The 71,762-nt window shown below is 45.1% G+C and overlaps 1 protein-coding gene across 2 annotated transcripts; it reads left to right on the top strand.

Moving 5' to 3' along the window:
* The first annotated feature begins 41,253 nt into the window (after positions 1 to 41,253).
* Positions 41,254 to 67,871, top strand: SV2B (synaptic vesicle glycoprotein 2B). 2 transcript variants are annotated; one of them, XM_009485483.1, is made up of 12 exons: positions 41,254 to 41,770; positions 52,748 to 52,928; positions 53,540 to 53,691; positions 55,564 to 55,697; positions 56,459 to 56,548; positions 58,680 to 58,790; positions 59,929 to 60,017; positions 60,789 to 60,953; positions 63,567 to 63,700; positions 64,379 to 64,579; positions 66,587 to 66,746; positions 67,688 to 67,871. In XM_009485483.1, the coding sequence occupies exons 1-12, from the start codon at positions 41,254 to 41,256 to the stop codon at positions 67,869 to 67,871; spliced, it is 2,118 nt and encodes a 705-aa protein (XP_009483758.1). The 2 variants fall into 2 exon arrangements, with proteins under 2 accessions (XP_009483758.1, XP_075570133.1); XM_075714018.1 differs by lacking the exon at positions 64,379 to 64,579.
* The last annotated feature ends 3,891 nt before the right edge of the window (positions 67,872 to 71,762 follow it).

Raw genomic sequence — 71,762 nt, 5'->3', positions numbered from 1 at the left:
GGATGGAGCTGTTAGGTGGGGCATTCCCTTTAGCAGAGCCTCGCATGAGACAGCGACAGCACCACACTTGAGTGGGTCCAACATTGCCAGCACCGGTCCTACCGCGCTCATTAGCTTGGCCTTTGCGCCGAGACCTGCCAACATACCCGTGTTTTTCCGTTCAGGCCTGTCTTATGGAATGGTTTCTGCTGGATTAGAGAAATTTAAGCACCCTCGTCCCTTTACGTTCAACCATGTACAGGCAGTGATGCTGCTGATGGACATCACCTGACATTGCATCTCCCTGGCCTGTCACAGCACGCACCAGTGGCACCTTTTAAGAGCAGTGCCTCCTCAGAAAACCGAAGCTTCTAAGCCACAAATAGTTTTCAGCTAAGTGCTTACTATTATGCACATTTTCTATTTTTCTAGTGTGGTACAGCCTCTCCAGCTCACGTTTCCAGCTCAGGTAAATTGATACTGCCTCAGTGGCTGCCCTTTTGCCCTGAAATCTCAGTGTCAGGGGTGTTGTGTGGGTTTAGGTAGTTCAGGACCCCCTTTGGTTTGGAGGGCACAAGTGCAGATCAAATTTTGCAGCGCGTACTCTCGTGAATCACCTCTGAGGAGGCAACAGGGCTGACGTTCAGGAGCACAGGTTGTGCTGGGATTCCCTGGTACTTCGCGAGCTGCCGACTGTGCAGCTGTTTGGGTTGCTGTGATAATCAGGAGCTTATATCAAGCAGAAAGTGACAGGCTAACTTAAGGGAAGAAAAAGTAGTATTATGCTTTGTGAAAACAGAACCTTAGTCAGACGACCTCAGAATTTTAGTGGAAAATACAAAATGCATTGAGATTTTTTCCCCCCATTTCTCCTCATTTCAGCCATTCATCTCTCCTTTTAACATTTCCAGGCAGCAGGTTAGCGATGTGGGTGTCAGGTCTCGTGCTGCAGGTGTTACAGCATCCAGTAAGGGTCTTTTTCTACTCCTGACCAGCACTGAACAACATGCCCCATCCGGTAGGTGTATGTGTGCGTGCATATGTCCACATACCCCATCTGAACTGTGGGCATGGAAGGCTTTCACAGACCCAAAGCCTGACTTTGGCATGATTTCACACTGCGGTGTATTTGATGTAAACTCCTTTTTGTCCACGTTTAAGCTGGCCATTTTCCCGAAGCAGGCAGCAGCTCTGTCCCTCTCTGGCGGGAGGCAATGCGACATGGCTCGGCTCTTTCCCTTTGCTGGTTGCTGTGTCCTCCTAATTTGTTTGAGGGTCTTGGCAAGGTCATGCCTTTGCAGCAAGACCCGCAGCGTGGAGGACTGACAGCTCTTTTTTTCATATCCAGCTTTCTTCTGTATGTTTTTTACCTACGTCTGCCAGCAAGCAGGCAGCAATACCAATAATTAGACCTAACACTTGGAAAGCTTTTTACATTGTATTCATTATCTGTATTACTAATGCCACTTATCAGATATAAGAGCAGATGCAATCAAACAGTGCCTGGGACTCTCCCTTCTTTAAGGCTGGATTCTGTGTTTCGTAAGCAAAGTTTCATTAGCAGAAGTGGTGGAGGGAGGGGGAGGTAGGGGCTGTTTCTGGATGGACAGCTGTCACCAGCGGAAAGCAGCGGCCACCAGCCTGCTGCCACTGCACACCTCAGAGAGATGGCAATGTCCAGCTCCTGCTGCCACCACCCTGCAGCTCCCAGCCTCAAGCCCTGTTGGCTCAAGGATTTGGGGTGACATCCCCCCTTGTTTAACCCCTACTACATGTTAAGGCTGGCTGCTCCTGGCTCCTGTTCAGATGAGGACATAGAATCATAGAATCACAGAATGCTTTGGGTTGGAAGGGACCTTTAGAGGTCATCCAGCCCAACCCCCCTGCAGTGAGCAGGGACAGCTTTAACCAGAGCAGGGTGCTCACAGCCCCGTCCAACCTGACCTGCAATGTTGCCAGGGATGGGGCCTCCACCACCTCTCTGGGAAACATGTTCCAGTGCCTCACCACCCTCATTGTAAAACATTTCTTCCTTATATCCAGTCCAAATCTATTCTTCTTGAGTTTAAATCCATTACTCCTTGTCCTGTCACAACAGGCCTTGCTAAAAAGATTGTCCCCATCATTCCTGTAGGCCCCCTTTAAGTACTGAAAGGCCGCACTAAGGTCTCCCCCCTGCAGCCTTCTCTTCTCCAGGCTGAACAACCCCAACTCCCCCAGCCTGGCCTCGTAGGAGAGGTGCTCCAGCCCTCAGATCATTTTTGTGACCTCCTCTGGACCTGCTCCAACAGGTCCAAGTCCTTCTTGTGCTGAGGGCCCCAGAGCTGGACGCAGTGCTCCAGGTGAGGTCTCACCAGAGCAGAGCAGAGGGGCAGAATCCCCTCCCCTGACATCTCCAGGACCGGGGTGCGGGAGTGTGTGCTGCCATAGCTCAGCACTTTTTTTGGGAGCCCTTGTCTCTACTCTGCTGGAGCTCCTTGTGCAGACCATGTGAGGTGGCTCAGGGCAGGGGATCGGGACACGTGAGTGTGCGTTGTGAGTGTGTGCACCCACATACACATGTGAGTGTGCCTGTGTGGATGGGACCCTGAAAACCCAGCCAAAAAGCCCTGCCCTGATCATCTGCCGGTCTCTCAACACCCTGTGATATCGAATGCCTCTCACAGCAAGCGCTCTGGAGCGTTAAGTGATGGCTCCAGCAGAGCCATGAAATGTGCATTGTTTCTATATTTTAGGAGTCATACTTTTCCTCTAATTATCTTCCTTTCACTTGACAGCCCACAAGCCATCAGAGAGGCTGCTCCATCACCACTTCTTGCTTTGCTTTGGTTTCCCTTGTACGCCTTCCCAACAGCATCTGAGCACTGCTGAAGGGGTGTACCCCAGTTTGCCCGGCTCCACAACAGAGTGCAAGGATCCCCAGTGTGTTGTTCATGCAAGGGGTCAGAAGAGAAACCCCTGTAGGTGGGATAAAAGAGGAGAACAACTTGATTATGGCTGTGGGGCTCTGCTCCATCCATATGACTGGGCCAGACTTCCCATCCCACCCCACCTCCCAGGAGGTCTGGGGCTGCTCAGTGAGCTATAGGGCCAGACTGACGCCCCTTTGCTCATTTAACCACACTGAAGTGTACCTCCATGATCAACCTTTCCACAGACAGCTATTTCCCTATGGTAGAAAAACTTACATAATTTTGCCCATCTCTGCACTAGGTCCTTATCTGTGGCAGCTCAGCTTTGTTTTCCATTTACTTCTTGCAGCTCTGAAGCAGCTGGATTGCTGCGGATTTCATCAATGTGCTCTTTTAAATAGAAAGATGTTAGGCCTCCCCACCCTGCTGCCTTCGATGTCAGGCAGCCCGTGAGGCTCCGGTTCCCCGCCGGCACCATATGGCACTATGTTCTTCTCTGTCTGAGATACCTGGATACAGCTAGCAGTGATTAACAGAGAGATTCACAGTTGTGCCTAGGGTGCAGAGGTAATTAGAAACACTGATAATCACAGTGCAGTGGTAAAGAACATCTACCAGATTTATTGCCTCGCTCCCTGTTGATCCTGCAATGAGATTTAATTCAAATTTACCTAACCTAGATTTATCCTGCATAGGAAACAGTAAGCAAAGGAGATGTAAGGGCTTTGCTGGGAGTTGAGAACAGCCCAGCAGGGCCAGTCTGCCACATCTTTCCTTGCTTGTGATCCCACCTGCAAGTGGAATGGGGCAGAGCAGCCTTCTTCTGAGGGCAGCTGTGGTAGAGCTTGGAGAGCATCTCCAGGACTGCCCCAGAGCCCTCTCGGGGGAAACGCAGCTATGAACGGTGCTGCACTTCCTGAGCGCAACCCACGCAAGGTGCAGTGCATCTGACACAAGCAAATAGAGTTACTGTGATTTGAAGAATTTGAAATATTAATGAGCTGGACAACTCAGAGGAACAGTGACAGGCAAGCAAAGTGGCACTCAGTGGCACTGTGATAGTCTGTCTGTCTGTCTTACTTTTTAGTTTTGCCAAGGCCTTGATACTTGGCCTATAGCGTACAGGAGTGCTGATAATAATTTGACTTCTGAAGTGCTCCTACATCAAAGCAATCAGTGCACTGTACCAAACACAAAATGCAATTAAACTAATGTATTGAGCTAGGAAGAATAAAGCTGAACTTCAGATTTGAGTTCCAATTTTTAATGAGCGGGTGTCAAAAAACCTAATTTAATCACCTCCTGCATTTTGCATATGGGAGTGGTGCCACCAGTACAGTCACAGGAAATGTACCAGCAAATAATCAGATGAAGAGAGAATTTTCAGGCCCAGTTGGTAATGCTGTCAACAATTACAAACACACCTGAGCTGGAGATTCAAATCAGGTGAGCTGAGGCAGGGTGGCAGGCTGTAAAATACAGGACAAGGAAGAAAGGTGCAGTGTGTGTCTGGAGGGGCCCTGGAAACAGCCAAAGGAGTGATATCTCTGAGTGCTTATACAGAATGGAGAGGCCAGTAGTGCCAGCACTGTCTTACAGGTGGGGAAACTGGGGCACGGAGTGGGAAGCTTTCTAGATGTCACTTGCTGATGGAACCAGGATGAGTGGCTGGACTTTCAGTTCCACTTCTTTGCTCTATCCCTTTGGCAAGTACCAGGGATTCATGCTGCCCTGTAAATCCGTCCTTGTTTCCTTTCTGAGAAGCCTGTAGCTCCATGCTCCTCTTCAGTGTTAGGTTACCAGAAGCAGCAATGGAAATCTGCGAGTGAAAACCTTTAATGCCCCCTTTATCTGGACTAATTTGGGCATCTCTGCATGGAGAGGTGTTGCAGGGTGCGGACATCCCCCCCATGTGCACTCATGGTTAGGAGTTGCATTCTTTATTCCTCCCTAAGATACCTCCTCATGTTACCTGGTTATCTCTTTTAATAACACAAAATGATTGTGGATGGATTTCCATGGTGGACTACATTCCACACTGTTGTGCCCACATGGTCTCTTGTAAGCACAAAATTGCATGGACAGTAGGACTTTTTCTGCTGCTGCTCTTCTGGCAGAGGACTCCCAAATTGTAAATGCAAGGGGATTTTAAACAGAACAGGCTTATCCCACAGTAGGATTACCCCTGCAACGTGGCACCTTCCCCAGCCTAACCCTCTAGCCATCCCAGGGAGAGGGGTCTCGAGTGTAGCAATGGTCTAATGTATAAAGTGGAGATGAAGGATGCCAGCATAATACCCAGTCATGCTGGGATTCCCTTCTACTTACAGCTAGAAATGTGCCTGTATGACAGCAATTAAAAAAAAAAAAAATCCCCTGTGTAATGAAGAACTTTGCTGGAGAGCTGCAACGTTTAGGCACTGGGTTGGATTTTATTACTGTGATGAAATTACACAAGCTTCGCCTCTCTCCCTCTTTGCCTGCTGTGCAGCTTCTCCCTCTCTCTTCCCTTCTCTTTGGCCGCCTCCGCACACCCCCTTCCCTCTCTCTTTGCAGCCGGGGCAGGGAGGCAGGGATGCAGGTAGGGCAGGCAGCCCTGGGCTCCCTTCCAGCCCTGGGCTCCCTCGGCTGGGATCCCCTGGGCTGCATCATTGGCATGCGGCGCCCGGCAGGACTGCATCACTGCTAAAGGCGATGCCAGCGCAGAGCCTTGCTGCGCCGCACACCACGCTGCGCCGCGCAGGCAGCAGCACCGCCGACAACTTGGGGTGCTCAAGGTAAGAGCGAGTCGCTCCCTCTGCTTCCCTGAAAAGGGGCGAGAGGCAGCGGACGGAAAGCTGGCAGCCCGCGGGGTCTCGGTGCCGAGCGCCGGGCAGCCGGGAAGGCAGCTCAAGGGGAAAAGCTCTCTGCAAAAAAACTAAAACAAAAGATGCTACTGAAACGAGGATGCTCAAGGGCGCATAGTGGGTGTCTGAGTTGGGATGAATTGGTGGGAACTGTCAGGGACTCCATTAGCTTAATGAAATTGGAGGGGTCTGATTAGTTGTGAGTGAAGCAGCAATTTAAAGCAGCCCCATTACGCTGCCTCGCTGCCCTTGTCTCCGCAGGGAGCGGAGGAGCTGCTGTGCTTTAGAGTTTTAACTCGGGCTGAAGCAATTTTTAAAGGAGTGCTCCCGGTGTGTGTCCTGGTCGCGGTGGGCTGGTGGGGGGGGGAGGAGAAGGTGTTTGCATGGGGGAAGGGGCTGTCGTGTTCGCGTGGGAGCTGTGTGTGACCGCGTGGGGGGTGGCACCCCCGGGCCGTGCGTGGATGTGCCGTACCGCGCGCACGCCGGCCCCGGTTACCCCCCTGGTTACCGCACTGCCAGCACCCATTTTAATTGTCCTCTCCTCATTATCCTCCCCGGTCTCCAGGAGAGCTTAAAAGCAGCTAAAGCTAAAAACTGCAGTTAGTCACCCCTGTTCGGAAGGATTAAATGGTGCCATAGAGCAAAAGTGATGATTTTGGGAGCTGGTGGGGCTGGCTCTCTAAATGGTGGCTGTCATGGGACGCGGGTTCACTGGCGAGAAGTTCCTGTATGTGTGTGCATGCCTATAGCACATCCTATAAAACATCCATCCATACATCTCTGCAGGGACTATTTTTCTTTTAGAGGACAGGTGTTGTTCAAGGGAAATTTTCATTACGCGTGTCAAACTGCAGTAATATGATCTCTAATGCCAAGATCCCGTTAAAAATAATGAGAAGGAACAGGCTCCACAAGGACATTACTTGTCAGGGATGACCTCGTCTCAGGAAAAAAAGAAAAAGAGTAACAGCCTGATGATTATAGCGTATAGGTGAGGAGCAGCGCGGTGCTCTGTGTGTGCTGAGGGAAACCCTCGCTGTGTTTAGGTTGGGCACTTTTAAGCACGTACTAGAACTTAAAGGGGTCTCCTGGCATGGGGACTCATAGCAGAAATTTCAGGTAAGATGAGAGTAAGTCATGTGTCTGATGTGGCATGAAAATTGCTGTTTCATGACTCCTCTGGATCCCTAGTGTTATCATTTGGGGGAAGAGAGAGGAAAAGGGTTAATTCTCTGACTTAGCCAGGTATTGACTCTACAGTAGTGCTGCACTGATCATCCCAGGGGGAAAGCACTGAGCCAGATCTCTGCTGCTCATTGGGAAATACACCTTAGTGCCTCTGCCCTAAGTGACATGTGGCCCTAACACTTCACGCAGCGGGATGCCTGTGATCAGACTGCACTGCCCTGCAGGACAACCTGGAGGAAGGAGTGGGAGCAGAGGCAGCATCCAGGGCTGCTTCTGATTCTTCTTCCCAGTGGAAAAGCCCTCTTTCACCCTCCAGCAGGAAGAGGAGGGGAACATCTCCCTCCCCTGCAAGAGAGCTGCCGCAGGCAGCAGGCACCTACACGGGGACCCTGGGTCCCAGGAGCTCCACGAGGTCCTAGTTAGCTCCTGATGCCTCCCCTCCTCAGGGCCCTGCTGGGAAAGGCATGTCCACCGGTATTAGATGAACTCAGCTGGAGATCAGATCTGCAATGACACCTTTGGTTTTCCTGACACAATTTTGCAAATGCATAATGCCAGTGCTGGGGGAACCCTACCAAGAGCATCAAAGCCAGTCCCAGCAAGCAGCCGACAGGAGACAGCCTTCCTGTTCAGCCTGCCCAGTTATGAGAGGTCTGTCCATGAAGTAGCTATGCTATTTGCACCCATTTATGTTCTGGATCATCTCTGAATGAAATCACTGGCACCTGACAACTATTGATTGAGGGAGCTGAGCTGCAGGGGGAAGCCCAGCTTTCCTGCCTCTCTGTGGCAGGCTCTGATGCAGCCCCCAACCTGCAAGCGCACAGCTGGGTGCTCCCCAAAAGGCAGCCTTGCGCATGCAGATGATCTCTGCAAATCTGGCTGCTTGTCTGCAGCTAGGGTGCGGGCACCAGCTTTTGGAAGTGCAGTTCAAAGTGGATGTGAAAAATCCCATGATGAGAGTAAAAAGCACATGACCTGGGATTTGGTACAGGGAGTGTGTGAGTTTAGTTTCAAACCAGGATCTGATCCAGCCTGTACCTGCAGAGAAAAGGCAGGATGCTGAAGACGCATCCCTTTCTTGCTTGTACCTCTGAGCTGGGAGCATTGCTTTTGGTGAAATGAAGTGGGAAAGATGAAAAAGGCAGAAAAATCCCCCATGATCCATGGTGATACTGTCCCACCTGTACAGCACGCTGCAGGACAAAGCTTGGTGAGGCAGGGCTGAGTTTTGAGGCTCAGCCTGCACTTGATGCAGCATGAGCCCGGCTCCCTTCCTCGCCTGCGCTGAGTGCCAGCCCCCGGGTCCTCCCTCCTCTGCTCAGAGCTGTTGTGCGTGGCTTCTTCCTGGCCTGGCCGCAAAGTGCCAGGGTTGCTAACAGTCCTGCTGGGGAAGCCAGAGCCAGCCTCGAAAATCCTCTTCCTGCACCGTCAAGCCGGCAAATTGATTTTCCAGATCATGAGCTGAACCTCCGAAATTGTTCAGTTCTGAAAAGATTATGGAATTACTCCCGTGCTAATGAATGCTTTAATGTTACAGTGACTAGAAGTCCCATAAGGTCTTTAGCAGCCAAAAAAAAGACACTGTAGGAAAGGGGAGCCTGTGTTGGCTCTGTCAGACCTTACTTCACCATCTGGGGAAGAGGGGAGGAGGAAGATGGCTGAAGCTGGAAAACAAGAGAAGGGTGAGGAGAGACATGTGGTCTGCAGGGAAGCTGCCGTATCCATCAGGGATACCTTCCGCAGCTCCCAGCTTTATCCCTCTTTCTGTGAGGGCAAGTAGGGGAGGTAACATGCTACCTATTGCTTTTCCTTTTCAGCAGCTCTCTGGCAAACACCCGTCCGCTCCGGCAGTGGGGACAGCTCAGCTCCTGGTGCTCTGCCGGGAGAGCCCCGAGGGTGGGCGGCAGAGGCAGGTCACCATCCCCAGCTTCCCGGGACAGGCTGCTGCCGCTGCTGCGGGATTATCCGACTTTAGCACTTACCCTTCTACCCTCCCAACGCGTGGCTGTCAGGCTCTGTAGTTCAGGACCGTGACACTGGTTTCCAAATATACAGTAGGACAGTATATGCCTTGACCTCACTGGAGGAGTCTGGCATTTATTAGGGAGAAAATACGCTTCTGGGGATGAGCCTGCCACAATCCTGCTGGCTTTCACAGAGCTAGTCTCGCCTGTGCTTTAGAAACTCCAGTTTTATTGCACCATAACTCCACAGGTTACAACGGGGTTGTCCCAGATTTGAGTGAGAGCCTCTAACCCCCTAAGACGGGATGGGAAGCAGTGCAGGGAAAATGTCTCCATGCTACACGAGCTGCAACCCGCTGGAAGGCTGGTCTATATTTAGGTAAGGGCTCTGCACAGAATGGGTAATCCTCTTTCCGTGAATTATCCAGCCTGGGGATTAAACTGATTTAAACTCCCCCCAGGCCTCCCCTGCTGCAGCCAGGCTCGGAGGGAGCCGGGGGAGCGATGGCTGGAGGGAGGGCAGTGCGGGCAGGTTGCTGACGACTCATTGGGCTGCTGCCAGCCTTGCCAAGCGCTCCGAGAGGTCATCACGGGCCTAGATGCAGAGTAGCACACGAGTGACGTGCAAGGCAAAAGGGAACATTATGGCATCCCAATTAGGAAAGAACACGGAGCTTTATAAATAATTGTGGAGATGAGGGAGTGCAGCAGCAGGTAGGAGGAGGGACAAGAGACCCAAAGCAGCAGTTTTCCAAAGTGTAATATCCTCCCTAGACTTTTTCAAGCTGTTTCTCTAACCAGAAAAAGGGATGTATTTTTGAATTGCAGCTGATACATCTGAGGAGATGCTCCCAACCCACCTGCTTGGGCTGGCTCTGCAAATAGGATTCTGGGGATGCAAGTCAGGTTCACCTATTTGGAGTGCGAATGGATCACTGTCAATACTCCATTAAAATGTTGAAGAGAGGCCAATAGCACAGCTCAGGGACACTGAGGGTGTTGGGGGAATGGGACCTGAGGAGGGAGGCAGGCTGGGTTGCACCAAACCCTGAATATTTCACTCACAGTCATGGGGCGAGTGCCCTGTATGTAGAAAAGACAGGTTTCTGTCCTTTACCTAGTGCACAGGTACTAGAAAAAAGGAGTGCTGTCACTAATCTTACCCTGGGGACTTGTACATGCCATAGAGGAGACATTCTTGTCACCTCTACAGGTGGGTCTTGGGACAAAGCTTTGGGGGTGCACTGATTTTCTGTATCTGGGTTTGTGGTGGAGCCGCTCTTTTCCCTTCCCTAATCTCTAGAAGCTGGGGTCAATCTCAGAACTGGTAGGGTTTGTCTTCCTTCACTCAGCTTTCCAGGCTTTAACTGAGAAATCAGTGCAGGGTTTTAATTTCTGCAATTCCCTTCACATTTTACTGCTGCCTCGAGGTCTTGTCACCTTGTCCTGGAGTTACATCCCCCTGGATGCTAACCCTGTGGACCCCCACAGTATAGCTGCCATCCCCCAGACTCACCCTGGCACCTGAGCTGCTGACAAGTTGGGTTTGTTCACAGGGCAGTGAAGCCCACCAAGGCACTTTATTTTTCCTGCATTTAAATCAATTTATTCTACTCTCTGCATTATCCTACATAACCTAAATCAGGATTTCGACCCTATTGTATTTTCCCCTGGCCAGAACTGGGACAAATTGAAAGCCTTGTCCTGCTGTTCAGCATTTCCACTTTTGCTCACATCATCTAGAGGATGTCGTTTAAATAACTTCAGGGGAGTTTGAGTTGAACATGGAATAAATGACCGGGCTCCCAACTCACTGCTAGGAAGGGAAGCGCCTTGGCTGGCCCTGCAGCTGCTGCCTTGCCTGGACACACAGGCAGAGCCGGTGCAAACCCTGGCTTGTTTCTGCGTGTGAGGTTAGAGCTAGAAATCACCGGAGAAAGTCTGCATGGAAGAGGGAAAGCAAAGAAGGGAAAGACCAGGGAAAGTCTTTGCTTTCAACGTGAGCTAATGTGTCTTTCCTCCCTGTGTCGAACATCCTCAATTTCCTGTTTAACTAAAGTCAACACATCTGTCACGGTAGCATCTCCCGCTGCCTGGTTCCGCCAAGCCACCCCCCTCCCATCTGCTCTCCCTCCTGCCTCCAGCCTCCCTCCGCTCCTATCGCTTTGTGGCTGGGGTGAGCGTGCGTGCGCCTGTGTTTTCTGCTGGCTGATGGACTTTTCCATTGCTTGTGCTTCAGTACCTGGATGCGGTCGCAGCGGGATGATTGGCTTGGCTTGCAGAGCATTTACTTCTAATCTCCGGCTTGTGACATCCTAGCAGAAAGGGGCGACCCTTTCAGGAGCAGCTCCACGGACTGGAAAGAGGGGAAATGGCTGGTGAACGGCTGTGATGAAATATTTCCTAGTTCTGGTAAGCGATGCTTTTCTCTTTGGTCTCTTTCTGGACAATCAGTCTGGATGCAAATGTAATGAGGCTTAATGGGGTAAAAGGCAAAGGGAGGGGAGCTGAAAAAGAGACAGAAAAAACCAATGAAACCCATTTGGTTTGTACTGAAGCTTTTCCAGGGGTCAGTGTTCATCTAAGCAATTTAATGACTATCAGCGAGACGCTGGAGCCGAGCGGATCAGACAATGTGTGTGCCTAGGCAGTAGGAGCAGCTTTCATGTGCATGCAGTTTCATCGCCCACTCTGTATCTTTTTTCCTACATGATTTCCAGCATGGTCTGAGGCACATTAGGAGCTCATGGCCAAGCACCAGTGGTGCTCTCCATGGGGCAGTCCTAGGTGAGCTGCTACCCGAATACTGCTTTTTCTGCTTTATGCTCTTTACTGCAGGAGTCTTGGAAGGTCATTAATGAATTCTTGCCCCTAAGTTGATGCATAAAGCCTCTCAACTTTTCTAGCTGATAAACTATCTCCATCATGAAATCTAACTGCATTTTTTCCCTAAAACCAGTCCCTTGGGTGCTACAAATAGCTGATGTATAGAGAGGTGCAGATAAAGGTGTTTGGAAGGAAGAGGATCTAGCCGGACTATACACTGCTGGGACTGTGAGCTATCTGATGTCCTGGACATTGGCTTACTCTAAATGAGAGGTTTGCAAGTCGGTTTATCTCACAGGACTCTCAAAATGGGCGTCCTGCTTCTAAATCAAGTGACAGCAGAGCTCTTACACTAGGGATGAATTTAGGGCCCTTGTTTAAAGAGGATCAGGGAATAATAAACCTAAGAGCAGCCTTTGCAATCTGGCTATATTGCATCTGCAAAGGTCTGTACACAACATACCTCTGTTGACCAAAAAAAGAGGAAAAATACAATGGTGAAGCTTTGGCAATTTTGCTGACAGGTACAAAGCTATGACCTTCTTGAGAGACCTGTGTTCCACCCAAATACTGGTGCAAAATTTGGTTTGGGGATACCAAAACAAATTCTTTCTGCATTTATTTATGACAGGCAGAGTTAAAAACTACTCCTGGAGAACATTTCAGAGATGATTTGTTTATAAAAATATCCCTTTCATGATGTATTCATACAGGAACTTCCACTTGCTAAAAACTCACACGTTTCCTACTCTTTGATGTTAGATACCGTGACACTTAGAGTGGGGCACTCTGGTTATTGTGCTTATTCTAGAGCAACCTTGATGTTTCAAGCACCAGTTACGTTAAATCTAAAGAAAAAGATCCTCCTCTCCTAGGCAGCAAGTTTTGGCTTGGAGTTTTGTTTCACATGTGTTTCAGGGTGACAGTCATTTGTACCAGATCTGTGTCTGGTGAACAGTGGGTGAACACAGGGAAGTGGAAGGGGCTTTGCGTGACTCTGAACCCCACCACTGTGCAAGAAGGAGAGAGTGCAGGAATTGCCAAATTTGTTGTCTTTGGCGGGTTGATGACTGTATCTGTGAGGAAATCATCTTACAGAGAACAGCTTTTGCTTCCTCTAACCACAGTGCCATGGTTTGTTTCAAAAGGTTGAAAATCGTCCGTTCCATTCCTGGAAAAGCACTTCTGAGCACCAGAAATTTCTGTAAATTGTTTTTCTTGTTCAATTATCTTCTAAAACCTGCAGAAATGTTGATGTTGGAGTATCTTTGCTGTCAGTTTTGTGTTTGTGTGCACTTGAGTTTTCTCCCACGTTCAGTCTGAGACGCTGGCCCGTGGTGACTGTGCTTTCCTGGTCCCTGCTGCAGTGCTGCCTGGAAGGGTTCATTTCCCCTGTGTAATTAATGGCTCTGTAATATTTATAAAGAGAAAATCCTCATACCCATCTGTGGTAATTTTGGTACATCTGCCAAGATGAAATTCTAGGGCCAAATGAATATTACAATATGCTAGATGTACAGATTTTTACAGCATCCCAAAGATATTTTCTGAGAGATACTGATTTGATGTTGGGGAAGTGAAGGGCAGATCCTAAAGTCTTTGTCTCTGGATGGAAACAGAATTGAATGTGCTATAGAATTAATGGATGTTATGACGTCTAACTGAATTTTAGCCTTTTCTCATGGACATTTGGGCCTTAAAGGATGGATTTCCCTTGTGAAAAAATCCATTTGGTAAGGGCAGGGAGTTGTATAAGATCCTAAATGAAGAATACTCCAGATCATTCCTGTGAAGACACTTGGGATCACTGTCATTACTCTTCAAGACAAGATAATCAAGGAGATGGAAGATGAAACATTTCCTTGCCAGGGAAACTTCCACATTATTTGATTGAAATTGTAATTCAGTCACCTCTTGCTTGCCTCTCCAGATTTTTTTTACCACATCTGCTAAATTACCACCAGCTATTTGCGTTTTAAATGAGGGCTTCCTCCCGCACAACCCATCTGCTCAGCCTGTTTGTTCTTCCTGTGCAGTCACGACTTTGTGATCATGTTTATGTCGGTAAAAACACGCTGGTGTTGGCGGGAGAAGGAAGTGGGGAACAAGTTGGCCTTGTAGATTCCCTTGGCTGGGTTGAATTCACAAGAAGAGTTGTGTTAAAAAAGGGGGAAGAACCTCTTATGAAAGATAATTAAGCTAGGGCAAGGGAGTCGGGAAGTTCAGGACACTTTGAGGATAAGTCTTGTCTTTTTCTAGTACTATCCTAGCAGATCCTTACGATTAGACATCATAGACTCTCCCATGTGTAAGGTGGCATAGCTCACCTGCGCATGTTCTTGACTGCTTTAATGAGGAAAGAAGAAATCAAGGTTTTCTTGCTTGGACGTGGCTGAAATGTGAGAGCACTTTACGGTACTTTAATCTGCCTCATTAAAGTGGAGGGGCTACAGGTTTTCAGAGGTGTGTTCTGCTCACCTTGGTGTCACAAACCTGGGGATATGATTATAGATACAGAGGGATATGATAGAGATCTTGGGGCCACAAGAGGTGTGGGCTTTTTCCAAAGCCCTGCAACAACTGGGAACTGTTACTCAAATGCTTACAGCCCACTGCAAGGGAGGAAGTCTGACCCTAATTCCTCTCACCTACTTCCACTGAAGCTCAGAGGGGGCACCAGCAAGATCAACCACTTCTTGGGGGGGTACATTTGTCCTTCTGCACCCCTACACTGCATGCACTCACAGCCCAAATTCAGAGATATTTTAGCAGGGCTGTCTCATTGCAGGGATCTAGTGTGCATTAATTATGAGCATGTGTAGATGAGGTGTTAAATGATTTATACACAGACCCAGATTGAGAAATCCCAGTGGTTTCTTCTCCTGATGTGTAGCTACTGTTGGCAATTAGTTAAGCTTTCCTGGCATTGAGGAGGAGCTGAGGAGGCTTTTCACTTGCGATACAGACCCAAAGTTGCCAAGCTTGGTGGAGGCTGAACCTCCTTGGTGAGCCAAGGCTAGTTGTGACCAGCATGAAAGGAGTGTGGAGCCCATTTCCAGCGCAGTGGGTACATGCATGATGAATCCTGCCATCACTGCTGCCGTTTATTAGCCCTTCTGGGGACTGTGGCGATGCTCTGACGTCGCACCACCTTGGGAACACAGGGAATGCCTTTTGCATTCTCAGCGCCAGAGAATGCCAAATCAAAGTGGAGTAATTTTAATTAATCTTGTATTTATTATTTATCACTAATTGAATGTGCTTTCAGTGCTTTTTTTTCCTTCTTTTAGATAAGGGTGTTTACGGTAGGTTATTAGTATCTATTTTATAATGCTAGCAAGATAGGATCCTTTGTTCTTAGGAGCTCAGACACTGCAAATCATCAGAGATGCTGCCTTTGCTGCGGCTGTGCCTGGCATGGTGCCCATGGGTGCAGGGTGGCACGGGCGCCTCCAGCCCAGGGTGTCCAGCAGCAGGGGAGGGAGAAGGCAGAGCCTTGCTGGGCTGCTGGGGGGGCTGTGAGGGGCTGGGGAGAGTGCAGGACACAGGGGCTCTGGTAGGAAATGTTCATGGACCATTTCTGACCAGAAGCGTTTGGTATTTTGACACTTAATGTTTTTGAAAAGCCAGCCATGACCACTAACTAAAGCAGAACACTTCAGGGGCTCCTTCTTATGGCTTTATTCTAAAGCGACACTTCTTTAGCATGGGGGCTAAAAGCAGAGTCTGCATTGAAAGCTGCAGAGCCAACCCACTGAAGGATGATGTCCTTTCAACCCCTCAAATCACCCTCACACACACAGGACAGGCGCTAAGGGAATGAAGGAAGATGAAGAAAAGCCTAAATTTGCCCCCACACACTGTAAGTTCTGCAAAGACTTGTCTATAGCCAAGATTTACACTCTGCCTGCTTTAAAACCAGAAAGAAGTGGGAGAGAGCTCAAGTCCTGCTGACTTACAATTACAGGGTGCTGAGCACAGCAATTTCCCAGCCATCAGTAGGAAAGAAAGTAAGATTTACACCTGGAAGGCAGCTGAGAAGTTGGAAGAGAAGAATGAAAAATAAGGTGCTTCAAAGCCATGCTGTTTGAAAGCTGCTGGGGCTAAAGCAGCAGGCTGAAACGGGGCTGCCATTTGGCTTTCTACCACAGCAAGTGTGCAAAGGAGGTGAGTGCTCAGGCTGGAGAGAGGCTCGCTGAGGACGGCAGCGCTCACCTCTCCTCACCCGCTCTGTGCCAGGCAGCTGCTGCCGGTCCCCGCTGTGGCGGGCCATGCAGCTGATTAAATATTGAAAGGGTTTGGTTGCTGTTGCTTGAAAGCTTCTGTCTGGATGAAAATGAAGTTCTGTGAGGACAAGTTTGTGCTGGTGCAATTAGTCTTTGTTTAAATATGGCTGCCCATAAACAGACCAAAAATAGCTTTGTGGGTTTTAACTTAAAGGCAGTGTTAGGACGTGGATTTGGGTTACTACTTTTTGGAGCCAAGGTGTGAGAGAGCTCAAGGAGGGGGGTATTGCAGATGGGGATCAGGCTGAATTATCAGAGAGACCCTGTGGCATTCAGAGGCGGTCACAGGTGCTCAAAGGCTGGTTGTGATGGGAGCTAATGTGTGTGTTCACACAGCAACCTTGCTCCAGGCTCACATCCCACACACCCCCCGGCACCCTGGGAGAGACAGTGGTGGATGGAGATGCAGACAGAAAGAGGGGAAGGAGAAGGGATTTGTTATGGGTTATAGGGCTAGGCAGAGGCAGGGGGAGAGTTGGGATTATGGGTAGGGGCCAAAAGTGGATGGAGGGAGAGATGAAAAGGGTTGACATTTCTGGAAGGCTGTTTATAACAATGGGAGTGCTCTATGGAGAATTGGGCACCAGAGACCTCGAAGTAACTAAGCAGTGGAAAAGGGAAGCCAAGGGTGGAGGAAGAAGGTCCTTTGCTGACTAGTGGCACAGCCAGATCTCAAAGATAGAAAGGAAGTGTTGCTTTCAGGTGGAAGTAGAAAAACTGACTATTTTTCTGCTCCCCAGCCAGGCCCAGTGTTGCACTCTCATCTTCTGAGAAGACATGAATAGTATTTTCCAGCTTGCTGACTGTGCACAGTTGGGACCTTGCTAAACTTTATGGCTTGTTGCGTTCCTGACAGAGCACCACAGGGGCAAGCCTTCATGGTCCCCATCAGCAGGTATTAGAGATTTCCCATCACCCCCCTGAGCTTTTGGATAACGTGGATACTGGATCCACTGGATCCACGGAGGTCCCAAAATCGCTAGTAACACCCATTCATGCTTCCATGGGTTTGTACAAAATTGCATCTTTTCTGTGTCCAACCCCAGTGAGGATGCAGCAATTTTGATCTCTCAGTGGGCTGTGTACTGCGGGGAACATCACAGCAGGAGAGCGGCAGGGCTTGGCCTGAGACATTTAGTCACTTGGAGTAGTCAGAGAAGACACATTTGAGCTGGAAAAGAAGGTTACCTTTATTGTCTGAGTGTCCAAAATAGATGTTCAAACCTTCTGTCCCGTCACCAAGGAAAAACTTTGGAAAAATCTCTCTGATCTGGTTAAGTATAAATATAGCCAGAGAATAGTTATCCACTTAATTTTAATGTTGCTGTAATCTGCACAGATGCTGGATAGTCTGCAACCAAAGTACCAGGCCACCCAACAGGCAGCCAGGCCATCCAGTCTTGGGGAAAAGGACAAGCTGGGTAAATAGCTGCTGGTCCCACTGGGTCACACAGAGGTTTGGGCAGAGAAAGGAGAGGCAGCGTTTCCCTCCTTCCTGCAAGGGGAATTTGATCCTTGTGTTGGACTACATTTGTTTTAATATATAATCATCACTGAAAATTGGTTCCTGGTTGCTTTAATCTATAAATTCAGTCAAATCTGCCATAATTTTACTAAATATTTCTAGAGTTTGATGGTAGCATCCTATGGTAAGGAGTCCTTTAGAAAAGCCTGTGAGTAAACATATGTCGCTGTTTAACCCCAGCCAGAAACTAAGCACCACGCGGCCGCTTGCTCACTCACCATGCCCCGGTGGGATGGGGAGAGAATCGGAAGAGTAGAAGCGAGAAAACTTGTGGGCCGAGATAAGAACAGTATCCCACCCGAGAGTACTGAGGGAGCTGGCAGAGGAGCTCACCAAGCCACTCTCCATCATCTATCAGCAATCCTGGTTAACAGGGGAGGTCCCTGATGACTGGAGGCTTGCCAATGTGACGCCCATCTACAAGAAGGGCCAGAAGGAGGACCTGGGGAAATACAGGCCTGTCAGCCTGACCTCGGTGCCGGGAAAGATTATGGAGCAGTTCATATTGAGTGCGCTCAACAGGCAAGTGCAGGTCAACCAAGGGATCAGGCCCAGACAGCATGGGTTCATGAAAGGCAGGTCCTGCTTGACCAACCTGAGCTCCTTCTATGACCTGGTGACCCGCATGGTGGATGAGGGAAAGGCTGTGGATGTCATTTACCTGGACTTTAACAAGGTCTTTGACACAGTCTCGCATAATATTCTCCATGGGAAGCTGGCAGCTCATGGCTTGGATGGGCGTACTCTTCCCTGGGTAAAAAACTGGCTGGGTAGCCAAGCCCAGGGAGTAGTGGTGAATGGAGTTAAGTCCAGTTGGCAGCTGGTCATGAGCGGTGTTCCCCAGGGCTCTGTTTTGGGGCCAGCCTTGTTCAATATCTTTATCGATGATCTGGATGAGGGGAGTGAGTGCACCCTCAGTAAGTCTGCAGTTGACACCAAGTTGGGTGGGAGTGTCGATCTGCTGGAGGGTAGGATGGCACTGCAGAGGGACCTGGACAGGCTGGACCGATGGGCCAAGGCCAACTGTATGAGGTTTAACAATGCCAAGTGCTGGGTCCTGCACTTGGGTCACAATAACCCCATGCAACGCTACAGGCTTGGGGAAGAGTGGCTGGAAAGCTGCCTGGCCGAAAAGGACCTGGGGGTGCTGGTTGCCAGATGGCTGAACATGAGCCAGCAGTGTGCCCAGGTGGCCAAGAAGGCCAGCAGCATCCTGGCTTGTGTCAGGAATGGTGTGGCCAGCAGGAGCGGGGAGGTGATTGTGCCTTATGGTATGGAATATCCCTTTGGTCTGTTTGGGTCAGCTGTCCTGGCTGTGCCCCCTCCCAGCTTCTTGTGCACCTGGCAGAGCATGGGAAGCTGAAAAGTCCTTGACTAGTGTCAGCACTGCTCAGCAACAACTCAAACATCAGTGTGTTATCAACATTATTCTCCTACTAAATCCAAAACACAGCACTAATCCAACTACTAGGAAGAAAATTAACTCTATCCCAGCTGAAACCAGGACAGTATTCACCCCTTATTCTATACCATCTGCATCATGCCCAGGTCCTACCCTTTCCAATGAATCCTAATTAATCACCACCACTTTTCCTGTCTTGATATACACACACAGGATCAGGACAACATACAAGCAAAGCTTTGCTTACTCACAGCCTAAGTGAACTGGACACTGTTTGCTAAACCCAACAATGAATTTATCAGCTATTTTTTTTCAGTGCTCAGGAAAAAGGGATCATATTTATCTTTCTTGTTCAGACTAAGATGGTATGGCTGCAGCAGAATTTGCTGTTCACATTTTTATTATTCTTCAGAGCTAATTGAAACTTGATTTCAATAATTACATTAATCAGTTCAGCTTATAGTAGCCATTGATCAGTTCCTAAGTGTTTTTTAATGGTGTTACGTGACAATTGTTAATTGTACTTGATTAGAAGAACATAATCACAACAGGGCTGATGGATGGATTCTCAGCTGAGCAAATCTGGATTAATCTACAGCCCTGAGGTTCTGGTCCATAACAAATTTGAAATCAAATTAAAAATCCAGTGTTATTAGAATGGGATGTGTGTTCATGGTGAAAGTCATATGATATAATTTTGGTATCTTTTTTGTTCTTTCAGAGTATCTAGTGTAGCTGTTCAGTTTCAATTATTTTTTTCCTGATTGTTATAAAAAAGTTGTCTTTGCACTGGGAACTATTCCATCTGGAAGACTTCCAAAACAAAATATTTCCTTTGACATTTAAAAATCAAATTTTGAAACAGATTTTTTATCCTTCTAGGTTTAGATAAGCTATTTGATTAAAAACCATCCAGAATTTCCATCTCCAAGCAGTGTACTGTAAAATGCAGGACTTGATAGTAATTATTTAATTAACCATTGTTTTGGTTTTTTTTTTTTCTCTCATACCTGCTATGAAATAATACTATGATTTTGGCAGGCTTACAGCATCTGAGACCATGTGGCTTAGCAGAAGTGTGTGACATGTAAGAAAGAAAACACAGTCTCTTACATCTGTGCCACGCAGCTTTTCCCTCAAGCGGGAAACAATGCAGGGTCTGCCAACGCCAAAAAGTTGCAAAAAAGCTCCCCATGCCAATGGCTCAGACTTTTCACAGGAGTCTTGATCTCCTCTGCATCTTCCTTGCCCAGGACTAGCTGAATGAGAGGATTTTCCCCTTTCGATGCTTTGTGAAGGCAGCAGCCCGGGGGCCATGGGATGGGGGCGCAGGGCAGAAGCTGAGCCCTGCTGTGCACAACCTACTGCTGCCACCAAAAGGAGCTCTTTAATTCTGGTAGAGGACGTGGCACCTGAATTATAAGAGGCAACCTTTGTATTCTTTGAGTTTAGTAAGTCTAGTTGTTCAGCTGCTTCCTTGCTTTCGTTCCTCCTTTCTTTCAGTTTAAAGTGCGTGGGAGGGAGCCACTGTGGAGGGGTCTCTCCTGAATGGGAAGGGCTATCGTGGAGGGATGGCTGCAGGAGCGATGGTGTGGGGCTCAGGACCATCCACCCACAGACATCCACCTCCTGCCGGGGAGCCGGTGAGTGCTTCAGTGGCCTTTCAGCGGCAGCAAAATGGGCAGCTCCCTTCACTGCGGGCTGGGCAGTGGCAGCTGGTGGATCCCTGCCCGTGGGGGTACAGGGGATAATGGAGCTGCTTCCTTGATTAACTCTGGCGGTGGCTGCTGAGTTAATTAGTGGTCAAATCTAGGATGCTGGCAAAATGGTATGACTAATTTGTCCATGAATGCAGCTTGGAGCTGGGATGGTTTGGAGTGAATTTCATCCCCGCTGTTAGTGAAAACAATTTTCAAGGTCTGTTTCAAAACGAGTGTTTGAGCAGGAGCTGTCACAGCTGTTTCCACTGTGAAATTCCATCGTGAGATTCAGTCTAAGTGAGATTTTGGTGCAGAGTCTTCCCACATGGCTTCATTTTGCATCTGTCTGGCCCTGTTTGCTCATGTCTGGACTGCCTTGCCCTTGTCAGGGGTGGTCATTCAGGTTTCATCATCCCACGGAGTGGGAATCTTGCTTGCTCCAAGCGAGGGAGATCAGGTTAAGCATGAGAGGCTCCTGAGAGGTGTCTAGAAATAATTCATTTACTGTGGTTGCAGAAGCAGGAGCTTGGTCTGAGCAGCCATGCATGGTTAAAGCACATAAAGGCAGAGAGCTCGCAGGATCCAGCTCACATGCAAAAGACAGACAGGACACACGAAGCCCTTTTAGTAATTTCACAGGGAGCAATCATTGAGGTTTGCACGCACTCAGAGCATCCCAGTGAGCATGCCTGTCCCTGCAGCTGGAAGAGAGCTGTTAACAAATGTTCATTACAATAGTATCCATTTAACCATTGACTTGTCTCCATGCTAAAGTCTGTGCATCAGCAACTCTTTGTTTCCTGCCAGTTCCAGGTAGACAGATGTTTTCTTTGGGGGTGTTATGGAGTCTGTAAATGGTTTGGATCAGGATATTGTGTCTGTGCTGTGTCTGCTTTCATCAGATGCTCTTTCTAAAGGACATTGGAGATAACAGTCTTCTGAGTGGGTGATGGAAAAAAAGGTGAAGTGAAAAGGGAGAAAGGGTGTAAAACAGAGTTGGTTGTTCAGTTACTGAGCACGGAAGAGGAGGCTTCTTTCTTTTTTCCCAGCAATTGCCGAATCAAGTGTGCATATCAAAGTTTACTGAACAAGCCCTTTCTGCATCCTTATGCAAAACATTTCTTGCTTGAAGACAGAGACAATTACCATGCATGTATTTACCCAGCTCTAGGAGCCTGCCTAGCTCCTATCTATATTTCATGAGTCTCGACACTCCCCGAGGCTTGCTGCACTCTACTCTGCCTGCAGTGAAGGGCTCCTCAACTGCAAAAACAACAATGACTCAAGAAAAACGCACAAACAGATGAAGGTCCCTGGATTTACCTCCCCTGGCAGCCTTGGCCTTATCCCCTTAACACTGGGTGGCATTTAGATGCTCTTTCAGAGCCTGCCAGCAGTCAGGCACACATGGCAGCCACCGGCTGGTGCTCAATCTACCTGCCATTGGGCTGACGTAGAAAACCAGCTGCTCCTCACACCCTATGCAAGTTCGTAGCCAATAAGAGCACTAACACCCTCCTGCCATGCTCTGGTGTCTTTTCCATCTTTAATTCATAGAAGGGTTAAAGCAAGGCCTCTTACATCTTCTGGCTCAGCTGTAGAGGCAGCACGGGGCTCGCACTTACTGGATACTTCCCAGCAGTTTGTCTTTGATTTTCAGCAACCCCAGTGATGAAGTTTCTGGTTTTCCCCTTGAGGTCCTGTCCTTCAGCCTCAGAAATATTGCTGTCAGGAAGCTCTGTCTAAATTTCAGCATCAGTTTGAATTTCAGGCTTTCACATCTGCTGCAAATGCCCTGGCAACCTGGCCAAGCTGATCTCTCAGTCGGTGTGACTGGGAATAGATCAGTAGGAACGCAGCACTCCAGCTCACTCCCCTGGTATACTCCCCATGCAAACATAGCCAGTTCTGTTTGAGAAGTAGACAGGGTGGGGGTTTTTGACTCGTTGACTGCTTAGAAACTTTCTTTTTATTCCCAGTTGAAATGTCTTTCTGGCTGGTCCACACTCTCCTTGTTCTTGCATTCACATTAGATTAGGAGCATTTTTTCATTCATTTTCTCTTCCACTGCTCTCAGCACAGCTGGGTCCAGCTGGACAGTATGGACAGTCCATTTACACTCTCCAATGAAGTCAATTGGTTAATACAAAAGAGAAGCTCCCCATCTCCCTTTGGAGAACGTGCTCCTTCCCTCTGGTCAAAGAATGGTCATCCAAACATTTTATTCTCAAAAGAAAAAAGATCTGTTCTGGACAAATTAGAAATGTTTCAGAACCAAATGTTTCCTTTTGTCCATTTTCACTGAACATGACTGAACCCACTGCAGAATTCTGAATCCTTGGAGAAAACCTGCCAAATTTTGAAGAAAAATATTGACTGATATGAAGAAAACGTTTATTAGCAACTCTTTTTCCATAGAAAGCTAGACTATTTTTTGACCCTTTCTCCCTGCTTTATCTGCCTGAATGAAACAAACAGACAAGCAAGGAGCAGAAAACACTTCAGACTGATTTTTTTAATATTTAAGGTTATTCCACTCGTTTCTAGTAGATTCCCCATTTGCTAAGCTCTCTTAGCTAGAATCATGTGGAAGAGACAATGCCTGTTCCTATCAGCAGAACTGTATTTTTAGAAGGGATGCAGAAAATAGAGGTAAGGTTGTATTTCTTCAAGTAATATGTGGGCTTTCCAATGCTGCTCCCGTTTTTTTCTTATTTTGAATTTACTTTAGGATTGAAATACTGTGGGTCTTGACTGGTATTTGAACTCAACTGTGCCTATGTGATTTCTTTGTATTGCTTTTATTGTGGAAAGAACAAATGACACAGTTAAATCTTCAGTCATTGATAGGCAGCTTGCTATTCTTCCAGTTGGGATCAAGCCAAAGGTATAATAATGTTTACCTATGCAATGCATATCTCTGAAATCTGCAGTTCACATTGCTCTAGGATCCAAACCCAGGTGACTTTATGATAGCTTATAACAGCTGTAATTAGGAACCTAATTAAATATCCTCTGATCTTACCCTTCTCAGAGTTGATCAGTTCAGGGGGCTGATTTGGATTCTCCATCTCTCTCTTCACACAGTCTCATACAGCAAGTAAATCACGCATGATTTTTAGCATCCTTTGAACTATTAGATACTGCTCATCAGTATCCCAGAGCTCAGGGATGAATAGGCCAACAGCGTGAGCCAATGTGGCTAGTAAGTTCCTATGAAGTATATTGAATGCATAAAAATATAAATCACAGGGTATGACTGAGCTGGAGATGAGCCAGGAAGGGCAGGAAAGCTTTGCCACCTTCCAGCAGAGGAAGTTAGTGGTGCCTCAACCATCTGTAGCAGCGCAGCAGGCAATTTGTCAGGTTAGTGCTAAAACAACTCTGAGAATGATCTAATCTGTGGCTGGGGGCAGGTGCTGAGGGTGCTGTACGGAAGGATCAGCAGTTTTGCCTTCACTTGGCAGCCAGGGTTACTCTACCAGAAGAAATCAGTGCTGTCCATGAGCCAAGGGAGCTCCCTGCATGATGTCATGCTGCAGGGGAACCCCTTGCTGCAGAGACCACGGGTGGCGCTTCCCTCCTGCAAAACACACAAGATGGCAGAAGAAGACAGAAAAGTCAGGGAAAATTCCCCTGCCTGTACTGTGGGCTGTGCAACCTCGGGCTGGCTCTCAGGGAGAGGTGAATACCCTGGATGAGCTGGGCAGAAGTGGCTGTCGATCTGGAGGAACAGCACTGAGGCACCCTTGGGCAAATATCAGGGATGAATTTGGGTTCACGAAGCCCTGCTGTGTTTTGCAATCCACTGTAGGGAGTAGCACACTTGTGCTGGACACCCATGTCTGACCACAGGGGTGTTCCCTCAGACTTTATAACAGTCAGACACATAGCAGCAGACTGGGGACTCTCGGAGAGAAATTTTTTCTCGGCTTCCAGCAAGTGAGGAGACTCATTTCTAAGAGAACAGGTGGAGTTATTTCCCAGAAAAAATCCTGCTCATCTCACAGTAAAATTTCAAGGTACATTGCTTGCAAACAGGAAATGTCTGCAATCTTCTCAACCCTGCATCAAACTCTGGTACCCTAAATTCAGGCCAATTTGCAGCTGGTGTTGAGCAGAGACCTCCTGCTGAGCCTGGATCTCCACCAGCCTTGGAAGGAGAGTCTTGACAAGGACAGTGGGGCAGGTGACACTAAGGAAACAGGTAAATCTGTCACCTGCACTCTATAGAGGATGGACACTGCTTTAAGTCACGAATTTTTACAGAGGTATGTCCTTACTAAAAAACAAAAAAGCCATGACAGACTAAATGGCTCACCTGCAGGGTGTTGTATCTGGCTCAGGTTAGTTTGGAGGTGTAGTGTGGATTGGCCTGGTTTTTGATCTCTAGCCTTGTGGAAAAAATACTGTATCTGGATCCTACGTGGTGGTGAACAGACTTGCACGGCAGTGCATGGCAATGGAAAGCAGTGAGCTGTGAACATCCATGTGTTGTGTTGGGGCAGCTGTGGCATGTGGCCCATGGGTGCCTCCACTAAGGGCCTTGGGCCAGCCCTGTAGGAAATTCTGGGCACCAGCACTGCAAAGCATGGAGGTCTGGGCAGGACCCAGCCCCAGTCATGGTTTATTAGTAACTGTGGAAGCCTCCACTATCCAAGGCATGTCCAACCCTCCGCTTCTCTACAGGGAAGCAAGAAATGTGTTTTATTCAGAAATAAAAGATCCTTCCATAGACGAGTTTTAAACCCCATGTCATCCTAATCTTGGCAGCAAACCCATTTACTGTTGAATAGAGGCAGGCGGCACTTGGCCCTCTTCCAGCACTGAGCTTAAAACACAACAGGCACATCAATGACTTTTGCTCATAGCTCTGTGTCCATCTCTAGATCCATTTGTGGTTCTCGTGTGCGCAGGAACTGCAGAGTCATGGAGCTGTCCTCGGTCCATGTTCATTACCTGGATTCCTCATATCTGCGCCTCACAGGAGAAAGCTAATGAGCGAATTTAGTGTTCAGGCAAAGCACCAATTTTACAGCCCTGAAAACCAACCTCCTCTCCAGCACAAGCATACCAGTCTTCCTAAGGAACAGCCTTTTGGCTGCCGTTGTCCAGCTGAGATACCACATTGTCTGCCTCTGTTCCCAAGCATCTCACAGCATATTTGGGAGGCAGAAAGTACTCATCCCATTCCCAAAATGGGAAATAGAGGCAGGGACAGCAGTCAAACAGAGCCTTACAGAAATCCTGTTGCAGAGAAAGGACTTTGTATATAAAAAGTCCAAATGTTAATCATGGGTCCACATTCCTCTTCCTACCATCAATTCCCTCCAAGGATCTCATGCAAGCAAGAGGGGAACTGGTCAGCTCTTGCCCCTTCTGCTTAGCTTGCAGTGATAGGCTCTTTTACTGCAAGCTTGGCACTGTGGGCTTCAGTGCTCTGGCTGCTTATTCCTGGGCAACCAGAAAGATTTTGCAACCACCAGTAGATTTTGTATTCGTCACTAAAGTGTCATCAGAAAGCAGTCTTTTTCCCTAGCCAGTCTGGGTTAGATGAAAGGCTTGATATCCACCCACCATCTGGGGGCCATTCCCTGGCTCCCCATCAAGCAAGTCTGATGTTACACTTTGATAAATAACTTTTGATCTTCATCTCCTTCTTGCCACTTTCTTCACCTGGGTTATTCTATCCTCCTTCCCCTGAAGAGGCACTAGCATGATCTGCCTTGAAGCATTCGTTATCCCCTTGAAATTTGCCAGCTAATCCCCCCAGGCTCATCATCTGGAGGACACCTGCTCTCACACTCCATTTCTTGCCTGCCTTCTCCCATATATCATCCAGGATTCCTGCTTCTAGCAAAAGTCTTGAACTTATTTTATCTTAGGTTTAATCAGGGTGTGATAGACTGTACTTCTCTCCCTCGAGAGCAGAAGCGATTTGCTGTGATAGCACTATCTTCTGGTGTCATTTCTGTGTGAATTTAGCTGGTCAAGAGAAAGCCATTTCACAGCCTTCCTGTTATTGCTACCCAGAATCAACCACCCAGGGAACCTTCTAGCCTGGGATCCCCTCTCTGACAGTGGGCACCAGCAAATACATCCAAGAAACTCCTCAGTGGACAGTTATAGAATAGCCTACACCAAAGTTCTCTTGGTGTTTGCCTGATGTCTTGAAGAAAAAGACATCTTTCCATCTTCCAGCAGGAAAAAAGGTTGTAGAAACTCAAATTAAACTCATGTTCTCCTTTCCCTTAAATACATCCAGTCCCCGATTTCAATGCTGCCTAGGCCTTGCATTTTATTCCCAGGAGCCCCACAGGTTAGCGTGTAGGTAGGGATTTCCTTGTGCAGGATTTCAATCTCTTGCCTTTCAAATTTCCTGAATGTCCTTTTGTCTGCTGTTATGAGACCGCAAGTAAGTCCATCTAGTTTACTGTTTTAGGACAAGGAGATTGATCTTTTTCCTTTTCTTCCCTACTGCTTGGAAACACAGCCCACACAAGGGGTAAGGAAGGCAGATACTGCATGGAGATCCTTCACCAAGCCTGCTGCCTCGTCATGCCTTCCCCTCCACCCAACATGGGGCTTGGGTTTTGTGCTGATCTGGCAGCCGCTTGGCCACCGGTGCCATCTGCCAGCAGGTTCCTTCACCCAGTCCCGAGAAGGCGTCTTGCAGAAGCATTGCCAACTGACTTGGGGTTGAAGGGAGGAACAAAAATAGAGCTCTGTGCAGTGGTGCAGGACATGATCTCTAAAGCTAGGTGGGGACAGATAGTATCAACAGTAGGAGTAAGTGTGATCAACACATTTCAGGCTGCACTGGGCTGCACACTCTGCCAAATTCAGGAGTTCCACTACGAGTACCGGGGAAAACAGGAGCTAGAGGAAAGCCCGCACTCTCTGATCCCACTCATCTGCTCATCAGAAGCCAGGTGGAGGCACGCTGCTGCAGGGACAGATGGCAATAGGTGTACCCAAAGCCTGAATCCTGGCAAGCAGTCCCTAGCACGCTTTTCAAGTGTAGCTTTCCATGCTCTTTAATGCACATTGTGCTTGACTGCAGCACACAGCATGGCCAGCTCTCCAAATCTCAAGACTATTAAAATGACAGTCAAAAGGATGGTCAGTCAAAATGGCCCTGAGGAGCCTGGTGAGGTTTGATCTCAGTGCATCAGGACATGGCCTGGAAGCTGGATAATGACACGTTGACAGATGAAATCCTCAGAAGGGGCCAAGTCCAGCTACCCACCACAATCCCACAATGCGCCTGCTGGCAAGGAGAGCCATGCTCCTGCTGAGGTTGAGAGGCATGAAGGGGAGAGGATGTCCCTGTGCCAAATAAAGTTTTTGCATGCAGGCTAATGAGAAGTGGAGGCCAGCTGACTGTGTGGGAGCAGACAGCTGCCGGAGAGGCACAGCCTTGAGTCCTCTCTGTTGGTGACATGCACCAGGCACATGGTGACAGCAGTGGTGGGATACACTATGTCCCTGACTCCTGGCAGGGAGGAAGATGCTGAGTTCCTCAATGCTTAAATCTTGCTAAAAGGTATATTTCTTCATTAAAGTCACTTCCAGGAATATTGCAGCTGGAATTTCTTCCATACAGCCCCTTGTCAGGCTTGAGCTGGATCAAAGAGACTGGGCTTTGGAAGGGGGTAGAGGGATTCCCCTCATTTCAGTATCTGCAGGAAGGAGCATATTCAGACCAGGGATGGTGGGGACCAGTCCCCAAGTCACAAGATCCTTGCTGCCAGTGCAGCTCTTTTGCATGGGGACTCCAGAGTTTCAGGATCTCTTTCCATTGCTTTTCCATTTTTAGGGAGCCTGATGAATATTAGTGTCCTTAGCATGTCTTCTTTGGGTAGAGCTGAAATAAGAGGAATGGAAGGACAGGCTAGAAGTATTATTGATTCTGGTTAGAAGCAGCACATTGGAGGTCATTTGCAGGAGATGGTGTCCCTGCAAAGAAAATTTCAAGATCACAGTGGTTTTGGCAAGGACAATCTGAAGTCCAGAAAGTTGAACATTCGAGCTCTCCATCAGTGGTTACAAGACTCACTTTGCAGTTATGCATGTATTTTCCCTGCACAATCTCTGACAGGTAGAGAACGTTAGAGAATGTAAGTTGTTACAGCTATTTTGCAGACAAGGAACTAAGCCTAAGAGTAACTAAATGTCTTCTCTAAGGTTAATTAAGCCATTTGTTGCATTACAGAATACTGTACAGAGTTCTTGATGCCGCCCAAGATGTTAAGCCATCTTTCCTCTAACCAAATATGTCTGAATCCTGACAAATGGCTGCATAGGCACGTATTTTTCAAACTGTTTTCTTACCCTTTTCATATTTTACAGAAGAATCACAGGTAAAACAGAAACAGAAATAGCCTGAATTCAACTCTCCTGGCATAAATTACACTGACAGCAATTTGACTTTAACTCCCATCTGTACTGTTGAGCCCCTACCCACAAGCATGAGTCACACTAAGCAATAAATAATAGCTAAATCCTTCTTCTGCCACGACAGGTGATTTTGAGGATTTTCTCTCTGTGTACACATGAGCTATGGTGCTATAGCCTGATGATGTATTGTAGCTATTAATTTGGGGAGATGAAGCTTTTTCATCATTAATGTCCAGCACGAACACAGGAATTTATTAGGCTGTTTGGGAGGCAAATGCATGGCCTTCTCACTGCTATGAAGTGGTATGCTTAACTGCTTTTTTGTTTTTTTTTCTTTTCCCTTTTACTGGCTCAAGGCAACATTAGTTTCCAAGACTGGGTACTCTGTTATGCCTTTTCCTCTCCCTTCCTTTCTGACCTTCATCGTCCCACCCCCTGCCTTGTCCTACCTTCTTTGCTATATCTCCATGCTCTGCTTTTGCTTTCATTCTTTGGTTCCTGCAGTATCTGCTCCTTGTTTCAGTAGTTTCCTCCTTCCCTCCTCTTCCTCTCCTATTGAACAGAGGCATGAACATCATTTCAGAAGAGTGAGAGACAGTAGATGACCCATGGCACAGCTGAAAACCACATGACTTTGGACTGTCAAGATACTGCCCAAGCTTTAAGGCTCTGTGTAAATCAGCTGCTCTTGCAAAGAGCGATCCTAAAAACTCCTGCAGAAACAAGAAAGGAATATGGGATGCTTGGGAAAAACTACTGCCAAGCAATCCACCTTTCCATAACATTAGGGAGCCCACTATATGTGCTCAAATTAGCCATACTCCTGCTGTAGAGTGCACAAAAAACTGCCAGGGGCTCTTTTGAGTTGAAAGCCTCCATATGGGTATAAAACATGAGTACAAATGTAGTGTTGCTATATGTGAGGTCTTATGTTACTGTTAAGTCAGTGCTAACATATTCCAGGCCCTATGACAATTTTAGTTTGTGCATCTAGTCAATGAAAAAAAGAAAAAAATCTATTTTTGTGATTTTCTGCAAGATGCTTGTTTCAAAAGCAGGTTCTTAAATGATCTGGGAATCTGAGATATTCAAGGTACACTCTCCCAGCTAAGACAGGCTTTGCAAATTGCTTTCTTACAGAAGAAAACATAACTTTTTGGGTATGGGGTTTTTGTGCTGCAGTGATATATGTGATGCACATAGTGAATTTGATAACCAGATAATGGAATCTGTTGAATGATCCTGGATGCTACAAAGTTCAGGTCTCCTCAGTAGTGTTTCATATCCAAAAAATGGTCAAACTAATCAAAATCTATGAAAATGGGTGGAGCAAAAGCAATTGCTCCAGTATTTTCCCTGCTAAATAACCTTGAAAGGAGTCCCAGAGTGAACATCTCTAAATCTGCTGCTGCTTGCACTTGTATTTCTCCACAGGCAAGGTGCATAATGAACAGTACATTTGCAATTTTGAAAGCTCTTGTGGCCACAAAGCAATTGTATTGGAGAGCTTATGCAAAAAAGAAAGAGGCTGAATTTAGTTTGAGAACCACCTCTATTATTTGATCTCAATCTTAGCATTGTAATAACCGTGCTCCTCAGACTTGATCATTGAGCAGCCCCAAAGAGAAACATAAATAACAAACCTATTAAAGAGCATGATGGAAACATAAGGTTGGCTGCAACTGCAACAGGCTGCGGCACAGGGGATTTCTTGGAATGAGCCTGAATTCTGGCACAGCCGATGTCTTGGTACACTTCACTGGAGCTGGGAAGCAACTGTCTCTAGAGACTGATGCCTGAGCATCCGAGGCTGGGAAAGAGCTGTTCCCGATAACAGGAATGGTTCCCTGCAGGGAGATCTCTCAGCCTGTGAAAACGTCTCCGCTAGAGTCCTTTCTTAACATGCTTCAATACTATGGTGGAAAACAGGAGACACCAACCCTGCAATGGCTGCTGTGAGGTGCATTAAATGATTTGTCCCTCTGTCTCTAGTTTGTGGGGAGGTTTGTTGGTCCCCCAGCAATGGGAAGGTGATCCTGGACAATAACTGGTGGTGCTTTTCAGTCTCTGAAACACTACAGTCATTTGCCATTTGAGATAGGAGACAATGAGACATTGCAGCCTGGTCACAGCAGTGTGGTAACTCTGGGCAAAGCGTGATTTTGTGGCACAACACACCCAAGACACCTTGACTGCATGGAGCCAAAGGAGAGGGGAAGCCTCAGGCTTCAGCAAAGCAGAAGGGAGGGAAGGACAAGAGCAGGGAGTGCTCAGGGTGGGGAGGAGGGAACAGACACAGCAGACATTGGCGTTGCTCTGTTAACTAGAAGTAGGAGAAAGAATGAGGTATTTAATAAAGATACTTGCTCAAATAAAATCCCTTCTGAAAGAAAGCAGTAGTCAGAAATCACTCAGGGTTGCATCTGCTTTCATGACTGTCACTGGAGCAAGTCTATTCATCACAGCCATGTATTAATGAATCAGTTAATTAAGTGTCTCGTTATTTAATAACGCAGATTGCAAGTGTGATGAAATAAAAGTCCCCTTTGTAGCTAAAGGCACATCTTTGCCAATAAGCTAAGCAGTTCATAGTTAATCAGGCGTGTTTGCTGTCTGACACAGGCAGAATTTGCTGAATTGCAGGCAGTTTATTTCCAAGGTTATTGCTTACACTCATCTCTGGGAGCTTGTCAGGGCTTCCAAGCCCAGTAAGGTTAGACCTAATAAGCTGTCCAAGGGCAAACACACATAGAAATGATCAAACTCATTAGAGGGCACCAGAGCACTGTTGTTTCTGAATCAACACTAAATTACCTATTGGTTTATGCTGCCAGGTGCAATGCTGATAGAGAGGTTGGTTTATTAATAAGCAAAGCCTTAAAGACTCTAGGTCTCTATGATATTTAAAAAGACAAGGACATATAACCGAAACTGTATGTTTGGCACTGATGTGGCTTCCCCAGGTGTTCTTGGGAAAGCTTCTTGATTTACATCTACACTGGGACATCTCAGAGTATTTCTTGGTATCCAGGTCAGGGTTTGTGCCTCAGCTCTGCATTAGGACAAGATTTGTGTGGCAGTAACGCTCACCTTATCTTGGTCATCATGTCAAAGACAGCTGGGTGTGAAGGTTGGAAGAAGGCCTTAGCTTGCTGGTCTAGAGGGGCCCCGGGAGTGTGGGACACAGTGCACAGCATTTCCGTTTCAATGCTCAGATGAAGCTTTAGTCTCTCTCTGCCTCAAGTCATGATGTGCAAAACAAATATAAGAACTTCTCCCAGCCTTGCATGGGAACTGTGAGCACTGTAGGCTGCTTAGGTACTATGCTAATGGCAGAGGAAGAGAAGATGGAATAGATACCTAGGAAAAGGTTAGAGATCATGAGTGCTTTTCAGTATCTGAAAAGTATTTTCTTAGCTAAAAGATTGTTAATCTCAATAAGATGGCCAAATTCCAGTTCAGGCATATGCATTTCTAAGTTTTCTTTGGGTAAATTATCATCTCCACAAAACTCTGGCACTTGAAACCAGACACTCCTCTCCCACTAGTCCTCTTGCTGTGATTCTCCCCCATCCTTCATGGTTTTGTTCTTTTCCCCTTCACCACCTCCCTTCTGACTAAGCTCTCAGCTGTGATTTCTCCCTGCTTTTGCTCCTTGAAGGAAGTCTGTTCATTATTTATTAGCTACCATACTCTTATACCATCTGTCTCAACTCATTATCCATATTCAGCTTGTCAAATTGACCTTTTATGGCCTTTCTGTGGAATCTTAATGTGTAGTCTGTCCCTCCTTATATAGCTTTGTGCTGCTAAGCCATTGCTTTCCAACTCCTACTGTTAAACATTCCTCTCAATATCTCACGAACACCCAATTTGCTAGTCTGCATCCTTAACTTCAGAAAAGCTGTTTATTCTGCTTGGCTGATGCTTGTTCCTTGTTTCATCTGCTACACATTCACTGTGCCAGCTTGCTGCAGCACATACTGTCTTAGATACGACCTTTAAAGCATCTGCACCAACAGAATATCAGGCTTTAAGATATAATCTCCCCTTAACAATCTGGGGGACTTTCTGTCCCTTAGTTCATAACATAACATGGTGGATTACAAGTTCAGCTCAGTCCACAGCCACTTTTCTGTGAAAGTCACCACCACCACATAAGGCAATGGCATTTTAGTGCCTGATGTGCTGGAAACTAGAAATCTCCCCCAGTGCGCTCCGGATGGAATGATATGAAAAAGTGTAATGGCTTTAGAGCAGTACAGCTGGATTCTTACTTAGCATAAATCAGGATAGTTCAATCAAACACAACCGAACTATTCGTGTTCGTACCACGTCCAGCTCTGCCCCCAAATTCATGAGCTATTGTAAATGCCTCATCTTCAAACATTATAGCCTCTCTTCACAGAAAACTGTTGCTGTAGCAAAGTAATGCAGGACTCCAGGACCACATTACACAGTAGGTATTTTGCCACGGTGGAACAAAATATACACAGTATGCACCTACACAGAAATGTGTAAAAGCCACCACAGATCAATAGAGATTATCCAGAAACTGTAAGATGGCTTAAGTTCAATAGACTCTGTAGCAGAGAATTTTGAACTAAAATGCTTTCTCTGTTAAATAATTAATCTGATCTGCTGGTAGCACACTAAATTGCTTCAGCTCTGTTTTCCCTGCATTTCTCAATATATCAGGGCTGCATCAGCACCAATCTTCTTCCAATCTACAGCGTGGGCAAAGTGAATAAATGAGTCTTGTCCCAGAGATCCCAGCAGCATCTTAGAGAAAATAGATGATTTTTACACCGAACACAGGACTTTTACCCTACGTGTTCTACCTATGCTGCAGGGGAGTAATCATTAGGTGCCATCTGTACTGCTGAAAGCCAGTTCTTTGAACCAGATGATTTCAAGTCAATGACTTTCAAATATCTTGCTCTTCTTTTAACTCACAGCCACTAATACAGAATCTGTGGCACAGATAGCTTGCTTAATAAGCTCCATGGAGAGTTTTTGAACTTGTGTTACATATCTATCAAATAACTTCTTAATAATAAAAAAAGGTCTCAGGAGAAACTTGTTTTTATCCTTAGTTTTCACTTAATGCAGTGCTCTCCTCTGAAGCCACAACAAAAGACACCTCTTTATCCAGCGTTCAAAGCAAACTCTTTTTAAGGTAGGCTCTGCTACAGACTTTAATTTTTAAATCTCTTATTTTCCAGACCTAGTTAGCCTCCTGTAAGTATTTGCAGCCACAGTTGGTTGTTGCAGCCATTAACACATAACTTTGTACCTGAAAACCATATATCAACATGCCCATACACATAATCGTCATGTCTTTGGAGGCAAAGTAGCTCCTTTTTGCTTCCAGCTACCATGTTACTGATTAAGAAAACTCACATACCCACCTTGATTTTTCTGAACAAGAGCAGAAGAGTCCCAAAAAATTATATCCGGAGCTGACATTCATCCAGATCCAAGGGGTTTCCAATCTGGGACTGTGATACAGTCCTCTCTCAAGAATGCTTGATGTTGCAAGGACAAATTTTATTTCCAATCTTGTGAGACTGGAGAGGGAAGGGGAGGAATCAGGAGGAATTATTTTCCTAGTGGTGTATGTAGTGCTTCTTTACTTGTCTACATTCATATATAAACTTGCATCCCAAGAGACAACCTGTATTTCCAAAAGAGACCAGGTCTTCAGCCAATAAAACCACACCATTTCACTGGCCAGCGTTAAGATCTAAGAACATCCCACTGGAAATTCCCCAGGGACTCGTTTCTCATCAGCACCATGTGATTACGATATTTGATGGAATGACAAAGTAAGGAAAGTGACTGCTGAAAACCTGCAAGAGATGTGACCTGTTTTGATACAACCACCCCCTTAAATAGAAGTCAATAATTTTTTTTAACTGCGTAACTTTCCCCACAGCCCACCTCTTCAAAAAGCCTTTCAGAGTCCTATTCGCTGAGACTTTTATCCCTGTGTGGTTATTTTGGCAGTGAAATAGAGTTGCAAAATTCAAGCAAGAATTAGGAAGGATTAGGGCTGAGCTCTAACAGCGATGGCCTCAGATGGGTTTATAATCCTTAGATATGAAGGCGAGAGCTGCTGTTATTATTAAGCAGTAGGTGTCATGTTTTTCCCCCCACAGTTTGTGGATCAATAATATATCAGGGCTTCCACCCTCCCCCGGCCATTTACCCCTTTATTTTGAGCACAGTTTGGACCATTAATCCCCATCCTTGCTCCTTGACTTCTGATTTCACTTGGTTTCTACCTCTCTGCATTAGAAGCCCCCTCATTTCCTTTTCTAAATTCACTCACGTATATATTCTCTCCAGATCTTGCTGCTTTTCCCTCTGCAGGATCCTTGCCAAGAACCTAGCCTTGCCATCTGTCCAGGAAAATGATGATACTTCTCAGCTCTCTTCTGGATGTTGAATCATGTGGCTGCAGCGGCAATGTTAATGTTAACAAAAAAAGAATAATCAGAGCCCTGTGGAAGAAAAACCCCTTTTCTGCCTCACAGCACAGAGGTCACATTTACTCGTATGCATACAACTAGCAGGATTACTTGTCCTATGTTATATTTCTTTATACTGCCTTCTTAAAGATGCACCTGAGATAATATTATATCCACAAGAGTAAATTGGAGAGTTTCTGATGCAATTTTTGTTGACAAGAAAATGCCAGTTTTTCAAAACCTGAATTTTTTAGGGGAAAAAAAAGTCAGTTTCAACAAATGTTTCTAATAAAAAATGGATCAAGCAGCTGCCACACTGGCATTTCTTAAATTAAATGTTTGGTTTTCTGTTTGAAACAACTCTCCATGCACCTGCTTTTTTTTTTTTTTTTTTGTGCCAAAGAAAAGGGCAAACTTTTACAGTATAAGATGAAACATTTTTAATGGACCTGATCTGAAAGTATTATTTTTGTGAATTGTGGGGTTGCAGATTAATTTTGGGGTGGTGGTGGTTTCTTTATTATTTACACTGGTTGGAAAGAGGGAAAGTTTTAACATTCTTCTGAGAGAAAATAGCAGTTTTCTTGGTTTAAAAAAAAAAAAAAAAGCTAGACTGCAAGAGTTCAGTGAAAACCTGGCAAGGACTCTGGGCAAACCACTTGCTTTTCCTGGGCCTCAGCTGCGAAGCAGGGAGCACAGGGACCTCTCTTCTCCAATTCCTGGTTTATTTAGGCTTTTGAGGGCACAAGCTGCCATCTTTGAGCAACTGATCTGCAATTCGCACCAGAGGAAGGCTGTGCTGTTCCCATGTGCAGCTGAGAGGGACACAAGAAGCCAAGTGACAGACCCAAGGGTCCTCAGCCTGCAGCAGAGAGCTGTGTCTTGGGCACTGCAACACTTCACCTCCATCTAGCAACATGGAGACCAGACCTTGCTATAGTCTTCGATCTCTCTAATAATATTTGTTCGATTTTTGGCTGCTTGAAATCCAGGATACTGCTCCTCTGGGAGCTGCAAGTTAAGCATCTCAAAAAGTCTGGTCCTTCATGGGTACAAATAGATTTATTAATTGCATCCTCATTAGGAGTCTGAGATTCAAACTTCACAAAAACTTATCTGCACTATTTCCTTTCTCCTTTCAGCAAGGAAAATTTCCTCTCAGGATTTTTTTTTTTTTTTTTTTTTTACAGTCAGCTTTGTGACTGCAGAGCATCCTTATGGTCACTGTAGGATCTGGGCATCTTCCCGTTGCTGCCAGCGGAAAGCAGCTCTCAGGGTGAGGATGTTTTGCTAGAGGAGTTGTCCTTCAGGCAAAATATTAAACTGCTCTGCTATCTGTTTTACAGGGATTATTCTGGTGAATGCTAAAGATCCCTTGAAAGCATTTTTATAGTGTCCCTGTACTGCTCCTTATCCTTAGCATTCATATAACCTCTCCCTTCAGCCATTGACTTTCAGAGCTTTCCCTTTCTGAGCATGCAAAGGCAAAGAGAAGGATCTGGATTTCAGCTCCTAGCCTTGGCTCTCTCCCTGCTGCATATGTGCACCCACAGCTCCCTTCAGTTCTGGCTCCCACAAAGCAACAACCTTGCTCTCTTTACTTTTCCCGAAACTCCCTCACGCCCCATGATTCAATATATTGCATAAGAAATCACCTTTCCAAAACTGCCCTGCTCACTGATTTACTGTAAGGTCTGTTCTCTGATAAAGCTCAGCTCTAACAAGCCCTGGACTCCTGCACTTTCTTCGTTCGGTGCCAGGTACAAGAATCTCACCCTTACCTGCATCCCCTCCAAGCTCTGCTGCCCTTCAGCCCACAGTTTATCACCTGAGCATGCCAGGCACCTCCCTTATATGCTCTTTCACAGGGGCAAACACAGGTGTTAAGCTGCTCTTCTTAAAGGTCCCTTTTCCTAGAGCAGATACCTTTTCTATTATGAGGATACCCAAGACTTCAGGTTACTATTTTAAGTTGAAGAGCTCAAATGATGGAATTCCTGGCTAAGTATGCAACATCTGAGCTGACTAAAGAGCTAAGGAGTGCAAGAAAACTTCAAGGTGAATAGTGTGTATTAAAGGGTTGCTGTTAAAGAAATTAGAGTGTGCAAGACGCAGGACTAAGTGAAGGATGCTTGTTAGCATCAGGAAAACTGATGAGAAAGACTGTTCGGTGTGGAAATAAGATTACAGTAAATATCAAGCAGAATATAGAGTAAAAGCTCTAGTGCAAAAATTACTTAGAAGGGAATAAAATGCAAGGTAATGTATTGAGAAATAAGTACTGTGCTATGGAGAATCACAAGTGAGGAAAGGAACTGTATTCCCAGGTACTTTAGGTGTTTGTGTCCAAAGCTCAGTTTAACAGGCTACTTTGGAAAGACCTGGAACGAGACTCTCCTGCCTCTGCCCCTCCCATCTCTGCAGACTCTGCCTTACAGAGTCTTACATTTGCGTGTGTTTAAACCGCGCTTGCACGTCTCAAAGGTATCTGTCAGTTTAAAAGGGCCCAAGGTGGTAATAAGCTCGATGTGATGTGTATATTTGTCTCAAGCTCTCATGCATCACTGTGAAGCATAATTATAGCAATCCAAGCCTGAAATCTTTATGAGAAGTCATGATTTTGCATCTAAACGCTAAATGGGACTGCTCATATGAGTAAGTGCAGCTCAGCTTGAGTGAAAGGGTGTTAAAGAATCAGGTCTAGAGTGAATCAGCCTGTGCATACATGGCAATGAAAGGAAACAAGTAGTGCGAAGTACCAAAGTAAAGCACTCCAGTCCTAAGTTACAGCCTGCCTCTGGGCGCTGCCATTCTCCTAGGGTGATCCCAGCAAATATCCATCCTACAAACTGAATGGGAACCCCATGACTATTATTTGCCACGACCTTTTTTCTGAATTTCATGCTCTTCCCGACACAGGTGGCTGTCACTCGCCAGTAAGACTCATGAGCTCATGGCATTATTTCCTATGCTGCCCAAGACGTAAGCGATCCCATACAGTAAATAACAATCTTTGTGTATCAGTGAAAGAGAACGGATGCTTCAGTAGGTCTTTTCTCAGTTTGTGATCTTCTTTGGCCCTGTTACTGTAGGAGGCAAAGAGCCCAGCTTCCAGCCTTGACAGCTCTTTAATACAGAATGAAAAGATTTCCAGCGCTTGGTTTTCAAGAACATACTCTTACCTCTTGAAAAAGTAGGTGTAAGGCTAGGGGTAAGGTTTGTGGAGACCCAGAATCTGATCACTTCTGTTATTGATCATTAGTATTATTATTATTTCATTTCCTAAGACAAGTTTTCAATACACTTTTGTAGCAACCTGAAAGGGACAAAACCGGTGAGGTCACTGTGGTTCCTGCTCTGACATTTGAGGCCACTTTGAAATGTAACCTGCCAACACATAATATTTAAAGACTTCCAAAGCAAGGTCTAATGTTCCTTAGGACATATTGTTCTTTTTTCTTTTTTTTCCAAAAAAGGCCCTTTCCTCTACTTTTCAAAAGAAAATATGTCTCCCTGGAACTATATTTTACTGCCTTGGAGAACATGATGTTCAGTCATGACACAAATCTTTGTGTAATCAAGAAGTTGCTTCAAGACTGGGAGGTTCTGAGTCTCAAAAGTACTCTTGGATTTTTTAACCCTTAGTGATGACACTCCAGCATTGAAACAAGGGCTGTAAAAATCATTTAAGTGCTTCTGATGGCTGTCAGATATATTAACTCCCCTGCACATTAACACCTCCTTGGCGTGTGCAAATACTTCTCTTTACTGCTACCTGCACTGTAGTCTCCTGATCTTTCTAACCTGATCAGAATGCCCTTGGGATTTTTTAAAGGTTTTTTTTTTACTTTATTGATTGCTCTTTTTCAGCCCTGGAAGAATGCCTGACTGCCTTTTTAACTTCATGCAAAAGGTATTGTGTGATTCAGCATAAAGAAAACGAAGAGGAAACATGTTGAAAGCAGTGATAAATGGTAGAGGGGCCAGAGAAAAGGAAGATGATCTGGCAGGACCTGCAGAGGTCATATCATAATTATGCGCCGTAAATAGGTAGCTAGACAGAAATGTAGGCGAAGCTTTTATGAAGTTTCTTGGAGCAGCTCCCATGAACAGCATAGGCAAGGCACGGCCATGACTCCATGCAGAGAAGTCAAGCCTCTGCTCTTCCCTTATCCTGATCATTTGGGCTGCTAAAAAATCACAGCACTTGCAGGAGTGATGCCCTTCTGAGCATTTTGTGAGAGTGCTTCTACTGAATTTCTCCTCTGAAGTCATTTTAGCTGCATGTTGTTTAAACCCATACTGTCTGCCAGATAAGATCCCAAAGTGCAGAGATAGCAGTACTATTTACAGTGTATGCATTTGTGTACGCTTCTATAGGTCAACTGACTGTGTAGGTACCATCGCCCACATATATATAGACATGTGCCTACCCATGTCATTTCATAGCTCATTTACACTTTATTTAGGCAAGTAGCTCAAAGCTTAAAGTGAAGTCCACATTTTGTGCATGCCTACGCTGTGCTGGCTCCTCTAGCGTGACTCTACTCAGTTTCCCACGTGAGACTCATTTCAAACTCCTTGTCTACAGCTGTGTGCGGCAACAAATGCAGGAGAACACTGGAGGGCCAGCTGGCTGAAAACTGCTTGAAAAATAATGGAAATCAGGTGTCCAAAATGAGAATGAGTTTAGATGTGACTTGGCTTCCCTTGGTTTTCCCTGCAGAGAGCAGTGATTCCATATTAGCTTTGTTTTTTGCTCTCTGTGAAAATCATCCTCCGTTGATGGTTAGATATGGGAAGAACAGAGCTTGGTGTGACTTTCGGTGACTTTATTTTGGCAGACACTGCATTTTAGTTGTACATCTGTCATACAGACGGAGAGACACTAGGGGAAAAAAAGAAGCCATTAAATAAAATTAAGTTTGGGATCTGGATGAAAAAGAAAACTGAGTTCATGTTTTGTGTCATTATGATGTTAGCCAGTTGTAGGTATCAGGGAAGAGTGTGCTCTGGATAGATGGACAGAAACATATTTATCAATCTGAGAGCTCTGTTACGGCAATCCAGCTCAGTACTGTTCAGCTCCCCGTAGAAACCAGCACCACATGTGGGTGGCGTGACTTCTGGGAATGACAGAAATTGGGACCACACATTGCTTTACATTCTGCTTTAGGTTCCCACTTAACTTGGTAATTTTTAATGCTCTTTTCTGTTCTGAGGCTTTGGGTTTTGACTATGCAAAAACATTCCTCAAACACTCTGTTGCCATTTTTTTTCAATGGAAAAACATGTATGCAAAATGTTGGGCGTTAAAGTCAATGCATGTGTGCTTGCAAGCTTACTGCTGTCTCATTGCTATTGTTTTTTCTTCCTCAGGACATGACCTTCACCACCACAATGAATCAGGAAAAACCTGTCAAATCCTCCTAGCTCCCTGGCTGTGCAATTTGCTGTTCCCTTGCTGTTCACCAGACAGCGGCTCTTCCCACCCAAAGCACAGAAGAAGCCAGTAAGTCACAAATGGGAGCTGAAAAGTGAAGTGTTATCAAAAGCTGTGTGAGACTGTCAGAAAGAAACTTTATATAGTAATTCTCCTTCTGAGCCTGGGAAGCTGTGTATCCCATCAGTTCCAAAGAACAGAGAGAAGATATGTTCAAGTAACCAATACCAGAAATTGCACAAATCAATACATATATTACAGTATCTACACACAGTGATCTACAGCATTTAGAAATCTCCATTCAGAATGGATGATGGATATAGAAACACAAACCTCTATCAAGGGGGCAGGGAGGCAAACCACATCTCAGATGACTACAGGTACCAGGATGGTAACTATGAAGGGTATGCACCCAATGACGGCTACTATCGTGGCGGGGATGAGCCCGCTCATGAAGAAGATGCCCAGAGTGATGTTACAGAAGGCCATGATGAAGATGATGAGGTCTATGAGGGGGAATACCAAGGGATCCCACACCCAGATGACATTAAAGAAAAGCAGAAGAAGCGAGCTTCTGCTGTGGCTGATGAGTACAGAGACCGTGCTGACCTTATGGCAGAAAGGATGGAGGACGAGGAGCAACTTGCCCACCAGTATGAGAACATCATTGAGGAGTGTGGCCATGGACGCTTCCAGTGGACCCTCTTCTTTGTTTTAGGGTTGGCACTGATGGCAGATGGGGTGGAGGTCTTTGTGGTTGGATTTGTTCTTCCCAGTGCTGAGAAGGATATGTGTTTATCCAGTTCGAACAAAGGGATGCTAGGTAAGTGCCTCTTGCGAACAGCTCTTCTCATGCAGTAGACAGTAGCTAGAACACCTTTTTCTAGTGACCAGCTGATTTCAGGATCTTCTGATGACTCTCCTCTTGTGTTGTATGTCATGCATAGTCGTGGCTGGGTGGATCTTACTCAAGAGCGGTTTGCATGGTGCTGAGAAGGCAGCCACTCAAAAGCAGCAGAATTGCACCACATCTAAGCCCACCTTATGAATGTGTTGTGGCCCCAGTACTGGTCACTGCAGGCTGGATTTGAACAAGGCAGCTCACAGTCAGCAGGTCCACAGGGCAAAACCCATAGGGGTGTTCAGGGACAAATGAGTGAAAGGTTAAAGGTGGCTTTTCCTACTTGAGGACCCAGTGACTCAGATTTCAATCCTTTTAGAAACTAAATTGTAATCCAAAGTCCACAAAGCAGTACCATCCAAGTATGATAGTTATAAAAGGTGGGGGTCTGTTTGCTCTGGATCACTCTGTTGTTACATTGTGGGTGCTGATGCTGCCCTGCTCTCCAAAGTTTTCCACTTTGACCAGGTTCCCCTTTTCTTCAGCCTGAAGTCCCAACTGGAGGATCAGCTGTGCAGTTGGTTCCTTCTGCACACTAACTTCTCAGTCAGAGCACTTTGCTAATACATACTGGGTCAGAAGTAGCTTATGGAGGTTTCTTCTTAGATCCATGGAATACAACTGATGTGCTGCATGGGGATTAAAGGCTGAGGCTACTGGCAACATCCCTTTTGCATCACCGTTGACACCTCCCTGTGGTCAAAATATGAAGGCTTAGTGAGTGAGACTGGGTGGAAAGGTTTGGATGAACAATTTTTTCCCTTGCACATTATAAGCCAAAGACGGCAAAGTCTCCCAGATATCCAAGAATCAGAAAAGCATCCAGCACGGCCTGTAGTGAGAGCCAGCCATGCAATAATACAGCACATCTGGAAGGAAAATAAAGTAGCTCTTGGAAGAACTGCTTTAGGAGGGGGATAGTGTGTCTGGATGGACAGGTACCAGGGTTGCAGGGGGATCATCAGGGCCCGTAGTTCGTACATTCTGGCCCAGAAGCCCTGACTGATGCCAGGTAAATGCAGATTTTGGATTAGATCCCAGCCCTTGACTCAGTTGTATTTGCATTATTTTCATGTGACAAAGGTGATAGATAATTATCCTTAGACAGACCTCTCCTCTTGGTGTACTGATGTCCTAGACACTTTTCTCTTCTGTTTCTTCTTTTTTCTTCTCTGAACTTGAAGGTGTTTATTTCCATAGTTAGCTAGTTTTGTACTTAGTTTTGTGTCTTAAAGAGTTTGCTAACTTTTTTTGCTTCACAAACCACTTAAAAATTCTAGCTAGAAATATCTCAGGTCAGATATCTAAAAGCAAATTTTTCACAATTGGATCCTGATTTCAAAGGGACTTCTGAAATCACCAGGTCCCTATGGGACACCAGGCTAGGTGCCTTTCCAGTGATGAGACCTTTTATGAAAAGCAGGTCATTTATTTTGGTGACTACCTGAAGGCTGAAATCTTCTGAAACTCTGACCCCATAAATATCTATCTCCATAGAGCTCAAGCTCTGGCAGGCACCCGAGTAAGAAAACTTCAAATGTCACAAGAAAATCTATCTTTGAAGTATTTCTGGCCCAACCACAGGTAAAAATGAACAAGAAATCTCCCTAGAGAGCTTGTTCTGTTTTTTCCAGCTCAGTATTTGCAAGGCTGAAAGTTCAGGGTGTTCTGATAAGCTCTGAATAAGCAAGGAGACATTTGGGTCTGTATCCAACCCCAGCTCCAGCCTCCCGTGCATTAACCAAGCTAATCTGGAATTGCTAATTAGGGGAAGAGCACGCTTCTTGCTGCCTTTCCTGCCCACTTTTAAAGACAACTTTTGAGAACCTGGTTTTGGAGAACAATTTCCTCTGTCCTTAGCTTGTTTGTTTGGGGGATCTGCTCTCAAAGCTTGCATTCACACTATTTTGTGGCTTAAATATGAGGAACAAAAAGAATTTTCCTAAAACCAAGAAAAGTTGATTTATCTTAGTTTGAGGCAGAGAGAAAAGTGGGTATTTATGGTAGCACTTGGTTGTTACTGATTGGCATTGTACAGGAGGCAGGTCTCTGATTCAGTCCATCTTATTTGTTAACTACGCTTTTGTGTCTGCTGAATATATCTCTGCGGCAGGTTTTCTCTTGATCTGAGGTTTGTGAGATGACCCTTTGTGAAAATGAATTAAGCTTGGCTTAGAAAGCTTTAGATTGCAGAGCGGTGCACTGATACGAGTAATGAATACCCAAGGGCATCAAGAAATGAGAGTATGAGGAGGCTGGAGTGGTACAGGGCTGCTGGAGGGCGTAAGAGGGGAAGAGTGCAGATCTCTGGGTCTGGAGAGGAGGAGGAGAGCTTTCTGCCAAACTAAGGGCAGCAGCAGGGAGGTTTGGCAGGCAGCAGGGCAGTGCAGGGACATGAGGTTTGGGTGCAGAGCTGCCTCCAGCACAGCCTGATGTCCCAAGTACTGCCCATGCAAGAGGGTTTCATCCCTTTTCTGAGCAGCTGTGGGTACACAGCATGATGAGGACAACCAGGTATCAGCTCCTGAAGGGAAAGGCTGGGGAAGTGCTATTGATGGAAACAAGAACATAAGGTTCCTCAAAACCTTTTCTGGATTGGCTTCAGCACCCATCCACCAGCAACTAGAAGAAGATATCTCCTAACAAAGCTCAGAGCCTCCAACACATGGTCATTTCCCTCGAGGTTTCCATTCCCTCAACAGTCTATGGGTTGTGCTATTGCAAATTGATCTTGCTAATACTCAGGGTTCGGTGATACTTATGGGTTGACTTGGCACAATAATAGGTGGCAATCAAAGAGCTCTTCACCTCAATTTCTGCCTGATGTGCAGTGACGGTCTCGTAAGAGTGTGTCTGCACAGAATGAATGGAAGGCTGGTTAGAGACGGCACAGCTTTCCCTCAAATTACCATGAGGTTTTAGGGATGCAGGGTCATCATCCACACATGAGTTACTGCCCCTTACCTTATCCCCGTGTACCAGTAGATGTCTACAGACGAGCCCACGTTTACTCCCAAGTGACTGTCCATTTCAACACTTATTGCTAAGGAAACATAATCAGGTTATCCCAGATGGAGCTAAGGTTGCTTCCAGGCAGCTGCTAACATTTAAACACACGAGAAGGTCTCAACCATAACAAGAGAGGCCAGGAGGAAAAATAAAATGGGAAATAAATCAGTTAAGTAATCAAACTCTCACAGAAATCGGAAGGGACAAATAAGAGAGCTAAAATAGATGCCCCCTAGAGACCGACTTAGTGAAGTTCAGCTTCTGCTAAAAGGACATTAAATATACTGTATATTGCGTATTTTTCCTCCCTCGGAAAGCAAGCGTGGAAAAATATCAAGCAAATTATGGCCAAATTATGCAAAAATTACAAATAAACAGATGCCCACAGTGTTTCATGAAATGTGTGAAGTGAATATGACACATCTTAGAAAACGTTTACATTTTGTGCTGAAAATAAACATCTCACCATCAGATGCAAATTAACAGCTATTTTAGCCCTAAATATCCCTACTGGGACAAAACACATATTTGGAGTTTTTCTGTTATGTGAAATGCTATTTTGAAGATGATTGCAGGGGTACTAAAATTAAAAAAAAAAGAAACAACAACTGTGTATATTTTAGCAGTTTAATTTCATCACTTTTTAACACTGGTTGTTAAGAATAAGTTTAGTAACTTATGAAAACATTATTTTTACGTATTCATTTGATAAATGTGCTTTGCTGAGCTTTTACCAGCAGTAGTCATAATAATAATGTCTTAAGTTTACTGAAACAGAATATTCCTTTTCAGTATAATACATCTTGTGAGAAACAGAATTTTTTTTTATTCACTAAGGATAAATATATGAAGAGTCATAAAATTTGTATTTACTTATTTGCTGAAAGGCACACATTATCATTATTTGGAGAAATAGCAATTTATATCTTCAAGTGCTTTTAATCACCTCTCAGAGGACCAGATATTAAGTGTAGCGCAGTAAATACCCAGCAAGTATAAAAGATGATATCATAGTAATGTTTTAAACTTTTTTACATCCTGCATATAAAAAATGCCAGGCACAGTTAAAGCACCAGACTTCCCAGATCCCCAGGGCTGAAGTTGTGTTATCACCATTTCACAGTTCAGTAAACTGAGACAAGAAAATTTTTAAGGGCTTTGCCCATAACTGCAAAACAGCCACGCCGATGCTGAGAATAAAATCTGTCTTTCAGGCACACGGCTCCCATTTTCTTTTTATGATTTAATAATAATATTTTAAGGAGGATATCATCGTTCAGACTCTTAGCCTTGCAATGTTAGATTAAAAAATTAGAAAAAAAAGATCCTATTAGTAATTATGCAGTTATGTAGCAATTCAGGTTTGGCTGTGTGAGTCAGGTTAAATAGGCTGTGTGACAATCTCCCTGCTTTTACTTGTGTGAAGAGGATGTTTTGTTATCAGCTGAGATAAAATCTGGCCTCAGCTTCTCATTGACCTGAATTCACCCGATATGACAGTAAATCCTAATCCCCTCGGCAGAGCTCAGTGGCTTTTCTCCACTTCTGGTTTTTTCTGGATAAGTGCAGACTAGCCGTGGCTCCTTTGCTCTGCCGTGGCCCACGCTGCCGGTTTTGCACCTCCATGGCCACGGACCCACAGCACGGCAGCCGGCTAAGCCCTGGTGAGACCTGCCTGCGTCCACAGCCTGAGCATCAGGCACAAATTCCTGGCTGCAGATCGGCTCTTGGTCAGAAACGCTCCCACAGCCCAAGGAGCATCATCACCTCAAGCAGCAGGGACACGCTAGGGGAAAAAAAGGGCTTTTTTGATTTGGGAACACCCCGCACCTTGTGCAGGTCTGATATGGGGATGGCTGCATCCCCATTTATAAACAGTGCGAGAATTTCATCTGACGAGAGCCAGCACGAACAGGTTTTCGTTTAACAGCAAAGCGTTTGTTTGGCTTCCTCTGTTGAAAACTTTGCTTTAGCAGAGGGGTTGGGTGGGGGGAACCAGATGGTCCCATGAATATTGTAGTGATGGACAAGTCCCGTGGGGGGACTGTGAAGCCGGCTGAATGCAAACAGCCACCCACGCCGTGCTGGCAGCGCTCGCTGAAGTGTTTGGTGTGCGTTGCCTCGCCAGCGCTGCGTCAAAGCGCTCGTGGATTCACGCATCCACCTTTGGCTTCAATGTGCAGGATCCCCTCAGTCTCAGCAGCCAGATTCACCTGATATCCACCCCCAGATCTCTGAAAATGGAAAGCTGCCTTTCACAAGGGTGACCCGTTTCTCAGTGGCAGAGCCATTAGCTGTAGATGAAGTCTCTCTGCTGGTACTTAATCAACAAGTGCAATCAAGGAGATTCACAGGAGAAGTGCTGATAAGCCTACAAGGAAAAGCAGATAAGAAATTTCAGGAAGAAAGGGAACAAAGGCCACTCAGTTCATCCTCTGCTGAGACTGTCCCCTGTTCTGGGACATGCTGGCCGTCGCTAGAGTACAAGACAGTCAGGACTACCACTGGTTTACTCCTCTCTTTAAATTACTTACGCACGATCGGATCCCGTGCCTTGCGTCATCCATTCTCCAAATCGTCCAGACCTGACTCACAAAATGTTGTTTGTGTCCATAAAGTGCATCCATGTATAACAGATGCTACCCTAGGAAGGGTGTTTGGATTTTGTTTTTATTACAGTTTGAAATGCAAGATATATGAGGTCCTAACCCTTTTCTGTTGTCCACATGCCTTCCCCCTTCAAAAGCCTTCTCTTTTACTGTAAGGCTGTACTGGCAGTGGCTTGGGCTTTGAAGGCAGGTAGGAGCTGCCACGTTCCTGTGGTTACTGGTTCCGTGCAGACCTGGTAGCAGAGGTGAGACAACCCTGCACCTGGACCCAGGCAGCCTCCTCACCTTCCTGACAGCCCCAAGGACTCTGGGATTAATTATTCCCATTCAGCTAGGGTTTTTTTCTGCTCAAATTTTCCATTTATTCCCCAAGTCCTTGTCGTGATTTGAAAGGGATTATTTTCAGATGTGCCTCATTTTTAAGAACTTTAATCCCATTAACCACCAATGAAAGAAACTCGTGCTTGTGATGGAGATTTAAGTAAACCTTGAATTTTTTGTTTTCTTTCTGAAACCCTTACTTCTAAATATATTGAAATAGTAAAAAGACAGTTTAGCACACACATAGCCATTTACTGTATCCACCTTTCTTTATTCCTAGAAGTTCAGCTTTTAAGTCCACAATTCCTGTCTAACATGGAGCACACAACTTCAATAAAGGCTAATAAATTTCTTGGTGTGAAAATGCTCTATATGTTACCTCTTTTCTAGTGGGAATAAGCCCAGTCAGTGGTCACATATTTTCCTTGTAACTGCAACATTGGATGAGTCATAACCCAAAATTTATTCTTAGAATTTCTGGTCTTCGGTTTTCCAGAGATTTTATGGGAGGCTATTGCAGACTTTCCCACAGGCAGTCATTATACTCCAGTACTCGTGGAATAGTCTGCAAACAATGGCTTATTCAGAGTTGCCCTTAACGTTTCACCTAACCACTGCATGTGTTAATTGGGAAGGTGAGCACTCCCAGCACAGTCTAGGTCTGTGTGGTTTGAAGCCAAGGTTTGAAGTCAAGTTTCTGGTACAGACCATTGTAAAGTTGTAACGTAGAATATTTGGTGGACGGAAGTAACACAGCAAAAGAAATACCATTTAGTGATCACTTTTCTTGGTCTAATTCTCCTTACAATTTTAGTTTCCTTGATACGAGCTGGATCTGTTTCAAAGGTAACAACCATCACTGTGTTCTCCAGAAGACTGTCTCTCCTGCATGGAGACTTTATGAGTAACTATTGCACTCCTCCCTGAGTCCCTGCCACCTTATTGTCAATCCAGGACACAGCACTCTGCAAAGCCTGATCTTGTTCTGCACCTTGGGTCCCAAGAGCCCTCAGCTCACAGAGTGTTTTACAGCAGCTGCCCCAAAAGATTTAATGATATTGGCCAGAACATGCAGTCTTCCCAGAAGAGACCTCTCCATCATAATAAAGTGTCCTGCTGATTTTGTTTCAGCCCTGAAGTAAACATTTCTATCACCGGGATCCTTCCTCCCAGAAACCGGCCAAGCGGACAGTCTCTGGTCATCCCTGAGGTTTCCTTTACTACAAATTTTCATTGTTTTAAACTTCTAAGGGACAATGCACCCATTGGTTTATCACATACAATAACCAGTTAAAGCCACATTCTCTGAGTTTGTGATGTTAACAGCTCTGCTGTGTTTTATGTTGCTCACTGTTTGATGGATGCTGTGTTGCAGAGATATAGTTTTCCCTTCCATCACAAGTTTGAGCTTCTCAGTCAGAATCTGAAGGCGTTTGCCCACAAAAGCAGCTCCACTCCACTTCTTGATGCCCAGTTTCAAACACTGCCACACCCCATGCTAGGCCCACTCTTCCCCTGGCCAGAGAGCTGGCTGCCCTCCCGCCAGCCAGGGTACTCGGCTGCAATAAATCACCAGCTAGACGACAGTAACAACCTCCTCCACCTCCTTCTGACCTGGGACATTTTCTGTTATTAAGAGGATTTGGATGAACATCTGCCATCCAGGGATTTTCTCTGGGGAAAAAAAATACTAACTCTCGCAGATCATTTTTTCTTCCTCATCGGGGTCTGGCGGTGTGGGCTGAGCGGTGCTGTGAGCCGCTCGCAGGGTGCTGGCAGGGTTCACTGTCAGATGGGTGGCTGCAATGCGCCAGTGAGTAGGTACAGGGTGCATCATCACTTCCGTCTGCTGACTGCGATCAGAGCTGCTCCATTAAATGTAGCTCAGGAGCCAGCATAAAAGCATTAAGCCTTACAGCACTGCATTAAGATTCTGAAGATTTTGGACTGAACCTGGTTTTTGCCTCAGCTCTCCCTTATAATTTGCACTTCAGCAAACAAGCTGGAGACCAAAGTTAATAGAAAAAGAGATCCCAGATTCCCAGCTGTGTACGTATCTCCTTTGACTGCTGCAGATCAGTATCTGAAACCTTTATGCACCTTCAGATCACCTCACCAGGACAGCTCGGGGCAGGGAGTGTGGGTATTGATTGCACAGAGCCACACGCTTACGGTGGAGGTACAGTTGTACTGGCAAAATCCTGTGCCATGGTTCTGGTCCAAAGGCTGTTAAGAAGCAAGAACAGTGGTTTTGCCTTTGACACACAAAATCCCAATTGCCCATTAGACATCGTGTGGATAGAAAAGAAAGCAGAACCGTTCACAGAGAGGTGACCCCGCTGCCCTGCTATGGAACAGGAGAGATTTCAGAAGTCCATACTTTTCCACTTCTGATCAACGTGAGACAAGCACCATTCAAATGCTGCAGTGGCTCTCTGCTGCATAGCTTTTAATTTAGTAATGTATTTCAAATCAAGTGCAGGCATTCACAATCAAAAGAAAGATAGAATCATCTGCCAAATAACTCTGCATTAGTCCTTAGACAGCTTTACAGGATGGCATAGAACAGCCTTCAGCCATCAGACTGATCGTCTTGTTTAAACATTAATGAATTGCAAAAAAATTCATCGTCACCTTGTTTCCCAAGTGATGTGTTTGACAGAACAGGTCCTGGGGAAGATGTTGGCTCTCAAGAGAAGTCAACACGTGGTTCAAGGTGAGGATTGACCCTCCAAAGGGATGTTCTTCAGCCATGCCTGAAAAATGTTTCTTTTAGCTGCATTTCTTCAGTCAGTGAATAAGAATATTTCCTATTAAGGCAGTGTATGTACTTGCTCAGCATCCATTGCCTTCACTTGGGGCCAGGGATGCAGGGAACGCTGCTGCTTTTCTTGAGTTATAGTGTTTCCTTCAACCCCTGCTCTTGAACCTGACATGCCCCCAATCTCCAAGCATCTCCAAGCATCATTTTTTCCCTTCAAGAACACCCTGCACTGCAAGTTCTGCTTTTCGGCAAGCAGATATTCCTCCATTTTGACATAGTTCAGCTCCTCTGGGTCATATCCAGCCATGATCAGGCCCCATCAGGATCTCCACAGCAGGACTGTGCAGCCTATAGACATAGACTATAATCCTGATTATGGTGTCTGAGATGATACAGGAGGTGTTCTGGGAACAGCCTCTTGCATGTCTGTGCTCCCCAGGAAACACAGAAGTTGCCACCACTTTCTTCTGAAACATGGTGTTGGTGACACTGCTTCTACTCTGTGGACTACTAGCTTGCAGTAGACAGCTTTGAGACATATGCAGCTTAGTAACCAAGGAGCTGCCCATGCAGTAACAACGTGCTTGGATGTGCTGCCCCAAACTCTTCCATGTCAGCAGCTGGCAGGGCCATCAGAGCATGCTGTAAAGTCACCTGGTCACCAAGTGTTTTGGTCCTGCAGTGCTAAGGCAGAGACAGCCGTAGCCACACACAGCAAGCAAAGCGTGAAGGGCTTTGTCTTTTGCACTGTGAAACTCAGAGTAACTTCAGTAGCACAGATACACCTGCTGATAGTCTGTCTCCTTGCAGTCTTCCCTCATCCGGGCTTTTTCAGAGGTGCCTTGGAGACGTATGCTCCTGCCTGATCCGTTCCATCCTTACATCTTTCCTGGCCCAAAGGAATGAGCAGAGATTTGTTCACAGGCAAGCCTAAAACAAAGATCTGAAGCCCAGAGGCCAATACATCCTTCAAAGACCTGGAGCATGTGCTGCCAGCTGCTGGACTGATCAATTCCCAGATGTTATTCCTTAACAGCAGTGCAAATAATTTCATTCTACCTGATCAATGTTTCCAACCTTCCAGCACTGATTGGTATTAGATTTTAAATGCTTAATATCTGATCCTGCTGTCCTTTCATATCATAAGTCCTTCAGGCCTCAACAAGAATTTTGCCAGCAAAAGGACCATAGCTTGTGGTTATTCCTGGGAATATTCTTGCTCACTGAAGTCTCTACATCTGGAAAGTAGATAAAATAAGTGGAAAAAAAAAAATTCCTGGACCTGTGAGCATTATTAATTAGTGCTATTTACACTGGTACCCAGATAAAGGAAAAGGCAATATAACAGGTGGCCCTTCTGGTGGCCTTTTGAGGAACCCATGGTAGAAGGTCTAAGGAAGTCAAGTCAAAAAGAAGAACCCATTTTTCTTAACAATGTCAGAGTGATAACTCTTTAGAGCAAACTGTGAAGAAGCAAACTTTACCTGAAATATTTAGATTGAACTGCACTCTTTTCTGTATGTTATCCTTTAGTAAGATGCGAGATCTCGGCTTAGTAATGAAGGCAGTAGCTGTGCTACACAAGGTGAGTCTCGGTAACAGACTGATCCTTTCAGATAAAGCTAGCAGAGAGTGAAAGAGGTGATAAGTATATGCAAAGGAACCATGGGTAGGATAAGTAACCTGCGAAGAGATTTAGCCATGCTTTAGCAGCCTCTCTGCTCTCACAGCAGCCAGAGAGAGTCTTCTCCCTGCACATTCTCAGTCCCATTGCGCTCAGGAGGGTTAGCGGAGTTAAGGCATCAGACTTCTGTTGTATCGTTGGTGGCACATATCTGCGACACGTGTATCTTAAGCTGCTTATGCCTGGCCATTGCTTACGTGCAGGGGATATGTGAGCAGTGAGGTTGGGAAAGAAAGATATGGGTCTGGTCAAATGAGGGTATGACTATATTGCATGAAGCAATGCAGTAGGGAGCAATGCAAGCTCATGAGCAGAAGATGGGGAAATTAAGTTTCACCAATCAATAGTTTGTGGCACCTGAAATAGCTAATTTGGGGAGGACGGGGGTATCTCTATTGCACAGTGTACTCAGTCGACATCAGCTGCCATACGGGTGCTTTAAAACCTGCTTCTATATTACATACTAGTTCTACCCAGTTACCAAACTCACTGTCTCTCTGTCTCTATTCTAGGCTTGATAGTCTACTTAGGAATGATGGTGGGGGCTGTCATGCTGGGCGGCCTCGCTGATAAACTGGGAAGAAAGAAATGCCTCATCATATCACTTGCAATCAATGCTGCCTTCGCGTTCCTCTCCTCCTTTGTCCAGGGATACGGATTTTTCCTCTTCTGCCGCCTTATCTCGGGCCTCGGGTGGGTAACTGGTGAATCCGTCCCATGTCCCGGAGGAGTCCTGTCACAGCTTGGCAGTTTGGGTGTATGGGGTGGGAGAAGGAAGCCTGCTCCGGAGATGCATCTCTGGTACCAAGCCAGGATGGCATTGCTGTTTAGCACATGTGGTTGCCTTGCCTCACTCTTGACCCTTGAAGTGTTAGCAGTAAGCAAGTCTGGTCATTGACATTCTTCTGGCACTGCCTAAATTGTGCAGAAAGGTGAGAGAGACTGATAAATGCCCACCTTGTTTTACCGTCCTTACTGCCAGGGCCTCCAGTGAGACCCTCAGCAGTTCCCATCGCCTGCCTGTATTTTGCCTCCCTAAAACAAACAGAGAAGATGTTTAGGTGAAGAACAGGGCATTACACTGGCTTTATACAAACTGTACAGGAAATTCAGCTTTCAGAGCATGAGAAGGATCTTGTTTATCTTTGATGTCCAGCCAAAGAGAGATTTGCATGTTTCCTACAAGTCTCACTTTTGTGCAGCGTGTCTGTGAGCACGACCTTCCCTCTTTATACATGCAATTCTAACTACAAAGACATTGAAGATGACTCTTATTCTTCCTATGTGCTGTTTTATCTCCTCAGTATTGGGGGATCTCTCCCCATCGTGTTTGCCTATTTCTCTGAATTCCTATCTCGTGAGAAGAGGGGGGAACACCTGAGCTGGCTTTGCATGTTCTGGATGATCGGTGGCATTTTTGCTTCAGCAATGGCTTGGAGCATCATCCCACATTACGGTAACTGTTTTGTGCTATTGACTTTCAACAGCACCACATTCCTGCAACACTACACTACTCCAAAAGCCCGCACAGGTAACATTAGTCAGTCCTTACACATCCCAATATAAACACCACTGAAAATAATAGATACCTGAAGTGCACACAAAAGGTCTGATAAATTGACTGCATGATTGATTGACTGATACTAAGGCTGTAAATAGGATGGATGAGGGCTGCTTTGCATCAAAAGCTTCAAGTACACCCCTTGAATTATTCTGCCAGAGTCTGAGCTCTTAATCTAAATGTCAGTGTGTTCAGGGAAAACTGGACTGAGATTATATTGCAAAAAATGATCCAGTTATCAAAAATAAGTAACTTTAATCAGGGAATTACTGGGCGCTATGAGTGATAGCAGTTAGGACAGCACATGCTCTTTTCCTTAGCCAAGTGTCAACATTCTCAGGGCTGAGTATCCGGAGACACCTCTCCCCAGCATGCGATGGGCTGGAGTCAAATCTGACTTCACCTAATTGGGCTGAGGAGTGGAATGGGTTCCCTGCCCAGAGCTAGAAGTGGGAGAGGAAAAGTAGGTGGGTGGACTCTGAAACATATTCGCACTCTGAGGAGCAAAAATCTGCATGTCACGTGGTATTCCTCGTAACTCATGTATATCTTAGGAAAACATCAGAAGCAAATGTCTACTGGAAAAGATTAATTCCCTCAGTATTCAGTGACACCAGCTGCTTGCAAAATCCTGTTTGAGGAAAGTAGGACAGACCACAAAGACTATGAAGAAAAACATTAATATTTATCTATCTAGCAATTCCTTTTTACCGTGTTTAAAGTAACTCAGCATAAGGAAATGTTCATGCTTTTGATTGATGTGATGGAGACTGTTGGAACAAATAGGCAAACTTACTGCATAGTGGTGTCAGGTTGAAATAATTCTATTATCTGCAACCTCATTTGCTTTAAAAAGCCCTTATGTATTTACATTACATTTATTTTTCAGATGACTTTTTGGTGTTGTGTTTTTATAGTTTCTCTTTTTGATTTCCCATGTTCCCCTACTATTTTGGAACTTTGGGAAGTGAGTAGAACACCATGACTGACTCAGATGAGACCTCTGCAAAAGCCATTGCTTGATGATTTCCTTATTATGTGAATAAAAATGCTTATAGAAAAAAATTGAATTAAACATTCCTTCTGAGATTTGAGCCTAGGGAAAGTAAATGGAGCAATATAAGAATGATGCTGTACTTTCTAGTCCTTAGCAGGGGAATACCTGACCTGGTCAGACACCAGGAAAAAAGCAGGAGAGGGGGAATCTCAAATGCAGGATTAGGATCTTGATTATTCTAAGTCTCAATCCCAGCTCAGATTTTGTAGGTCTGGAAAAAAATAAATTTGCTTTCCTAGCTCACTTCCATAAAAAGTGAAGCACACGTGTGAGGTACAAGATGGAAAGGAGCTGTCTCTAATGTGCCTCTCAGATCAGAGACAATTTAACCTTTGTAAACTTTTTGTAACATCACTAAGCAGCAGTAAATTATGGCCCTGATTTCTCTACCCTTTCCCAGCCTTACTTGCCTACAGCTGCATGGAGCTGTTCTTAGCATTAGATGATTTCTAAACTCAAAGATAAAAGAAGGTTTTTAAAAGCCAGAGCCTGAGCAAGTATGTTCTATTTTCTGTACTGAATGTTAACTCACTTGCTGTTATCTACCGAGCATGCTATTGAGCCTCTAAGAGCCATCATTACTAAGAGTAGCAAACTTTCAACCTGTCCCCATGTCATACAGAGCTGTAAAGTTCGGAGCTGTGCTTTAGGAGAGAAGAACTCAGAATGCCTGGTCAGTATTTTTACTTTTTGGCTCTTGCTGTTTCCAGGCTGGGGGTTCAGTATGGGAACCAAGTACCACTTCCACAGCTGGAGAGTCTTTGTACTGGTCTGCTCTCTGCCCTGTATCGCCTCCCTGGTGGCACTGAAATTCATGCCTGAAAGCCCGCGTTTTTTGCTGGAGGTAAGATGATTCATCTGAACGTTACAGTCTCATATTAGCAAAGGATAGCTGGTCCCTAATGTGTCACCGTCTGTCTTTCTTTGTCCCATCAAACACACATAGCACAAGTTCAGAGGCAAAACCACTCCTACATGTCTACATTAGCTCCACAGATTGCTTAAAACCCAAAGGCTACAGACTATGGGGTCCAGCAATGATGGTTGGTGTTTCATTGCCAAATGTGGTGCAGAAAAAGATGGTGAGGGCTGGGAATTTTATAAGTCCAACAAAGGCATTTTGAAAACATCTCACAGTTTGGGCATGTAACTACTGAATCCTGGTGGAAGAGCAAAGGACAGAGTGCATTTTACTGAGTAAAATAGATAAACCTCAGAAATCTTAAGCAAGTGTTCTTTATTCCCATTTCACAGATGTGAAATGTGGCAATGCCTAGCTCAAGTTAGCCCTGCATGTCTTTAGCAGAGGTGGGATTAGACCCCAGGTCTCCTCATCCATCTCCTCTTCTTTCATCTGGTTCTAAAACTCTGTTCCTGACTCCTCTCCTGCCTCAGATGGTTTTAGGATAACTCCTTTCTTCAGCACAGAGATGCTGTGCTCTGTGAATACAAACTGTGCTTTTTAGCTCTTTGCGTTTAATGCAGCCAGTGCTGTATGTGTGCTTCTCCACTGTATCAGACCTCTAGAATTTATTTCTCTATGCTTTGGTAAATTACAGAGCTGGGAACTCCAACATTCATTTTTCTTTTCTTTGGTGTTTTCAGATAGGTAAACACGATGAAGCCTGGATGATCCTCAAGCAAGTTCATGACACCAACATGAGGGCCAAGGGTGAGCCAGAGAGGGTGTTTACGGTGAGTTTAACAAAGTCATCAGCATGTAAAAAGAAAGGTTGGACATACCTTCCTTGGTGCAGCATGGCACCAGTTTATTCCTCCTTGAGACTCTTTCAGCGTGACCTCCCCCAGCAATCAGAAAAAGGACTCTGAGATACATTTTGTGCATTTAATGTTAGATGCCAGTCTGTTTTTTCAAGAATTAGTCAATCCTGTGAATTGCAGTGAGTACTCTTCATTCCTGGTGTTACTCTATGGCTTATAGACCAGTGATTTCCCAATTACACAAACACTTAATTGGTCTGCTGTAAGAGACTAAAACCAAATAAGAGAGAGAATAGTCATGTGGGAGATCTGAGTCACTCCTTTCTCCATTCTGGCTTCTAATCAAACTCTGATTAAGCTTCATGCACCTTCTAATGAGCTTCCCAAACTCCACCTGCCTCATACCCAATCTTCAATCTCTCCAAGGGAAGGTGGGATGAGTGGCTATTACTTGTTAGTCTGCTGCTTGTTGTGAAAAAGGTCATACCAGTGGACTTCATTAACAGTAAATTCAGGTAAAAGGTGTATGCTGGGGTTAGTTGCAAATTACTGTAATTCAGTTGTAAACTCCCAGTGAGCCAGCCAGGGAATAGCTCTTGATTTATGCTTTTAAAGATGAGAGGACACATGCTTTTAAAGGATGGAGAAAAAGAGATATGGTTGTGTGTAAAATGTCTTTTTTTTAAGAAGAAGGAGAGCAAGGCTTCATGTTCAGAAGGGTTGTCATGAAACAGGGCCCCTCAGGAATGGTCCTTCAAGAAAATTAAAGATTAATATCAGTGGTACCAAGGGTTTGACTAATGTGAACCTTGATAGCAAGGATGAGAGAGACCGTCTCTCTAAATTGCTACTTGGCTTTACTGTAACACCAAGCTGGGCTGGCCAGTCCCACTGCGTGGCGTAGGAGAAAGAGGACTGAAACTCAAAAAAACAAAACAAAACAAAACCAACCAAAAAAACAAATCAAAGTAGGGCACTATGAGAGTCTGAGCTGAGTAGGAGAATGAAGGAGGAGCTGTACAGCACCCATTAGTCCTCATTACTCCACCCAACAGTGTCATGACTGCTACAGCATGAGCTGATCTCAGCATCACACTTCGAGGTATGGCATGCCGGCTGAATCAAGTTTTACTGACATCTGTTGGCACGGGTGGACGATCAGTGTGGCTGGTGTAGCACAAACTGTCAGATTTTGTGTTTTTCTGATAGGCCAGAAGTTGTCAGTTTGTGGTGAGTCAGCTGGTACCGGGACAGTTCCCAGATCTGACATTTAAGTGGTGCCAGCAAGAGGAACACAGAGACTGCACAGCCGAGCCAAGGTGCTCATTCATACTCAGAAATTTATTCAGTAAATTTTCACCTTTTTCTCCTGTTTACAAACATCATGGTTTCCTTGGATATGTCCTTTATTTAAAGTTACTGAGTAAATATTTTCTGGGGCCCATTTTTAAGGTTTCTTGAGCAGTCCAGTTCAGGTGTTTGGTGTTGAAAATTCAGACTGTGTTGGTGGAGCAAATTGATTGTGTTATGTGGGCTCACTTGATGACAGGATGCATTTTCAGATGTAAAGATTCCCATCTACACGTTCATTTGCCATAGAAGTCCTGCCAGTGGTACTTAAAAGGTGCTGAATGAGAAATATTCCTGACAGTTGTCTTTGAAGAAACAGATCCTGAGGGCACAGTTTGATGTGGATACAAGTGGCTGATCATGGAGATAATTTTTACTATAATTGCCTAGTCCTAATTTCTAGTGGGAGTCTAAGGGATAGAGAAATAAGGTAGTGCACAGGCACATTAGCCAATAAATGAAAGACTGAAGTGGATACGATGCACTGAAAATATTTCAGGGAAGGAGAGAGAGAGAAAAAAGGATGAAAGGATGGAGGAAAGGAAGAAAGGAGGGCAGACTTCTTTCTATAATAAAATATCTTGCTGTAATTAAATCAGCTCAATTGTTAGTGATAACATTTAAGGAAAAGATAGTAAGGGATATCAGGTGGAAACATTGCCCAGAAGACAGTGGAATTTAAAATCCACCCACCATCAATTCTGGAAACCTCAGTCCAATATTTTTTCCTCCTTTTTTTTTTTTTCTTTTCCAGGTTTCCTATATCAAAACTCCAAAGCAAGTAGATGAATTTATTGAAATCCAGAGCTCAACAGGGACCTGGTACCAGCGGTGGCTGGTCAGAATCACAACCACTTTCAAACAGGTAAAGAGAAGAAAAAACATCCCACAGGGGCTTTTGAGCTTTGGGCTCTAGTGCCTCACTGCTTCAGGTCATCATGTTTTGAAACCCTGACTCTCACTCCAAAAAATCTGCTGGTGTTTGCAAATGGCTGTAATATGATTGCACTTTCTATGCAGATGTGTGCATCTGCAAACTGCCAGGCCCCAAAATGCCCTTGTGAGTGTCACGATAGTCAGGCTGTGCTAATGGCAGAGCTTCCAGGATGAGCCACAGCCCCACACACTTGACTCTCCTTCTGGGCAGATAAATATTGATTCCCTCTCCCCCAAGCCTAAGTGAATTTACCACCTGCAGTGGATTCAGAAGAGTGTTTGCTCCTTGCTCCTGCTGAGACTGAGTTTCTAACGTTATATTGTCTCTTCAGCTAATTTAACTTTTCACTCATGCTATGCTGCTTACCTGTGCCCATGCAGAACTTTATGGAAAATCTTGCCAGATCTTCCAGTCTAGGAAGATGAGCTTAAAGTAAAGGAGAGTCTTTCTTAATTAATAGAAATGCAGATGCTATACTATTACTGTATTTATGTAGCAAGTTAAAAGCATGAGGAGTTATGTCCCCTCATGTTCCTGACTATTTCCCGGCAGCAGGTCAAGAAGAGCAGATCTTGGTCTCCTTTCTGCTCTGCTTGGTTTCATCCCTACTTGAGTTCATCTTAGCCCTCCTAAAGTGCCACCTGTGTTTGGCTTTTTGCTCTTCAGTGAGCTTTGGACCTCAGTTTGAAAGCACCCCTGACACCGTACATATATTTGAAAAGACAAAATTGTCAGAGGGTCTGAGAACAGGCACATATCCACATTTACTGATAAAACCTGAGAGACACACTGCATCATCCCAGCCCAGTCCTAGTCATGCACTCCAGCTCATTACGGAGAGTTCAGATCAAATACCCTGGCACATAGCTGAATAAGTGATCTTTTTGTAAGCCATTTATTTCAATAAATATAATTTTGAACAAACACTGAATATAAGCCACACATCTGACCTTCCCCCCAGTGAGCCCTTTTTACTGACGTTAAATTTATGATGCACTCAGAAATTAATCTGTCAAGTACCTGCTAGCATTTCCTTGCAGCTAATTCCTTCTTGTGGGATTTGTAGGTCTGGGACAACGTGCTATATTGTTTAACAGCCCAGTACAGGATGAACACACTGATGCTGGCTGTGGTTTGGTTTACAATGGCCTTAAGGTAGGGTATTTTAACCTTTTCAGGAAACTAGAGGGCCCTCAGAGTTTGAATAATTATTTACACATTTAAATAAACTATTACAGAATTAATCCTGGCTTTATTTTAAAGAGTCTTTGTGTACTAAGCCTTACTCTCCTACAAACTACTGATCAACCTGATTGCTTGTATGAGAGTACAAGGTGCTTTGAGAATTTGACAATTCTCAGGACTTGAGAACTGGTCACTAGGGCAGTAGTATATTGACTTTCTCACCTCTAGGTATTTCATTTGACCTTGTCCATACAAAAAACCCACAACCCTACCTGATTCTCAGCTGTTCCTTAGTCTAGATAAAAACTATTCAGGTGAGCCTAAATCTTTACCTACAGGTAGAGTTTGTCTAACTCTCACTTAAACCTCACACTTGCAGAAATCTGGCCTCGGGGGGAGTTTCCAAATTTCTTGCTACTCTGCTGGTCTCTTGGACAGCAAGGATATACATTGCTGTATTTCCCAGCCAAGGAGTCAATGTCACTAAAACTTAAATGAAATGTCCCACTTTAAGTGAACAAAAATGGATCAACATGCTTCTGAGAGCAGCTGGGTGTTTAGAGTAGGGAGACACTTTGTTCAGTCCTGTGTCAGAGCTGAGCAAGAATTTGTATCAGAAATGCATTTGCATTAGGAATTGAACAAGTTTACAAGTTAGGAAGTAGATAATTGGAAAAGCACTGTGATATTTGCAGTGCCAGGATCTTGCATCCCTAATGTATTTCTCCCATCCTGCTACAGTTACTATGGCCTTATTGTCTGGTTCCCTGATATGATCCGGTATCTCCAAGAAGAGGCATATGAATCCCGAGTGAAGATCTTTAATGAGGAAGAAGTGTCACACTTCACCTTTAATTTCACCCTGGAAAACCAGATCCATAGAAACGGGCAATACAGAAATGATAAGTAAGTGAACAGAATTTGGTTCAATGCATGCAAGCTGAAATACATTTCTAGAAAGCTTCCCTCCACCACCACTTTTCTACCAACTTGAAAATCTCTGCTGTTCTTTTGGACACTCAGTCTATATAACTCAAATCCCAAAGGCAGTTTTCCACAGACCAAATATCCTTTCTCTCCTGCTTTTCACACACTCTGCCTCAGCCACTCGTATCTCCAGACCCAAGGGGATGCATGTGAGGAGTCCTGCTTCCAGCAGCCCCTTGCTGGGAGCAGGGCAGTGGGCGCCCACCTGGCTGTGCTGGGCAGCTCTGGATGCAGAGGTGACTTCCCTTTCCTTAGCACACACTGACATCTACTGGTCCTGGGCAGCAGAGACCATCACTTGTAATGAAACTGCTCTGCTGCTGCCTTTCCAAAATAAAAAAGCTATTTTCCCTTGAAGTCCTCTATATGACGTACCCCGGTCTCCATCCTGCAGCCCATTAGTGCGAGCTGTGTCGTGGCCAGTTGTACTGATGTGCTTCTGCCACTCCAGCCGGCATCTCCCCACAGAATGAGTGTGTCCCCTTCTCTCGTCGTGCTTTGAAGTCAGTGAAGTTACTCTAGCAGAACATCAGTGCTTTCCTCCCTTTCTTCTCCTGTTTGGGCTGGGCCTGGTGGTTTTTCTTCTGCATCCAGCCTGGACCACAATCACTCTATGTTCCACAGCAACATAAATGCTACTGATTTGTAGCAGGCCATTATTACTTTTCTAAATCCCAACAAAGTAGGTGTAAAAATACCTCTATGTAAATTCTGTGGAGATCCTATTGCCCCAGATAGACTAGACAGGGTATTGCTCCAGCTGCCTTGCACTATGTGGGGAGGTCTCACTGGACATTCAATGTTACACAAAACACTCATTGTTTTAATCTTCACAGGTGAAACTACACCTCATTGCCCAGCCAGGTTGTTCCTCTCCCCTCAGAAACTATTTGTCTCCATTTTCTTGGTATATACCTGATAGACATTGGTGGGGGACTCCAGTATGTGCCCCCCATGTCCTTCCAGAGACCTCCTCTGCTGTAAGGAGCTGTGCTTGATGATGCAAACCTAGCCCCATAATTCCTATTCCCCTTGCCTACAGAGCAGCCAAACAAAGTCTGGTGAAAAGTGGATGGTGGTCAAATTTAGGGACTGGGGACCCTTATCTTATGCCTAGAGGAGATGCACAGTTTTCACTAACTTCATTGAGAACTGAGGATGCTCAGCACCTTGCAGGATGGAGACATAAAACTGTGATGTACATCACTATTCTCCTGCCTTGATCGTCTCCAATTCAGTAACCCAAAACCTGATCAAACTACATTCCAGTAATACCCAGAGTATATCACAATATGATTTATAGCTGCATTTTCCCTTCAGCACTTGGTTGTGAGTTAAAACTCCATTGAACACCAGGCCACTGCTATATGACTTTTAAATGTGGATGTTAAGAAAGCAAACTGAAGGAAAAGAGCTTCTAACAGCCTTTGGGAGTAAATATATCGCAGACTATTACTGAGCAAATGCAGAACAGCTTAAGTTTTGCTGTAATCTGTAAGACCTTCTACATGGAGCAAAAGACTTGAATAGTCTTCTTGTGGTGTTTTGAGCATTAATAATATCTGTTAGTAGCTTCAGTTAAAAAGCCCTGCAGTGCTCATTTAATGGTGTAAATAGCCATCATGCACAACTGTGTTGTAAGTGCTCAATTCAATTAAGTTTCTGGGTATATGTTAGAAGGCTTTTTATTTGGTGACAGTTGTGGCTGCCTTAACTACAGCAATAATGCTTGCTCTTAATAGCTCCTTACATCTTCCAAACATGCCTGTACATTAACTAATACATCTTCTCAATGTCCCTGCAAAATTTCACAGGTAAATCAATATTGTGTCATCCTTCGGGCAGGCAGGTCAGACACGTCAAGCTTCCCATCAGAGGAGAAATCAATCACCTGACACAGTTGATTATTTTTAGTGTAATCTGTTTTCATTACATGATAAGCAATAGTCCTCAAACAGAGGTGGTTACAAGCATAACTCAGATAATCTCCCCACTCTCTCTAGAAACTCTATTGCATTTTTGCTTAAAAAAATCACTTTGAGTTTAAACAACTGTCAGAAGCCTTTCACCAAATAGCTCAATGGGCTCCTGATAATGTCTGTTTGCATTTATGCTGGAGGAAGGGGCAGAATAAGGAAGGCAGCAAGGTCAGCTCACAAAGAAAATGCCATGCACTGAGTGAAATGATGTCTTCTTCAGATGGACCAGTACTGAAAGTGAGAGGATTTGTGTCCACTCAGCCTTAGAAGTACGCTTTCTTAGATGTGACTATTTTCAGGAATAGAAAAACTGCCAGAAATTCTAAAAGGTCCATATCTCTTAAAAAAAACCTCTTCAAAACTGTCTTTCCTACTAAAATGCAAAATATGTAAGCATGGCGTTGGAAGGACAGTTATGCATTCAAGAAACACCTTTTCTGTAAACAACCCTAGAAACTGCCATTAGTGCTCTGTCTCTTGAAACAGTCATTACATGCTACGTAGTGAGAAAATACCTTAAAGCACAGAGTGAGTTCTGTTTCCTGCCCCACAGATTTATTGGCATGAAATTCAAGGAAGTGAGATTTGAGGATTCACTATTTGAAGAATGCCACTTTGAAGATGTGACATCCAGCGAGACCTTCTTCGAAAACTGCACCATCATCTCTACTGTCTTTTTGAACACTGGTAATGGGATTCCTGCATAGGTCTCATCTCTGTAATTAGAAACTATTTTATTAGATTCTGGGAGAAAGGTTGATAGGGATCTGTGTGTTTGCGTGTGTGCTGGGTAATGAGAGTGATGATGGAAAAAAGAGGGTGATGAGTTTGGAAGGAGGCGTCAGGTTGTTTTTAACCACATGGTTTCTGGTGCCATTGGCTGCTGCACAGGAAATGCAAAAGTCTGTGCTCAGACCTTGGCAGGTTAAAGTAATGGCAAAATGCCTAGCAGTTTAACAGCTCGATTCAACAATTTTGGCTTAAAACATAATTTTAACCAACCTGTGGCTGATGATCATGAGCAGTAAAATATTCATTATTTTATCCTGAAAAAGCTTTTCATTTCTGCTCTAATAGAGCACAAACCATAAATGCCATGAAAGCAAGGGCGTGCACTGGCCCATCCTTGTGGCATGGGGATACTAGTCCAGGTGACTCCACAGATAGGAGTGCATGATCTTGGCATCCACCAGGTGCCAAGCATGCAGCTATAGTTTGCCACTAAAATAAAATCTCCCTGGCCATTTCCGTTTGATGAGGAGCTCCTCTCAGATCTTTGATTTGGTTTTGATCCTGACTCCTGTTCCTGATGTATGAAGGGAGATCAGCCAAGCAAGATCAAGACTTTGCGTCTTTCCCTCACAGATCTCTACAAACACAAATTCATCAACTGCAGGCTCATAAACAGCACATTTCTGAAGGAGAAGGAAGGCTGTCACCTGGACTTCGAGGAGGACAATGATTTCCTGATCTACCTGGTCAGCTTCCTGGGCAGCCTGTCTGTGCTGCCGGGCAACATCATCTCTGCGTTACTCATGGACAAAATAGGGAGGATAAAGATGATCGGTGAGTGGGGACGATGGCTGAATCAGAATCAGGGTCAGAGCTGAGGCTGGACCTCTTAGTGCTGTTGAGTTGATGCTGATGTCCATAGCACTCTGTATAAATAAACAAACACTTTGCTTGTAGCAACGAATATTCACAAAGATTATTTGATGCAGCTGTTTGACAGCCCAGGAGTTCCCTCTTTTGGTTTTCTGATTTTCAAATGATTTTACAAACAGCTTCAGCATGCATATGGTAGATTAACTGATGATGTCACAGCCAAGCAAGATGCCACCCTTTAATGTTATGGGAATAAGTTATCACCTTAGAAGCTTTGTGATTACTTTGGGAATTTCTGGTGTTGCTTCCTCCAGGATTCAGACCTTGCTCTTCAGGTACTATGGGAATCATGCCTCAAGGGACAGCCAAATGAGTTTAATAAAATCAGGGATATGACTCGGGGATAAGGGATGACTTACTCTCTTGAGCTCACCTATCTCCCTCTTCTGAGAACAGAGGGAAGTTTAGTCAGCTTAGCCTTGCCATCAGACAGGTTAAGGTGAGCAAGATGACCCCACTGATGTGTCAGGAATGTATGGTGGTAGGGGTAAATGAGTGTTCATGTAGTCAATTTGGAAAACACCCAAACAAATCAGAGGGTCTGTGGGAAATAAATAAAGCTGGATGAGAATCAGACTGTCCGCCTTGCAAACATGTCAGCATTTCAACATCTTCATCTGGAATTGAGATGACAGCTGGAATCCTAAATGCTTATTTCTTCTGCAGAATGAAAAGTACAGGACAAAAATTAGTAACGACATGCAGAAATATTTCACTACAGAATTTTCAATTGAAACAGCCTTCTGGCATCCCACCTGTATCACTCTGTTGAACATATTATTTCTGGTCATCTTAACTTGAAAACTGAATTTCACTTTTGCGTTATGTGCCTTGCTGGGAGTTCAGTCCAGTTTTATCATGTTCCACCAAACCCTCTCCTGTGCCAAATGTCAGATCTCCTGGTGCACACACGGTGACCCTAATGCTGCACTGTACTACTTCAGCAGAGGGAATATCCACACCGCACAGTGGAGGATGTAGTTTGGCCAGGTACCATGGAAGAGAAGTGGATATGGAGTCCTGCAAGGCAGCTTTTCATAGGCAGGACACCACAGTGGCCAAATGCAATATAATGTCCAAAATTAAGCATTTTATTTCCAGTTCAGCATCCAAATTATTTCAGATAGTGTTAAAATGATTCAAAAAACCCCAAAGAAACAAAAAATTTGTTTGGTTTCCCGGTCGTAAATGGAGGTATTTCAGCAACAACAGAACTTTCCAGTGAAATATACTTTGATTTTGCAAAAATTGCATCTTTCAGGTGAAAATTCCCAATGGGGTAGAACGCAGCGATGTAGCCATTAATATTTCTGAATCTGAACTGTGCCTAACTGAGCATGAATGCTCTCACTTTCTCCCTCAGTGGTGTTCATAAAATTATGGCTCCTGTGCAAATGTGCCATGAAATCTAATGATGTTCTTATAATTAAAAGAGACCTCAAGTGCTTCGTACAATTGACTGTAAATTATCCTAATTGAGACTAGAAATGTGTCAAGTGATTTCAATACGATATGAAATGCACCAGCTCTTCACTCAAAACTCAAGCTGAAAAACCTTCACAATGATTCTTCCTCCTCATTGACTTTCATGTTTACTTGCCTCTGCTCTTCCTGGGTCCATCTGGATGTCTGAGATGCTGGAAACCCGCCTGGAAAAGCCTGTCTTCAGAGTCTCCATAGAGCAGGACTATCAGTCAGATCAGATGGTCATTGAGAACATTTTCAGGCTGGTTTCCAGCATCAGAGAATGACAGACAGGCAGCATCAAGGTATTTTTGGATTCTGGCAGATATAATTCATGGGGTGAAATGCCATCACTTGAAAGCCAGCTTTATCAGCAAATGTGTTTGCTCAGCTGTGGACCCGAGAAACTGGTGCCAACAATTTTCTCTTGGTTTCCCCCTGTAGGCGGCTCAATGTTGATCTCGGCAGTGTGCTGCTTCTTTCTCTTTTTTGGCAAGAGCGAGTCGGCAATGATCGGCTGGCAGTGCCTGTTTTGCGGAGCCAGCATTGCCGCCTGGAATGCCCTGGATGTGATCACTGTGGAGCTCTACCCCACTGACAAAAGGTGTTCAGAGTTTTCTTTGTTTTAGTCTCCAACCTCTGACTTTGGCCTCTCAGTTCCTGATGGAAAAATTCACTCTAGATACATGTAGATGGGGGAGGTGTATTTTTATTATTTTCACCAGTCCCTGAGGGCTGGGTAGTCCTGCAGCTATACTGGATCAGCACAGACATAATTCTGCATGCATGGTGGCTTGTATGCAGGGAGTTGCATGGGCGTATGGAAATTACGGGCAGATAAAATACGGAGTCTGTCATTTCCATGGATGTGCATAGAGGTCTGGCCTTTCAGATGGTATCCCCCAGTCTCTTGTCTAGCTATGGCTCATCATGATGCCAGCCTTCCCCTCCACAACCTGGAGACAACCATGTGCACAGAATGTTCTGGGAGATGAGGCAGCACAGGAAACTTTGGGGGAATGTGCTGCAGGTGAAATCTTTCCTTGCCACATCATTATAAGCCTTTTTTACCTTTTTCAGGCTGTTGAGGGGAGCCAGAAGGAAAGGAGAAGGACTGTGCTTTGAAGGTGGCATGCTTTTAGCTGCTGGGTGAAGCAGGATTTGGAGGAGAGCCCTGGTTGTTTCTCTGGTGACAACCCACTCCAGCCAGTGTTTGGAAGGGCTTTGGCAAGTTCTAGAGCAGGTTGTGTCCTGCTGTCTTTGGGAAGGGCAAAGGCTGTCATTGTGGGCCACTCTAGGGCTAGGGAGAAGCTGAGATGAAAAGGAGAAATGAGTACACACAGACATTCTCCTCATTCACACAGACATGCAAAACAGCAACATCTATTTATCTATTTATTTATTCTGCCTGGCTTTACTTGCTAGAAGCGTGGCCTGGGCAACATAAGAGCATTCACAAAATTATCCATTCAGATCTCTGTAGAGAGCCTCCTTACGCCAGGAACCTCCCTCCTAACCATTGCTTTCTGCTTTTCTTCCCCACAGGGCAACAGCCTTTGGCATCCTCAATGGGCTTTGCAAGTTTGGTGCCATCCTGGGAAACTCAATCTTTGCCTCCTTTGTAGGGATAACCGAGGTGGTTCCCATCCTTCTGGCTTCCTCTGCTCTGGTTGGAGGTGGCCTGCTCGCTTTGCGCCTGCCAGAGACTCGAGAACAGGTCCTGATGTGAGCAACTGAGGCCAGGGTGGTTGGGGGGCAGATGTAGAAGAAGAACAAAAAAGAGCCATGTTTGGAAAAATCGAAATGTCCATTTCTACACTGTTCTGTTGATACCTCAAAGAGAAAGGGCGGAGGGAAAGAAGAGCCCAAAGGGATACAAATGAAACCCCTAGTTTCTGACCCTTTTACAGCCACAACTGGTGCATGCAGCTACCACGCACCCCTTGCAGAGCTTGGGTTTAACCTTGCCTACACTGGGAGTCTACCCTGTCCCTCTCCATCCCAGTGTAACGGCACAGGACGCAAACAGTGGCTTTGTGCATGTGTGCGCCTGCATGGGCGTGAGCGTGTCCGATGGGAGAACAGATCCTGACCCCCTTATGCCTTTGCCGAGCTGCAAGATACTGCCTGCCTCGCCCAGCACTACTTGGCAATTCATATCAGCTGTGCTCAGACACGAAGGGCATCCAAAGGGGAGGCAGGTAACAAACCTACTGTAGATGAGCTCCAGCAATAGGGACAAGAGCTACAAATGTGACTAGTGACCCTAGCTGTCTTGGTTTTGGGGTTGCCACTTGAACCGCCTGAAAGAGTGAGAGAGTCCTGATTTCTGAAGGATATGAGGGTGGGTGCTTGGCTCTTTCAGAAGAATCAGGGTTTCAAAGCCCTTTATGGTCTTCACTTGGGCATAGAATCACTAGGCACCTTCTTGGTCTGGGAGAGAAATATATACATAATTTTTATATATATATATGTATTTACACATACTTGCAAACGTACATACACATATTGAAGTGATCAGCTATTGAAATTTATAATTTTTAATATCTGCACCCTGAAGAAGATCTGAAGAGAGGCACTAGAAACTAATCCCACTAATTCAAGGTTATCTGAAGTCATGACCAGCTTAGCGACACTTCATTCTTTATATCCAGGCACCAAATATTTAAATGTATTGATGGCTGGGAATATATATTTCTATGATGATTAAGAATTTTTTTCCTACAACTTTCACAGAGGAGAAATTGATATGATGTTGGAGCATTCCGCAAACCAAATGTGTACATATTATCCAGTGTAAATAGGGGACTTTTTGTCTAATACCTAGAGTATAGTAACTGTGAATTTACCAGCATTTTAGCCATATTGTTTAAAGAATATGATGCTTGATTTTCTTATATACTTGGGTCTCACTGAAACACGGTAAGCACAGTTACTTAAAGCCATTTAACTTGTTACACAGGGAATGCAGGCAGCAAGCTTTCACTGTACGGAACATTAAATTCTCCATTAAATGGGACAGTTAAGTTTGATATCCTGTAAAGACCATTTTTGAAATTCATATGCCCTTTTTATCATATGACTTAAGTTCTGTTGCACCTGGAAGCAGAGTGAGTTGTGTATTTTTGGATATACTTTCTTGGGAAACAAGAATGAAATGCATACTGTTAAACAGCACACCAAGGCTCACAATTGACTAGATAGCGCTAATCAGACCCTTTCAACAAGCTCAGCAATAGACCAGAATTGAACAGAAACTGTCGCATAATACAGGGAATTTGTCTCACCAGGATCTTTTGTGACATAAAAAGTTCCTTTGTACTTTCGCTAATGACCTTCCTATTTACCTTTCTTTGGATCCCTCTTTTTTTCTTTCTTTTTTTTTTTTTTTTTTTTTTTTAAAGAAAAACATGCAGGGCTAGGCTGAAGTCCAGCAGGACTGAAGTTTAACACCTCTGCCTTCAGCTGCACAGAGGCAGTTGACACTAACAGCTCACACCAGGGCCAGCCCCACATAACGGTGGGAGTCAGTGTCAGTGCTGCTGCAGAGGACAGATGAAGGACACAGAGAGTGGTTAGATCACAAGAAGCAAATCCTTGCCGATGAGGCAAAACCCTCTAATGAACATCACTTTTATCATTGTGTCAATCAATGATAAACACTTACGGAGCAGCTAGGCTACAATGAGCTATTTGGGATTTTTGAGATTTATTCTGAGGTTTACGAAATTGATAAAATCACAAGCTGCTGTAATAACCAAGCTTATTATGCCTCATTTCTTCATTTTATGGGTAGCTTAGGGCCTTTTTTTGATTTTTCTTCACAACAGCAAGGTTCCTTCTCTAAGGTAGGAGTGAATGTAATTATGTCCTTTGGCAGCAGTTCACAGCTTCTGTTGAGAATCACAGCCCAGAATGTGTTTTCTTTTTCTCTAAGAATGTCTGGTCCTTTTGCATGGTGAGAAGCAGCTAAATATGTATTTCAACACAAAAGATCATCATGGTCTTTATGTTTCATCCATTTTGTTGGGCTACGCACACCAATTACCACATTGCATTTGGGGGAAAAAAAAAAATTGTTTTGTTTTCTGGACTATTCTGTTGTGCTGCTCTGTGGAGCCAGAACTTACCTCTATTTTACGAAGCACTCTTAGTTACATATCATCCAGTGCTCTGACAGCAAACCTGACTATTTGTGTTTTCCATTGACATTGTACAGTGACACTAATAGCATCATTTATTTTGCAAAACTTCTCCGTTAATTTTTGAAGAAGGAAGAAATTGAGGTCTTGAGGAGGTAGAAATGGTAAGGTAATATTAGGAAATGCTATCAAATCTTAGAAAACTTTCTTCATTACAGAATGGCTCTTTCACAGGCTGCTAAACCTCACCTTCCAGAAATTAGCTGAGACAAAGTAAAGAACCGTAGGAGCTTATTGTCAGTGTCACCCAGGCTACCCACGTGACTGTAGAAACTCTTTGCACCCCTAAAATCCGTGGGTCAGTCATCTGAGGGCTAGCGGACAATGCACATGTGTCATGACAAGGCTCCTATTCCTAACTTGACCAGGGAGTTCATGACCTAATAAGAGAAGGCAAACAGACTCTGCAGGTGGTATACAAGGGCCTGGGAAAGGACACCAATGAACAGAGAAGGAAGAAAGGAAAAGCTAAGGGGAAACCATATTGCCTAGCCTTAGACACCTACGAGTTAGATGTCTGGAACTGAACTCATCACCCTGGGTTCCCATTATTCTCAGTTGAAAGGCATAGGCAATATATGTGACCGCACTCAGGCACCATGTGGAGAAGCAGATGGATTGCCCTGGATGGCCCTGCTCCTCCCCTGCCACAACAGAGAAACCCAGGGCAACCGCTCCAGCTCAGGCATTTGCCTTTGTGACACCTGGGCTGACATCTCCTGTCCAACTTCAGTGTGAACAAGACTTAGTCAATACTCCTGGTGTGTTTGTTTATTGTCCTTATCATGGTCTAAATCAGTGTAGGCTTCACACTACTGCTCTCCAGAGCAAAATGGTTGATGGGTACAGTCCTCTCAGCATTGGCTGTGTTTTGATTTGGGTCTCAGTTTCAAGCTGTGGGCTACATGCTAGGCTGAGCCTGAGCCACAGAGCCCTGGAGCACTGTGCAGGGGGAGATTTCTCATGAGGCACCTCCTCTGATGACTTTATTTCTACTGTAAAATCAGCATTATACCTCCAGTGCAAGGGCCAGCACGCCTGCTCCAGTGGTTCCCCCTGCCTATGTTTGCCACAGTGAACAGTCTCCTTGTCTTAGATACCCTGGACTATCCACAGAGAAGAGGAAAACTGCTGACCATGAGTCCACTGCTGATGCCTGCGGAGCACTATTCCCTTGGATTCATGAACTTTACTGCAACAGAGGCACAGAGGACCAAGACAGGGAACTTGCCTTAAATCCTAAAGACCTCTTCTAGAGGACAGCTGAACCTCTTCATGCATGTGTGGCACACTAGTCCAGCCACTTAGCCAGGGACTTCGTGGCATGGGAAAGGTGAGTCTGGGGAACCTGAACTGGCCTGCTGTGACTTAGTGTCTTTATCTGTACAGCAGTGTAATGGGGGTCACAGGAGGAGTTC

This window comes from Pelecanus crispus, chromosome 7 (genome assembly GCF_030463565.1).
Source record: "Pelecanus crispus isolate bPelCri1 chromosome 7, bPelCri1.pri, whole genome shotgun sequence".
Lineage (NCBI taxonomy): Eukaryota > Metazoa > Chordata > Aves > Pelecaniformes > Pelecanidae > Pelecanus > Pelecanus crispus.
The sequence above is the reverse complement of the archived record's forward strand: the minus strand, read 5'-3'. Positions and strand labels throughout refer to the sequence as shown.

Bases quoted from the DNA above. Each gene is read 5' to 3' on its own strand.
- SV2B (XM_009485483.1), top strand. From the start codon at position 41,254: ATGGATGATGGATATAGAAACACAAACCTCTATCAAGGGGGCAGGGAG. The intron at 60,018-60,788 runs GTAGGGTATTTT...ATCCTGCTACAG, and splicing joins TGGTTTACAATGGCCTTAAG to TTACTATGGCCTTATTGTCT. The intron at 60,954-63,566 runs GTAAGTGAACAG...CCTGCCCCACAG, and splicing joins GGGCAATACAGAAATGATAA to ATTTATTGGCATGAAATTCA.